Genomic DNA, 72,089 nt, shown 5'->3' on the forward strand with positions numbered 1-72,089 from the left:
GTTAGGTAAAGGTAAAGGGACCCCTGACCATTAGGTCCAGTTGTGGCCGACTCTGGGGTTGCGGCGTTCATCTTGCTTTATTGGCCAGCATGATTAAGCCGCTTCTGGTGAACCAGAGCAGCGCATGGAAACGCCATAGCTATTTATCTACTTGCACTTTGACGTGCTTTTGAACTGCTAGGTTGGCAGGAGCAGGGACCGAGCAATGGGAGCTCACCCCGTCACGGGGATTCAAACCGCTGACCATCTGATCGGCAAGTCCTTGGCTCTGTGGTTTAACCCACAGCACCACCCGCATCCCTAGAGAGGTAGTTAGCAGGAGACAAAAGGCTAGTTTTTAGAATGGTAGTTGGCAGTGATGTGCTGGCAAAAACTGTGAGAGGCTGTAAAAAGAAGACAGAGGGCATGGCTGATTTCTCTGCTGGATCCAAGTTCACTGTGCCTATGGGAGAAGCAAGAGACCCTCTTGGAGTGTAGTGCTGGGAACCCCTCCACAGTAGGCTCAGGTGGTATTGATGTGTAAGTAAGCCATATATCATAAAGACATAAAGCTGTGCCTCATTTCCAAAGGTAACACAAATCCTGGGTAAGTGCCTGGAACCTCTGGAATCTCGCCCTGCTCGTAGATTGGGGTAGCATGTAAAGCTTTTTGCAGTTTTTTAAAAAGTCCCATTTTAGTTGTCAACTGGTACAGGGACCAAATATAGTCCTGTCAGAGGCAGCCTGTCCCATTTCGCTGCTTGAGGCGAAATGGGAAGGTGCAGCCCAATTGCCAAAACTTCCCTTATCTGGGTCTGGTGGCAGCGCCTGTGAAGCAGCAACAATGGTGAGTTCTGGTAAGATATCATGATATTCCAGTGAGATCCCGCTGGTGAAGAAGTGGTGGCATAGATAGGGTGCCTGCAGTGGCACCAAATTGGGGGGGGGGGTCCTGCCGCCCGAGGCAGGTGCTTCACCCCCCTCATGGGTGGGCTGGCCCTGGGTACCAGTCCCTGGCACACTGTGTGTGTGAAGAATTGCTGGTCCACCACATCAGATAGTTTGAGAAGCACCGTGCCTTTCTTTTTTAAAAAGCAATATAAGAAGCCACCTTAAAGCAAGTCAGACTATCAAACTCACAGTGACTAGCAGTGGCAACTGAGGATTTCAGACAGGAGTATTTCCAAGCCCTACCCAGAGATGATAAGGATCCAACCTTTTTTGCATGCAAGGCATGTACTTCATCACTGAACTAGATATATTTGAGGCATTCTTGTCTGGGTGGGAAAGAGACTGTCAGATCTTGAAAACAAGAGAGGATTGCGAGATTCTCACACGTGGATTTTCCTGGTGGTTTCTTTAGCTGAATCAGCAATCGTTGCTCATTTGACAGGCCCAAACTAAATTGCATCACTTCCTACGAGCAATCAGACATAGTGCATCTCCTTAAGGCATCTTACACATCCAACCACACAGGCAGGAAACAGGAAATGTACATGTTCTGTACAGGCAAGGGAGAATGAAACAAACTTCGTACCTGATCACAGAGACGCCAACATGCAGAAACACAACTTTATGTTGCCTTTATTTCTGTTGCTCAGCGAAAGACCTGCTTGTTGTGGTAAGTGGCAGTAACATGCTCTCTGCATTGTTAAGGAGAACTAACGATAGAGGCACGTTTTATGCTTGAGGCTATGGAACTGTTTTGAAGCGTCACACCCAGAAAATCTGGTCCCTGCAAAGGCTGTCTGTACAAACTTGCACTCTGTCTTGTAGCTCTTCTTCCCAACAGTTTGCTGTCTTTTCTTTCCATGGATCCAGCTTGAGCTACAGATCTGAGGTGTGTTGAGATGTGTGTGAAGCCTTTGTTTCTAAATCATTGCTGGTTCTGCCGTATGAGTTTTTGTATACAGTATATATATATTTTAAAGTCCTGTGCTTCTAAGACTGCAGTCCTGTGCACACTTGGCATGAGCCAAGAAGACAGGCAAGGACTGCCTTGTAATATCGGTATTTTATGGGCAAATAAATCCACACTCTCATTGTTATTGTGATATCTGAATATCAAATTTTTGGGTAGTAAGCTCCTAGAAATATTGAGCATGTGGTGCTGTTTAAGACAATGTCAGCCCCAGAGAATTTGTTTTTGGAGGGCAGCACAGCAAAAAACGTGTTTTGGGGTGTTCTTCTTCCCATGTAAAAATAATTGGGGGTGGAATCAATGTCCTAGTTTTATCTTCATATATTTGAGACTATTGGTGATTAAGTTTCAGTCAGAGTTGACATTCAAATTAATGGACCTAACTTGGTCATCTCCATTCATTTCAATGGGTATACTCTAATAAATGGTTGACTCCTATTTAATGTGTCTAAACATGCACATTTTGTACAAGAGAGACAGAGAGGGTGGAAGTTCTTTGTTTTTCCTTTTAATCGTAAAAGGGTTGTCTAAGCATGCTGCACCTAAATCCAGCAAATTTACTTCAAAAGCAGAAGTCCCATTTGCTGATATTCATAACTGGTTGTCAAGAAAGTGAAAAAGTTTTTCCACAAAGGTTTGGGTTACCACAAGCCTGAGAGTTCCTGTATTTGCCTTGTTTTTCTTTCATTGCTTTAAATTACCCAGTGAGTTTGTTCCTGCTTGTACTTAATAATAATATGAAAAGTGTTCATTCCACCTTCTGTGGGCTTCCTCCCTAGTGTCTGAACTGCAACTGTACCTGACCTGAAGATGGTGGGATAAAATATGAAGAGTGACTTAGCAAGTTATTGAGGGATTCTATTATTCATATAATCTAAATCTTGGTAAAACCCTAGACTGGTAAAGCTAGGTTTCAGACAGGAAGAATGTAGTCACAGGCAAATTTTTAATAAAAGCTGAGGTTGGTAGAGAAGAAAAAAGTCTGCAAGCTCCACAGAGATTGAAGAAAATTGTTGCCACAGGAGAATGGCAGTTCGACTGCCCACCAGCTATGGTAAGCTATAAATGATGACTTATTCTGCACAAGGAAATTGTGCCTGCATTGGTCCTCATTGCTACTCCCTGACTGCACAGGGGGAGGGGGAGAAGAGGGTGAAGAAAGAGCTGTGAGTGGAGAGGGGCCTTTTCTCCATCCTTTGTCCCCTCCCCTTGGAAATTCAACAATCCTGCTGCACCTGGAACTGGGTGCAGAGAGTGCAGCTGAAAGGGAAACAGCTGTGGGCAGCCTGAGGAAGTGCCATGCACCTTGAGCCTAAAAAAGCAAGGCTAGAGTGAGATGGTAGGGCAAACATTTTCAGTAGGGGGCCGGTCCACTGTCCCTCAGACCTTGTGGGGGGCTGGGCTATATTTTGGGGGAAAAAATAATTCCTATGCCCCACAAATAACCCAGAGATGCATTTTAAATAAAAGGGCATATTCTACTCATGTAAAAACACGCTGATTCCCAGACCGTCCGCAGGCCGGATTTAGAAGGCGATTGGGCCAGATCCGGTCCCTGGGCCTTAGTTTGCTTACCCATGGGCTAGGGTGGTGTTCACTGTTTCTAGGAACTCTTCTCACTGTGAGACTTCTGTGGGTCAGCTGGGTTTGTTTGGAGGCTGGAACAGAACCCAGAGGCTGAGAAAGAGGGTGTGTCAGAAGGCAAAGGAATTGATATTGATTTCTATATACTAGTAAGTTTGTATTAATATAATTTTTTATCTGTAACTGTGTATTTTGTAATACTTTGCTTAAGTTGTCTGTTGTTTCCTGTACACCACTTCAATATATATTTAATATTTTAAGCAGTATAGAAATTAAATAATCAACCAATAATCAAGGAGCGTCTCCACCCCTTTTGTTCAGCCTGAGGTCCAGCTCTGAGGGCCTTCTGGCGGTTCCCTCACTGCGAGCAGTGAGGTTACAGGGAACCGAGGGTCTTCTCGGTGATGGCGCCCGCCCTGTGGAACCCCCTCCCATCAGATGTAAAGGAAATAAACAACTACTTGACTTTTAGAAGACATCTGAAGGCAACCCTGTTTAGGGAAGTTTTTGATGTTTTATCGTGTTTTTAATATTCTATTGGGAGGCACCCAGAGTGGGGGAAACCCAGCCAGATGGGCAAGGTATATATGTATGTATGTCTGTATGTTCATATGTACGTACGTATGTATGTAAAGGTAAAGGGACCCCTGAACATTAGGTCCAGTTGTGGATGACTCTGGGGTTGCGGTGCTCATCTCGCTTTAATGGCCAAGGGAGCTGGCGTACAGCTTCCGGGACATGTGGCCAGCATGACTAAGCCGCTTCTGGCGAACCAGAGCAGCGCACAGAAACACCCTTTACCTTCCCACCGGAACAGTACCTATTTATCTACTTGCACTTTGATGTGCTTTTGAACTGCTAGGTTGGCAGGAGCAGGAACCAAGCAACGGGAGCTCACCCCGTTGCGGGGATTCGAACCGCCGACCTGCTGATCGGCAAGCCCTAGGCTCAGTGGTTTAACCCACAGCGCCACCCACGTCCCTTACCTATGTATGTATGTATGTATGAATGAATGAATACATACATACATACATACATACATACATACTGGTAATCACTGGGAGGAAACAAATCACAATCCCTAGTTTCGCATTATGTCTGAACCAGGGATCATGGTTTGTTTCGCTCCCAACATATCACAACCTCAGGCAAGGTTTGTTCGTGGCCTAACCAATTGTGGTTATTGGAGCAAAGCAAGCCACAATCCTTAGTTAGAATGCAATGCTAAGCCAGGGATCATGCTTTGTCTGCTCCCTGTAAAAATGGGAAAGATCAAGGAGAAGCAAAGTGGGGGCAGTTTGCTTGTGTGTGGTAAGCCATGGTTTATGACATGGGTGGAGTACCCTTTTGGCCTGGGTGAGACCACCATTTGTCTCCCCTTACCCTACAGATGTGGGGTCACCCATCTGTAAACCATCAAATGACTCATAGGTGGACACATCCACCTGTCATAGAAGACCCACAGGGTGGGGGGGTCTCCTTTGCCATAGGGGTCTCTGGATTTTACCTCCCAATGCTAATCATGTAGCATTTGCAAAGCAGTCCATAAGAGAGATGTTAAGAACATCTGTTAAGAACTTTGGGTGCATTAATGTTTTGCCTCCCGCCATTTCTTGCAACAGCTTGAGACGCTAAGCTTCTGAACTTTTAAAAAACCTCTAAGGAAGTTCTTGCGAAAGGCAACTTCCGAAGAAGAATGAAAGTCTGAAGCAGCTTCTTGCTCAGACAAGTTTCAAGGAAGAGAAACCCAAATATTTTAAAGCATATTAACTTGAAGTATAAATCAAATGCTAGCTTAGGCCTCTGGACAAAATATATGAGCATTTTAGATAGAAATGGCTTTCAAGAAACAAAAGCAGATTTCTCATTGTGAAATAGCCAAGTGCTGGATAAAACTCATCCACAAGCTGGCTTGTTGACAACAGGCTCGGAAAACGTTCCTGGATTTGGCAGCATCGCTTGCCTGTCTCCGTATCAAATTTCCAACGATTATTAAAACAATACCATTGTTTGGATCCTCTCCAAACACCTGATCATGATTAAAGACTGAATTGAAGACACAAGACTCCTCAGGTGTTTGAACCCTTTGACACTCGTAAGAATGTCAGAAGAACCCTCCTTACTGGATCAGACCAAAGTCCTGTTATTTACACTAATATGTGCATTTATATGCATACTTTACCCTGATACATGCATTTATGTACATGTTGCTTGGCTGGAGAACTGCATTACAATGTTCAAAGAAAGTGTGAATGTTAAAGGATGGCTGTGTTTCTGTTCACACCTTGTTTCAGAGAGTGAGAATTTTGTAAGCTGGACCTTAAAATCCAAACTGAATCAAATTTCTCCCCAGCCTCATTCACTTCAAGCTGAGTTAGAATATCCTTAATGAGGCTTAGGAGCCTGCAGAAAATAGTAATAACTTCTCCAGACAGGCAACACTTTTGAGACAGCTCTCTAGGAACTGACTCCTGACTCCTAGTTGTTTCCCTTCAAGGGCCTACATGCCAGATAGTTGGTTGATAATGCATATATCACACATTCTGTCTCTGATCCTCCTAACTGAGCCCAAATTGTAGCCTAATCTCACAAATGCTTACTTGTATGAAAGTTTCATTAACTTAAAAAGGTAAAGGGACCCCTGACCATTAGGTCCAGACGTGGCCGACTCTGGGGTTGCAGCGCTCATCTCGCTTTATTGGCCGAGGGAGCCAGCTTACAGCTTCCGGGTCATGTGGCCAGCATGACTAAGCCACTTCTGGTGAACCAGAGCAGCGCATGGAAACGCTGTTTACCTTCCCACCGGAGCGGTACCTATTTATCTACTTGCACTTTGACATGCTTTCGAACTGCTAGGTTGGCAGAAGCTGGGACTGAGCAACGGGAGCTCACCCCGTCGCGGGGATTTGAACTGCCGACCTTCTGATTGGCAAGTCCTAGGCTCTGTGGTTTAACCCACAGCGCCACCCGCGTCCCCTTTCATTCACTTAAATTGTCCTTAATTCCGGGCATATATTCTTAGCATAACCTCTAACTAGGGAGCTGTTTCACAAGAATGGTTGCAGTACTCTATCAATAGTTTTTTTTTTAATTGTTCAGCCCCACCCCACCCCGTTTTAATGTTTATATCAAACCTGCAACTGACCTACTTTTCCTTCTGTGAATGGAACTGAATCCTGGATATGGTGTGGGTGGGGTGGGGTGGGAAAATGGAAATCACATTTCCTTCCTTAGGTATTTCTTGGGGGGCAACCAGTTTGAAAACTGGGACACGAGGGATAGATGTACCCCGGGTACTTTAGTTAATAAAACACCAACAAGTGGAAAACCCACAGTTTTTCCTTCTGCTTACCTGCTCTCCCTACATGGAAGTGTCCTTTCTGAAGAAAAAAAGAGAGCGTGTTATGATTTTAATTGTGTGGGGTTTTTAAAGGAAAAATAATGATTGGGAATCAAGCAGACCACCTCTGTAGTCAAACTCCACTGCTTACACCCTGCTCTCACATCCAAAACTCAGAGGAGAATGATGACCCACATGTTGACTTAAACATCACTCCCCCAAATTCCTGAAGTTAAACCCATCCATCAAAACTAAATACCCACCCCAGCTCTCTCCCCCTTCTCCTTTACAGCTCCTCCTATCTTGAACTCACATTTTCAGTTCCCTGTGTTACTTTAGAAAAGGGGGGACGCTCCCCTGAGGACACATTCCGCCATGTCTCTTAAGACGCATGCCAATAAAAAGGAGCATTAGGAGTGGTGACGATTTCTCCTTTAGTTGGGAACATTCTCAATGGGAGGAAATGGAAGAACAGCTTTTCTCTTCTTAAATAAGTTGTTTCTGGCATGGCTACAACGAAATACTTTTGAAGTTACTTTCATACGTACATAATATTGCAGGGCATCCCACAGCAATTGTAGTGATTTCCTTTCCTTTTAAGAACAAAAACGTTGATTGAATCGATACAGTTTTACAAGTAATTTCAAAAGAGAGAAAATGGCATTTGCTTACCTACCTGCTCATGTGATTCAGCCCTTCTTAGATTTTAGAGAGGTGGTTTCTTCAAGTAGCAGATTTTTGGGTATGGGGGTCTTGAAAGGGCAGCAAATTGTTACCTTTTTAGTTAATTATTCTTGTATTTGTACTCTCAGGGAGAGGCCTTTGTAGGATTTTTTTTGGGGGGGTGGGATACCATTTTCTATTCAATCCTAGGCAGCAAAATGTATTGGGTTTGGCCTCCTCAGGGAAATCTGTCATCTCAAGGGTATTTTATTACCAGTCAACCACTGGCCTTGCTTGCTGAGGCTGATAGGTGCAGGACCAGCCTAAGACATTTTGCCACCCGAAATGAAATAAACAATAGCACCCCTCCCATTCCATGTTCAAATGCTGACCAGGTTAGCATCTGACTTTCACTTCAACCCTGGTGATGGGGGCAGTGGCCTAGCTTAGGGGACACAGAGCAGGCCCCAGGGTTCACAGAGCTCTGTGTACTCTCTGCCCATCAGCACCTGCTGTCTGAGGTCAGTGTCTCAATCTATCTAGTGGTAGGATTGGCCCTGGGTGCAAGTTGTAATCCACCACACCACTGGCTACCTCTGCTGCAGAGAGTTCATGCTGGCATCTGTATAAGCAGATTTGCAGAATGCTACTACGATGAATCCTCCAGCTAAAACTCTGTAGTGCACTTTCAGTGAAATTTCCCTTTCATACTTTTTGGTGACCCCATTTGACACAATGACATCTCTGTCCAATAAAGACGGGGAAAGGTACTAGCATAGGCATGTGGATTGCAGACTTCTGAGATATTTGACTGCAATATTGGTATGTTACATAGCCAACTGTTGCTTATTTTTATCTCTTGTCCCCATCCCTCCCTAGGAGTCTGGCAGCACAACTGGGAGAGTGAAATGGCTTAGACTGAAGTTATTTTGGGAGCAATTAATTTATAAAGCGTCTAAAGTATGTGCTGCTCTCAAAGGCAGGAACAAATATTTACATCTCACCAACCATAACATCAAGCTTTCGGAATGCCTTCTGAATTTGATACTGGGGGGAGAATGATCTATTATCACCGCCTTTTTATTGGTCAGTGCATGTGTGCATATAAAAAAGATTTGCCCTTCCATTCAGTAAGAGAACTCACTTTCTCAAGGGCGCCAGATCTCACATTTGGATCACTTCACTGTGCTCTTTGCCATGACTCCAAGACCACTTTCTGGAGTAGCCACAGCTAATTCAGAAACCACCTGTTTGTAGTCAGGATGTTCATTCCTTAGTAGAGATGTTAATTCCTTTTAATAATGAATGGATAATGAATGAATAAGCATAATTGATTTCTTCATTGTCGTGCGAATAAATGAATGGGAAATAGTAATCCATCATATCTGAATGAAAAACAAAATTAAGGGAAATTTGTTCCATTAGTTTGTGCATTTTTACTTTCCTTTAAAGTGTGGTCCCTTTGTCTAATCTGTCTGAAATTTGGCTAGTCTGGTGCCTGAGGATGCAGAAGGGGTGTTGTTGTTTGTGATGGTAAGAGAATCAGGGATCCACAAATGTTGCCTAGGCTCCCTTGCCAGCCATTATTTGTGGTAACTAATAGCCCTTTCCCATGCATCCTCTGGCATTCACAGAGAACTTGGGAGAAAAACAGTCTGTTCTTATTTGTGTGGGTTATGGAGAGGGTAAGGAAGAATGGAAGTCTTTCCTGCTGTTTGGAAAGGAATCCTGCTATTTCTTACCTGATTGGGGGAAATGCAATGGAAATGAGATCTGCAGGGCAGGGATTTGTGTGGTGCTGGATGTTTGGATCACCAGAGGGCAGTTGCCCGTGGTGAGTTGACAAGCGGATTTGTTGATTCCTAAGTAGAATGCAAGCAAATGTCTTATCCCTTAGATAGAAAACACAGAAGTTACAATCAGCAGAAAACAGGTGGGGTTTTCATTACAATCACTGAAAACAACAACTGAACAGATGCAATTCTGACAAATGGAAACTTAAATGAAACTTTAAAATGAAAAACAAACAGTGATTTGTCTCACACACCTCTCATTTTTAATGTGTGTTTCATTGTACTTATTTAACTGAGGTTTTCCCAACCATTCGCTTGCCAGCCTTCCAGATACAGCTGTGTGCCTAAAGCTCAGTACAGCAGCTCAACTTTATTCTGCTTTTGAGATTTAGGATTTTTTTTAAATCTTTTGTTCCCTTTTGTTCCAAACAGCTGTATAAGTTTGGAGCTGTTCTGTGCTGCATCTTCAGTATACCTTGTTTGAAAGAACATGTTTTTCATTGTGAGCGTGTCACGCTGTATATATTTGTTCATAATTTTTTTGTGTGAATTGAATACTATGTACCATTGTATAATAGTAGCTTTCATAAAGCAAACCATAAATATACTGCCTTTTCTTACCAAAAAAACCAACAAGCCAACTTTATTTTCCTAAATGCTTTGTAGTGATTTGCAAACTCAGTGCTCCACTACAATGTCCTGATTCTAGATTTACAACACACTGGGTTTAACAAATCTCTGTGGAAACCATTATAGATCCAAAGGACACAGTCGTGAGTTGTTATGTAATCAGAAGATGTGGGTCACAAGGGAAATGCCAAGTGTAAGATCCCATTGCCAATAACAGTTTTTGAGCAGCCATGCGGTCAAGGATGCTTCTTGAGGACCGCATCAGAAAATGAAGGGATTTTTTAAAAAAGCTCATTTGCTAAAATTTATTTTTAGTTCCAGTTATAAAAATAAAAGTGATATATACTTGTCCCCCCCCCCCACCCTGGGCCAGATTAAGACCTTTAGAAACCCTAAGCACTTAAAAGATTTTGGGGCCCCCATAGATATATTCAAAATATAAACAATAATAAACCGTAAAATAAAATGTTATGTTTTTGATTAAACAAAACCTACAGTAAGATAGAAAATACTGTTTTTTTATACTTTCACTTTATTTATATTTGAGGGGGAAAGTTCTCCTACTTTTTCTGATGGAAAAATTCTGTGGTGACCCCTTCCCTTGATACCCTAAGCACATGCTTATTTTGCTTAATGGTTAACCCAGCCCTGTTTCCCCCCATTTGGCAGGCTCTACAACAGCACCGGCAGATGAAGAATATTCAGGGCATGGCTTGACATCACCTGTTACCACAGAAGTACCTGTACTGAATACACTGGGATCACCTACATCTGTTATGATTTTGACAACTAGTGACCAGGGTGTGCAAACTGCCGCTACATCCACAGAAGCAGAGAATTCGGAAATGGAAACCACTGCCTCTGCAGAAATGGAAGACCTACATCCTGCTTTGATATACGGAGTCCCGGCTGCTCTGCTTCTAGTCCTGATTGTTTTGCTGGTTGTCTTCATTGTAAGACGTCGGAAGCAGAAACCACCCAAGCAAGGTAGATATTAAAGTTTCTTGGGGGATGTGTGAAGGACCATATTAGATTACAGTGGTACCTCAGGTTACATACGCTTCAGGTTACAGACTCCGCTAACACAGAAAGAGTACCTCGGGTTAAGAACTTTGCTTTAGGATGAGAAAAGAAATCATCCAGTGATGGCGGGAGGCCCCATTAGCTAATGTGGTACCTCAGGCTAAGAACGTTTTGAGGTTAAGAACAGGCCTCCAGAACGAATTAAGTTTTTAACCCAAGGTAAGGTAAAGGTAAAGGTACCCTTGCCCGTACGGGCCAGTCTTGACAGACTCTAGGGTTGTGCGCCCATCTCACTCAAGAGGCCGGGGGCCAGCGCTGTCCGGAGACACTTCCGGGTCACATGGCCAGCGTGACAAAGCTGCATCTGGTGAGCCAGCGCAGCACATGGAAACGCCGTTTACCTTCCCGCCAGTAAGCGGTCCCTATTTATCTACTTGCACCCGGGGGTGCTTTCGAACTGCTAGGTTGGCAGGCGCTGGGACCGAGCAACGGGAATGCACCCCGCCGCGGGGATTCGAACTGCCGACCTTTCGATCGGCAAGCCCTAGGCACTGAGGCTTTTACCCACAGCGCCACCCGCGTCCTAACCCAAGGTACCACAGTGTGTGTGTATATATATATATATATATATATATATATATATATATATATGGAGGAGCAGGATTGTCAGCTTGGCCCCGTGACCGTGGGTGCCCAGTGCCGTAGGTGCCATGCAGTGTGCATGGCCTGGACATTGAAATTTGTTTGTGCCCGGCCCCTTCATGGGGAATTTTGTGGGTGCTCGGGCACCTAGGGCCCCAGGGAGCTGGCACCTATGCAGAGGAGACAACTGGCTCTCACATGCTAAATGTTTGAATTGGATTTAACCCTTGAATAAGGTCTAACTTTAGTTTAGGAGTGAATACTGTGGATAGGGATGAGGATTTCAGCAGCTGGACATTGGGTTGAAGGTTAAGATTGGATCCTGTGCTCATATAATTGCATGTGTATATAATGCATGATAACAATATTCTCTCAGGTTACCTGTGGGGTGACATATATTTTGTCCAGGGTGGCATTCTGTGTGATTCCTCACAGCCCCCAAAACAAAAGAGAATACGTTTTCTATTCACTGTGATAGGGAATAGACCCAGGAGGCAAAGCTCATGGTCTGGAAGGAAGGGAAGATGATTTCTGCAGCCTGTGCTTGAGCACTGGGATTTTGAGCCCTCAGTGCCTCATATATTCCATGCTGCTGAGCAGTGTTGTTGAAAACCAGGCACATTTCTGAATTCCTCAGGAGACTATTATTTGGCTAAACACAATTCCAGTGCAAACAAGAAATCCCACTTAACCTGGTCTGACTGTGCTTCTTAGTCCCCACTGCTTATCTCTCTTGTCCAGGACAGTTATAATGGGATTTTCTTGGCTTTTCGGCTCTTTCTCAAGGGTGTTTGGCCATAGATAATTCCCCTTGCCATTTTTCTTATACTTGCCCTTATACTTACTACAGCATTGGATTTATGCCTCTCCAATAAAGAAAGAGGAGGAAATAAGGCTGCCTCAAGAATTAATTTTATTCTTCACATTTCCCCTCACAAAGGTCTTCCAGGATAAACGTGGCAATTGCACCTACCGCTTGCTAAGATCCAAACATGCTGCAGGAGAATCATGGGATTGTGATGTCTTTAATCTGCCAGCTAGAAGGATAATGCAATCCAGGAAACGACATGTTTCCCTTGACAATGATTCTGCTTATGATGCAATGGAAAGGGGAAATGGGCAGAGCCTTTAGAAAATTTACAGTGAAATATGAAGGGTTGGTAACAATGGGAGAAGCTTTAAGATGGTGATTGGACATGCACAGATTCAAATATTTAAAATATACAAGCAGTGGTTTAATAGTCTGATGGCTAATGAAGCTTTTGAGTATTGGTATACAGGGCAACTGTTTACAGGCATATTTTCAGTTGCAACGCCATGAATTCTTGGCATTGGTTTTTGGTTGTGTGTTTTTCTCCCACTTGTTATACTTCGGCTGAGTGTGCACCATATCTTTAAAGCACAGTCTAGGCACCCCCACCCCAAAGAATCATGGGAACTGTAGTTTGTTAAGGCTGCTGGGCGCTCCATGACGGTTAAACATCAGTTCCTAGGATGGGGGGCAGCGGGATGCAGTGGCATAGCATGGGGGGCCCACCCGGGCACAAAAATTGTTAAGGGTGCAAAATTTCAACACCTGGTGCTGTCTCAATACAGCTACATGCTTCCGTTGCTGAGCTCCGTTGAAAACAGCTTCTCCATGAGAACCAGGAAGTGACCTATCCAGATAACAGAGCAGCTCTTCTTTTTTATCTCTGTGGCTGCAATCTCCTGGGTGACGCAGACACGTTAGGGTGACTCAAACCCTGCAATACACACCTAGATTAAGGAACAGGGTAATTTGAGTACATTCTCAACCCAGAAATTTGTTTTCAGTACCAAAACTAAACTCGCAATCCCCATGCACAAAAACTCATTTCTAGTTCCTCTGCCCCCACCCCCGCTTTCTTAATTTCAGCGGGGGGGGAGGGAGATCTTTCCTTGTTTTTCAAATTATTTTTGCTTTTTTTCCTTTAAAAAATGTTTAGGGATACTCTCATTTTGACTCAATAAAATCACCAGGAAAAGAAATGAAACCGCCATTGGGGGTGGTAACAACGAAACTGACCAATCACCATGCTAGATTCCAACTCCTAATTCACACATTAAATGCTCGCTTCCATCTGAGACTCAGGAAACACTGTGACAGGAAATTAGGCCACCATCAGGGGTAGCAGAACTGATGATTCACTGTGCTAGAGAAGAAACTAAAAAAAAATTTTTTTTAGTTTCTTCTCCTGATAGATTCACAAAATATTTAGGGGTATGCATACCCCTGCATACCCCCAGAAAAAGCACTGCTTATTACTCCTAAATATACTATTAGATCTACTTTTCCCACCAATGACTGGGGCTGCAATCCTATACAGTTGTACCTTGGTTCTTGAACAGAATCCATTCCGGAAGTCTGTTCAACTTCCAAGAACATTTGAAAACCAGGGCGCGGCTTCCGATTGGCTGCAGGAGTTTCCTGCACTCAATCAGAAGCCACAGAAGCCACATTGGACGTTCAGCTTCCAAAAAACGTTTGCAAACCGGAACACTCACTTCCAGGTTTGCGGTGTTTGGAAGCCAAAACATTCGAGTCACAAGGCGTTTGAGAACCAAGGTACGACTGTATATGCTTTCATGGGACTGGATCCCATAGAACACAGCTGTTATGGTCCCAGCCTCAAGCAATAGCCAGGACTCTCAGATGGAGGAGAACTGAAGTGGTCAAGTCCATGACTACCATACCACTGGCTGAAGAACACAGTTGGGTTCCTCATCCTGAACCTGAGTCTGGCAGACAGGAACTTGCTGCACCAGGACTGCTCCCTGAACCCAATTCACCCAAGAAGCCAAGCACTTCTTGCTCCACATCACCTGTTCAACAGTACAGGGAGCAACCCCAGAGGAGAATGCACTCATTTGTACACCAGGGAATTTTGCATTCCTTTGTAGGCAACTTCCTGGGGGCAGCGTATCAGTGGTGGGCAGGGCCAGAAGCAATAGTAGGCAGAGCAATTCTACACACACACCCCATCAGTACCCTCCATCCAGGAAAGCAAGAGGCATTATTGGAGTTTAAGGACACATTCTAGCCAGATAAGAACACCCAAGGAGGATAGTAGGCAGGGTTTGAGATGAGTGCAGCCTGGGAAGAAGGTGGGGCTTGTGGAGCCAGATTGTGGCCCTCCAGGCATTCCATCAGCCTCTGGGCCTGAGGTTTCCTGTTCTTGTTTTAAGTAGCCACACTCCTCAGGTAGCGGTTAGTGGAATCTAGGAAGAGTAATCTGGACAGAGTGGTCCACTCACCTCCTCCTTCCATTGAAACAAGTGGCTCACTGAGAGCTCTCCGAGGTCCTGCTGCTCCAGGCTGCCTTGTAGAGTACCCCTGCCACACCCCATGAGCTTTTGCTTGAAGTCAGGTCAGGACAACTATGCTGTGAATTATTTGTCATACCAACTGTGAATCATTTGTACTGACGAAAGGTGCAGCCTATATAGCATATTTTTGGGATGAAACTTTCAACAGAACTTGAGGCATTGTGGAGACGGCATGGTTAAATCTGTGGTCCAAACCATCAATGTTTCTGCTGGGAAAAGTGAATCAGTGCCTACATCCTTCCCCCTGTCCTTTCCTCCCTCCTATACCTTGCTAGGTATAAAAGACACGTTTCCTTTCAGTTGTTCAGAAGACAGTTTCCTCCTTTAAAAATACCACATCCTAACCTCCAATGGATGTGGTTTCCCCTCTTATTCCATCTGGTGTTTCATCCATCTGCATCTCTCCTGGCAATTACTCTTTCCTTGGTTTATTTTCCTTTGTTGCTCTGTGCTCTCAAATGCCTTTCTCTCTAGGTTTTAGGTGCTTGTGTGTGTTTGCATTTTCATCTTGCCCCTTATCTGTAATCTGCTACAGTCTCTGTTAGTAAACAGGTGCACTGCACATGTACAGCATTAGGCTGTGTGGAAGTAAACAATTTTTATCACAGTTGTTGACTTCTCATTATGTTGCTTTCACTTCTGGAACCTGTTAGCCTCAAGAAATTCATTGCTTCCAGTCTCCTGTTCACCGCTAGACTCTGATTTGAATATTAATGCAGCTTGGCTGTAGTCAACATCTTAAATTTACCTCAGCTACTAATTTCAACTTGAGCTTAATATCCATTTTACTGCATTTTACTTTCTAGCTGCCTCCAAGTTCATATGTTTTTCTTTCTTCTTCTTCTTCTTCTTCTTCTTCTTCTTCTTCTTCTTCTTCTTCTTCTTCTTTTTGGCTTTGTGCATAATAATTATTCAGGAAGGTAAAGGATGTAATCCTGGCCCAATTTGCCTCATACTATTTCTCAACCTTGTGCCCTCCGGGTATTTTGGATTGAAAAGCATCTGACATCACAAATCAACAAAGCAAGAATGGATAACCAAGGGAAAGGGGGAAGGGAATGGAGTATAGCTGGGTCGAATCTTGAGCAGGAGCATTCTATTTTGCAATATTTAATTGCCAGCCTACCGCACATCTCTCTATCTCTTTTTTAAATGAATCATTTACTTCTTTCTGAAATGCATTTCATTTTATTTCAGAGGAACTAGCGAGTGAAAGCTGTAAAAGGTAAGACTGCTTCCTGTTCATATCAACAGTTGTGGAACTGTTCTCATGGCCTAGGGCCACATAGACTCTTCAGTATGACAGAACCACAGGTCATCTAATTTTTTTTTTAAATGGCTGTCGTCTTTAGGCAATGTCCCCCATATTGCAACAATGGGATCTACTGGACTACTAGTTTATTGCATTAGCTTTATTCCAGATTTAGTAACATTTATTGATTAAACAGCTCACACAATGATGCTCTTTTCTAAATTAAGCACACTGGCAGCTAAATACTTAAATACAGCCTAACACATGGATTGATTTAAAAATGGTATTAAAAATATCTGTCTAACAATTCTAAGCTGCATGGTCCAAAATATGTTTTTGTTTTCTTACTCAGTCCTATTTTTGAAGAAGACACACCCTCTGTAATGGAAATAGAGATGGAAGAGCTTGATAAATGGATGAGCAGCTTAAAACGAAATAGTATGTATTGATCACATTCTACTCTTGGACCTTTTTCTTTTCTAACAAGCCCATCTCTTCCCACCGTCTTTGCCTAAGTTCTCTAAAATGCATTTAAGTTTATAATCTGAAATACTAAAATAGTAGCAGAAGATAACTGCTCTTTAAATATTGAGGGGATTGAAAAATAGATGTGTGTCCCTTTAAGGTGATGTAGTTTTTATTTCAAAGCCTAAATATTTGTAGCCATTTCAATATAGCAAGTGGCTTCTTTGAGAGTGGTGTGTGTTTTAGTATTAAGGAGTGTTTTTTGGCATTAATTTGCGATATGCTTCACCACTATTGACTCATGACTCCTAGCACTTTTTATTCACTGCAGTCTCCAGGATCATCTTACAGGCGTGTTGCTATGACCACATCGTTTCCTCCTTGCAGTCTTTTTAGGTTTGCTATCTACTCCTCCATTACCTGGAATGAAATCATTGTTTTCTCCACAAGCAGATGGCTAGTTGTGATTATTGTCCAGTCTGGAAGAGAGCAGGGCATATCCAATTATTCTTAAACCTATGTCTCCTGGCTTCTTATTCCAATCTGCATGCTTGTTTGCCTCAAACACTGTATATTAAATCAAGCTTCTTGGCACAGGGAATGTGGTATCAATATCTTATTCCAAGAGGTTCGCAAAACATAGCTGCTGGAGGGGGGGGAGAGACATAAAAACCAGAGAAAGGGCTGAAATACATGTAGGCACCAAGGTGCCCAGACCACAGAAAGTGCCATAAAGTCACTGCGGTCTAGTGGATAGAATAGTACAAGTGGAAACGTGGGCCCAAGGTTGCTTCCAGATGACCTGTTTATTCAGCATTCGTCCTGATTGGTTTCCACAATGTTTGCGGGAAGGTTATACAATGTCAACTGCTTATTGAACATTCATCTTGAGTTGCTTGCAGGGAGATTGTATGACATCTCATCAAGCAGTTGCTATCCCACAGTTTCCACTGCATTTTCCTCTTACTGTTCGGACTGGTGAAACCCTATGTCCTACAGACATTTTTTGGGGTCACAGCTTGAGTTGATGTATGAATCACTAATAACTTCTGTAAGCATGTACCGTATATCATTTTTGTGCATAGTTATTAGCGACAAGTAGTGATATGAATCCCCCCCCAAAAAAACCCTGTTCTGTTGGGTTTTCCCCAAATTATTTTGGAGATAATGGGGGGGGGGTATTAACTCTCTCAAAAAATCCTTCACATAGCTTAAGACAACTATTTTTTCCAAATCATGCTTCTTGAAAGAAGGACTGTAGAGTAAAGTCCCATACAACTAAACACAGATGCCTTATGTCCAACTTGTAAGGCCTCCAGGGAAGCAAATTGGTAGGCATTCCTTGTCTGCTGATCAGATGACTTTGGGATAGCATTACATATCCACAATATGTAGATGAGGAGCCTACCAAACAGGCCTTCAGATGTTGCTGGACTTCAGCTCCCACCATCACTCACTGTTGGCCATGCTGGCTGGGGCTGATGGGAACTGTAGTCCAACATCCAGAGGACCACAGGTTAGCAACCCCTGCTCTGGTCTATACCTTTACAGATTTGTGCAATACTATGGAAATACTACCAACTAACAGCAACATTGGAGTGAAAAGCCCTGGTGCTTTTATCTCCACCAGATAGGAGAAGTTTATTGGCGTGAACATGGCCATCCTCCTTAGACTAGGCACCAATGCTTAGTTCACATTTAATTTGGCATCAGTGGGTTTGGCGCTCTATCCTTTGCCTGACGCAGTAAGCTGTGGTGAGCCTGACATTACGGTACCTGGCAGAAGACACAGAGCCTGCCTTTAAAAGTGAAGTCCTGACCTTGCTAGGGGTCTTCAAAGTGGGCATGCAGCATTGATGTGCCACTACTCAATGGGTGCTACCCAGCAACAGCATGAAAAGGACAACAGCACACAAACTCACCAGCTGGAGTAATCCAGCAGAACAACAGACGTGACATAAACAATTGTATGTTGGGCAATTTATTATTATCCCTCTTATTTTTAGCTTGTGACAAAGGCAAGGTGCTAGAGATGGGTGCTCTGTGCATATATATATATGTATGTATAAAATAAATAAAACAAAGGTTACTATGGCTTCTGACTTATCCACAAGGGTTTTAAATGGGCTAATGGCTGCAGACATAATAATAAAAATAAAAAATGATGTCCAGGTCCTGGAGGAGTCTACAGTGCAGTCATTGCTATTCAAATTGAACAGACGTTCACAAAATTCCCCAGGCTAATAGTTTCACTGTCTCCAATCTTTTCTTAGCTGAATGTGAATATTTGCCTTCCGTGAAAGAAGAAAAAGACTGCAATGCCAGCCCAAGGTACTTGCGATTCTCCAATTACAGGGACACTGTCAGCTTCAATAGATCCAAAATTGAACAATCGTCTCTTCTTCTTTGCAGATGACCCTGAAATCTATTTTGCTGATCAACATTACTCTGTTGTTTGAGGCACAGGATAGATTTGCTAGCCCACTTCTGCCCCACCACTGAGAGATGGGGTTTTATTAGTCTCGTTGGTGAGATGGATGTGGAACTTCATTTTGTGAACTGTCCACTGCTAATTCAATATATCTTTTTGGAAGGGATTATTCCTTAGATGGGAGTTGTGTTTCTGTCCAGCTCACTGGTTCTATACATGCTGAGTGGCTAGTATAATAAGAAAATTCAACAATGTAGCTGATATATGTGTTGAAGGTACAAAGACATTTTGTGGTTGCATTTTAAACAGACGATTAGCCACTGTTCTAGTAATTAGGTAAAGGTAAAGGGACCCCTGACCATCAGGTCTAGTCGTGACCGACTCTGGGGTTGCGGCGCTCATCTCCCTTTATTGGCCGAGGGAGCCGGCGTACAGCTTCCGGGTCATGTGGCCAGCATGACAAAGCCGCTTCTGGCGAACCAGAGCAGTGCACGGAAACGCCGTTTACCTTCCCACTGGAGCAGTACCTATTTATCTACTTGAACTTTGACGTGCTTTCCAACTGCTAGGTTGGCAGGAGCAGGGACCGAGCAACAGGAGCTCACCCTATCGCGGGGATTTGAACCGCCAACCTTCTGATCGGCAAGTCCTAGGCTCTGTGGTTTAACCCACAGCGCCACCCGGGTCCCGTTCTAGTAATTGTGAACTACAAAAAAAGAAAAAGAAAATTAACACAATGAATTCACTTTCCAAAGCACTTTTTTTTCTAGTTTCTTCTTGAATATATCCTAGAATTTGCCATTTGGTTGACCCTTTACCTCTCACAAGCCACAAACATTAAGGGGAAGGGCTATAGTTCAGTGGGATAACATCTGCTTCCCATGCAGAAGTCCCTGGTTCATTCTCCAGCATTTTCAGGTAGGGCTGGGAGCATATTCTGTCTGAAACCCCAAAAAGCCGCTTCTACTCAATGTAAAACAATACTGAGCTAGAGAGACTAGTGTTCTGACTCAGGTTTCTATGCTTTCAATGTTTGTTCTTAGGGTGGCTGAAAATATCCATGTTTGGGGGGCGGGTGGTGGGGAGAAGGGCAATATTTGAAATCACCCACCTTTGCTGCATTTCCAAGATGCTGGAATAAAACGTTGAATGGTCGCTCTTGAAAACCAGCTGTGTAAATCAGTGGTGAGCAAGCTTCAGGCTTGAGGGATCTCCTTTATTTTGACAGGAGCCATTGAGGTCCACCAACCAGAGCCAGTGCAAAATAGCAGCAGGGGACAGAGCCTGATTCAAATAGTGTTTTGTGGGAGGAGGGACAGCAATTGCCTACCGCACCTCATAAACATCTTGAGTTTCTACAGATTAGGGATTCTAAACAGAAACCTCTAAAGCTAGTCTGTGGGGCTGCACTAAGCCATGGTCAAAGGAAACCAATAAATGCTAATATTTTACAGGTGAGGAACATAGAAAGGGGGTTACTTGAAGATTTTACTTGCTATTGTTAAACCCCTGGAAGTCAGAAAGCTTTTTACTGTGACTCACAGAGATCTGCCAGTAGATCCTAATCTACTCTTCTCCCATCCCTTCTGTAAATAAAAGAGCAGCGTGGATTTCTGGGAGGGAGGGGAGGAGAAAGAATCACTGGGACCACTAGGTGGCTCTGGTTTATTATGAATCATGGCTGACAATAGTGTAGGCTTGTGTCCTTTATGATACGCTACTTGAAATTAGATATGTTTTGCTAAGGGAAAAGGCATAGAGAGCTTCAGGTGACAATGAACACCCCTGAGAGAATTAAAGCATGCGATGCGAGAACAAAGGTGTCTAATCAAGTGCCCTGAGGACACTTCTGTGGACATTTCCTCCAGGGTAATTTGCTGCAGTTTAGTGTAAGCAGTCAGCAGATTTTCTTCACTCAGATAGGCTGGATTGTAGCAACCAATCAGTAAGATTGGGGAAGTGGGGATCTGTCAGCAAAGGTTCTCAAACCATTACAGTCTCATCCAATTGATTCTGTGGTGGGAATGAATTTTTGGTTTGTTTTGGTTTGTGGGATCTACTTTTGCATTTTACATGAACCCACCCCCTCAAGGTTATCCAGATGCAGAATAATGACTCAGGGAAGCAAAGTTGGGTGCAACATGGCGGTTCATAAGTGTGACTTGTGATGGAAACCGTTCGACCCTCCATCTTGGTGTGTGCACCAGGCTGGAATGCCCCTCCTTATCTTCTTGTTATCACCACTCACCCCAACGGGTGAGTGAGGCATCCCAGGCCTGCAGGCCAATTGCCTGGGAGTGGTGGCAGCGAAGAAACTGTTACAGACAGTGAAATCGTGAGGACCAAGAAGGCAGAAAGGGACCCATGGTATAAAGAAAGCAAGGAACGGTAGATAAAGTGCAGGAAGGAAGCTGGCAGGAGAAGATCATCAGTCACTCAGCACATGAAATCAAAGATTTTGCAGGCAATAGATTCTTGAAGGAAATCCCATGCTAATTGCATTGCACCACAGATCCACAGAGATTGTGAGTTTTGAGCTGGCCCATAATCAATCTTGGTTTCTTCTGGTTATCGGTAAGGGAAGAGATCAGAGATTGGCAACAACAACAACCTCACAACAGATCAGGATATGGGAGATTTCTTTCATTGTGCCAGCGTGTATTGCATTGAGAGTGTGTAAACATACGAATTTCAGTTCAGTCTTAACCTAATCATTACACTTTTGCAGAAAATTAACAGCGTTTTAATTCTATACAATACTAGGTTCTGTGTAACTCAGACATTTGAATGCTTGATGCTAGTCCAATAGTAAGATGTGCTCTTTCTCATTCTATACACACCGTGTGGCAATGGAACAATCTAGGTCAGGGGTTTAATAGTTTTAAAATAAAAATGTGAAGGGCAGGGGGCCTAGGGGGGCCAAGAGGGTATATGAAGGCACCCTTGGGTGTCACACTGGGGACCCCAGGCCTAAGCAAGAACTGACCACATTTAAAAAAACAACCACCTAATTGTGTGTGTTAGGAAAGTACAATGTTCAAATGTGGAAACACCTGCTAATTATTTTATTAAACAATGTTTACACAGTGACTGCGAATCTTGAAATCAAGAAGGCATTATATGGATTGAAGGAAGAAACAGCAAACCTTACAATTCCTGAGATCTGGATTTGAGTTTCCTTCACCTGAAACAGTCAAGGATGCTAATGCATTTGTCCTTTCCTGCTGCTTCTGTTCCTCATCATGATGACATCACTTCTGCAAAGCAAAGGTCCTGGGGAAAAAATTCTGCTGTGAAATTCAGAAGGAATAGGAAGAGTACAATCCTCTTTCAGACATTTCCCAGAGCAATTCATTCCCGCCCCCCTTGATCAATCACGTTATGGTATTATTTTGTAAGGTTGCCCATTACACTAATGTTTTTTTATGTACAAAGGACACTGTGTCCTTGGTTCTGAATTTCTTTGCTCCTGTGTGTTTAAATCATAGTTCTGAAATACAATCCAAGGAACTGGCATTTAATTTTCTTTCTGGTAATGATGGTGATACCTCACACAGATTTGAACAGATGAGGGCAACAGAAATGGGCAATCATTCTATAAATGAATGTAGCATGGACATCATTTCAAACAATCAGGAGCTATCGGAGGATTTGGGACAAGGAAATACTGCAAGATTTGAAAAGCTTGTACTGTATTGTGTCGATATGGATGCTGTCATTATATAGTTGAGTCACTAGATGGTGCTGGACTGGTATCTGAAGCAAGCCAGGAGTTTCCTGTTACTGTTCTTTTTAAAGAGATATAATAAAGTTCTTTTCTAGCTTCCTAGTATGCCCTCTAAGTCTTCCATGACAGTGTTCTACTTTTGGTTTCATGGAGCCCAAACTTCTCTTGTAAATCTTAGGAGCAGGTTTATCCACCTTGTAATTACCTCCAATGGTGCTTGCCAGTCCTTCGGAGAAAGATAGTCTATTGTCTTTACTTTCTTGAAAGCTGTTTTAAATTGTTTTTATTATTGTTTTTAAGGCTGTAACCTAGCCTGGGACCTTAAATAAATAATGCTTCAATGGTGGGATATTTCCTCCGAATGCTACTTGCTTAGAAGAAATGTAGAGGATTGAACATAACTTAGGACATGCCAGAGCACAGGGGGGAAAGGTGGTGTCAAGATACCTGGGGTGAATCATTTTTACCTTTCCAAATGCCTTCTGCTCCTCCCTAGCTGACAGAAGTGCTAACTTAGCCCCACGACCGTGGGTGCCATGCAGCATGCATGGCCCTGGCACTGAAATGTGTGGGCGCCCGGCCCCTTCATGGGGAATATTGTGGGTGCTTGGGCCCCCAGGGCCCCCGGGAGTTGGCACCTATGCTAGCTGACATAGCAGTCCTTTACCTTGAGTTTGGAAAAAGGACCCCTTGCCTTCCTCATGCTGGGTTGTCATTGTGATTCTGTAGTAGCTGAGGGTTCCTTTTACAACAGAGAACTGCACATCTCTGTCTGGGTGGCAAGAAAAGAGAAGGACCTGATTTTGAAAAGCTTCCTTAGCTTGGAATCTATTGCCAGGTGACAACACACTAAGAGTTCCTTGATTTTATTGTTGTTGTTGTTGTTATTGTTATTGTTATTGTTATTGTTATTGTTATTGTTTTATTGTTATTGTTATTGTTATATCTTGCCCTTGGTCATTCTTGATCCCAAGGTGGGTTGCAAAGGTATTGAAAACAACACATATTGTTCGTAATCATACACAAGAGGAATGGATAAAACCAATGGTCAATGGAATTCCATAAAGCCGACAAATTCCTTGCGTTGTTCCATAAAAACTCCACCCTGAAAAGCTTAGGAAGTTAAATAAGTTTTGAACAAGTGCCAAAAGGATAACAGAGTAGTAGCCAGCTGAACTTCTGGAGTGAGGGCATTTCATGTTAAGTGCCCTGTTACTGAGAGAGACTCTTTTTTTAAAAAAAAGATTGGCCACCTGGCATGTTTTAAAACTTCTTTGCTTTCGTTTGCTAATTTGCCCCATGTTTTTAAAGTTCAGCATCTATTTATATTCTTTCCATTCATGTGCAAATAAGTGTAGACCTTTTTTGTTAACTTGGCAGTCCTACACAGAGATGTGATATGCCAGCATTACCACTGAAAGGATACCTTTTCAGGCTCTAAATAAATCACTACTGATGTGGGCAAAGGTTGCTCCACTTTTTTTCATATCGCATAGAATCATAGAGCGGAAGAGACTCTCGAGGGTCATCTACTCCAACCCCACGCAATGCAAGAATATGCAGCTGCCCCATACAGGGATTGAACCTGCAGCCTTGGCGTTGTCAGCACCTTGTTCTAACCAACTGCACTATCTAGCTATCCATTCAACAAGCTATGCTTCCTGCCACTTGCCGCTGATATTCATGCAGATCGTGTATCTTGAGAATGTGTGTCTTGAGTATCCCATCATTATGGTTACTGCTTAATTTTTATATGATCAAATGCTGGTTGGAATTAGGAAGGTATTTGTTCACAGAATGAGCCAACAAAAATATATCTGCTATTATGCCTTATGCAAGTATTTTCCTACTAGCACAGCACATTTGAGGATGAAGGCACAGAGAACATTAAATGACTAGTGATGCAGATTCCAAAAACCTTACAAGCATGAAGCATCAGAATATCATTTCTGTATCTGTAATAATTAGTGAGAAGGCTTGCCAGTTTAGCATAATGTGTCGGTGATTGGTTTTTTTTTTTTTTTTTTGTAACATTAATTCTGATTATTAGAATTTCTGTTAGCGTCAGGGAATTCATGGACTTATTAAAAGTTTTGGAGTTTCCAGCAAATATTTATGGCTTTGGGGGATGATCAGGATTATAATTTCTAAAAGTAATTATTAGCATAAAACATTATGTTAGAACTGTACACTCTATGTTCTGTTTACAAGAAATACCACTTCTTCTTTTTTTAAAAATAATAATAATTCTGGATATCAGATTGGATCAATGTACATTTTGATAAGAGCAATTTACCTGTCCCATAAAATTAAGGAAACATATTATTCACACAAAAACCCACCCCATGTAATAATAGCAAACTGAGTATATGAATAATAAAAAAAAAATCATCTCTCCAAAATGTGTAGCTATAAAGGTTTAACTCACAGGTGTACATTATTAAATGAAAAATGCACACCACCCAAAAAAAAAGTGTGTTGTTGAAATATAGGGATACTAGCTCAGCATATTTGTTCTGTAAATAATGGCTTTATTTAAGTGAATAATCTCTCTAATTTCCCTTACAGTGCATCTGTAGAGAGGATGAATTTGTTTTTCAGTGTTTGAAGATTCACAACCCAGAATACCTGCCTACAGATTTGAGGGCAATGCAAAAAAAAAAAAAAGAAGAAGAAGCTAGCAAAAAATGTTATATGGTGTTGAAAATATTAATAATCTATGGAAAATATATTATTTACTTTTCTCCTTTTTTTTACACAGCATAAAATGTTCTGCGTACGTCATGAAATTTGTTGCAAAGGTATATTCCAGAAGAGTATTTCTAAGTTTGTATAATAATAATAATATATCCTCCTTCTTCTTCTTTGGCGATCACTTGTAGCCGAGTAAGGTTGTCTTCCATAAACACGGTTTTAACAATGAGTCCGTAAGTGACTATGGAGGCCAATTCTAGACCCACACGTCCTTCCACGGTGGGGACATTGGTTTCCGGGTGGGAGTTAATCACAGTGTGGATTTGCCAAGCGTGCCTTCCTCTTAGCACGTTTCTGGCTTGTGTCCTGAGTTCAAGTGTCTTCAAAGCCCATGACACCTTTGGTAAAGGCTTTTCTCCAATTGGAGCGCTCGCAGGCAACTGTTTCCCAATTGCTGGTGTTTATACTACATTTTTAAAAAATTGCCTTGAGACAGTCTTTAAACCTCTTTTGTTGACCACCAGCATTACGCTTTCCATTTTATATCCTATGCATTTTGGAATAAAGTGTTAAAATCTTGTAATATTGTCTTTACTTTTGGAATGGCTTTTTACCTTTCTACTGTTGCTCGTGTGTGCCACTTACGTTGGCATACAGAAACTGCAGCTTGTGGATCAAATATGGCCTTGCCGGGGCCGTATTCTCCCCAAACCACCCCACCCCACAACTGACATCGTATCTGACACAGCTGCAACAAGAGGAAGCGTTTAAGTTTGCTGCAATGGTTCCTTGGCAAGTGAGGTTTGCAGCCAGCACCAATCAGCAAGCCCCACGGTTATTGAATGAAAGCAACCAATCGCTGCCCAAAGTGGGGCTTGCTATCACGGATCCCCTTTGAGCGGGGATTGGTTACAGTCAATCAATCCCGGCAGGTCTTGCTGTCAGCACCAATCAGCTGAATGGAGTTTATTGCAAGCCTTGAAGGAAAATGCTTTCTTTGCCTTTGCAGTATGTTATGGAATCAAATTGTACAGGGGAAAGAAAGACAGGTTTGCAGCTGCTGCTAGTCAGCAGGAAATGCTTCCTTTGCCCATGTGGTCTGAAATCAAACTGTGCAGGCATAGGAAGTGGGGCTTTCCACCTCTGCTGATCAGCAGCAGCAGCAGCTGCAAGCTCTCTTCCCTTGCCTTTATGTCGTATGACACACAGGCAGGGAGTCAAAGTAGTGGGAGTTGAAGGACCTCAGAAGTCAGGTGGGCAGATTCAATTCCTCACCCCAGCACTTTCAGGTTTGTTGCTCTCTTGGTCTATGGGAATTAAGGAACTGTAGCTGAGGCCCTTCTTCTTTGTGTGCCTCCTTCGCATGAGCTCTGGAGGATGGCAACAGAGAATGGGCCTTTTCTACCGTGACTCTCCCCAGGAAGGTTTGCCTGGTGCCTTTATTATACAGTGGTACCTCGGGCTACATACGCTTCAGGTTACATATGCTTCAGGTTACAGACTCCGCTAACCCAGAAATAGTACCTTGGGTTAAGAACTTTGCTTCAGGATGAGAACAGAAATCATGCTCTGGCAGCGTGGCAGCAGCGGGAGGCCCATTAGCTAAAGTGGTGCTTCAGGTTTAGAACAGTTTCAGGTTAAGAACGGACCTCCAGAACGAATTAAGTTTTTAACCTGAGGAACCACTGTACAGTCAAACCTCGGTTTCTGCACATTTGGCTGCTGAACGTTTCAGAAGCCGAACGCCGAAAACCCGGAAGTGAATGCTTCTGTTTTCTAACGCGCCTTGGAAGTCGAACGGCTTATGAGGCGAGTTTTTCACACACACACCCCATTGAACTTGCTGACAGCCCTTTGATCCTCGGTTTCCAAACGTTTTGGAAGTTGAACGGACTTCCGGAACGGATTACATTCAACAACAAAGGTTCCACTGTTTACTTTTAGATGCCAGGTGAAAGCGTTCCTCTTCAGCCAAGCCTCTGACTGATTAATATTCTATGGCCTTTTAAATGTGTTTGTGGGAGGGTGTGTGTGTTATTGTTTTGTTGTTTTCGTTTCAACTATTTATTTGTGCTTTACCTTGTATTTTTACCTTGTGAACTGCATGAGATCTTGTGATGAAGGGTAGTATAGAAATCTAATAAGTAAATAGCTCACAAAACTTGTCTGTGTGAGCTGTGGAGTGATGGTCATGGAAAACTCCTGCCAGCCAGAAGAGACAACACTAGACCAGGTGGAACTGCTATAAGGCAGTTTCAAGTGATCCTTCTACTCTGGCCCCATCAGAGCTGGCCCTTCCCTCAGATAGAGCGAAGCAGCTAACGTTGGGTGCCATGAAAGTGCAGCAAACAGCTAGTTATTTAATTTCATTGCATGTTTTCTAACCTCCCAGGCAGTAAAGCTTGTGGGATTTTCTGTATCAGGCGCCAAAACAACTTGGCTCAAAGTGGGTATTAGGCAGCTTGACTGGGATTGCTGTTTGGCCCACCATGGGTCCCATAGTAGGAAGCCTCGACCAAGCTACACACAGCAGGTTTATTTGTGTGTGTTTTTGCTTAAATGCAGTTGTGGGAGGAGCAAACTGTGAATTTTACTCCTACAATATTTCCACTATGCCTTTAAAGCACATTCAATGCACATTTCCTCCTCCCCCCCCCCAACGAATTTGGGGCACTGTAGTATGTTAAGGCTGTTGGGAATTGTAGCTCTGTGATGAGAAACTACGGTTCCCAAGATTCTTTGTGCAGGGATATGCTTTAAATGTGCTTTCAATTTCTAGTATTCATGCAACTGTAGTCAGCCTGGTGTAGTGAGGATGAGAATAGAGACATGGGTGGTGCTGTGGTCTAAACCACTAAGCCTCTTGGGCTTGCCGATCGGAAGGTTGGCAGTTCGAATCTCCGTGACAGAGTGAGCTCCCATTTCGCTGTCCCAGCTCCTGCCAACCTAGCAGTTCGAAAGCACGCCAGTTCAAGTAGATAAATAGGTACTGCTGTGGCGGGAAGGTAAATGGCATTTTCGTGCACTCTGATTTCTGTCATGGTGTTCTGTTGCGCCAGTAGCAGTTCAGTCATGCTGGCTACATGACACGGAAAGTTGTCTGTGGACAAACGCCAGCTCCTTTGGCCTGAAAGTGAGATGAGCGTTGCAACCCCATAGTCACCTTTGACTGGACTTAACCGTCCAGGGGCCCTTTACTTTTTTTTTACCTTTAGTGGGAAGAATGCAAGACCTGGATCACAGAGATTTACGGTAGTTTAAAAACTGCAGCCAGGAAGCTCCCTTGGTGACCCTTCAGCAACTGCTATCTTTCAATTAAAACTCATCGTTTGGTTGTATGGCACAATCCCATTTAGGATGCCTCGATCTCTTTGGAGGAAGGGAACATACAAATGTGGCAAATAAATATATTAAGAGGACAGGGAAAATCAGGTGTATCTTTCACTGAAATGTTGAGGAGAGGAGAAATGCCTGAATTGTCTGTGACATCCACTGATCTGCTGCATTTTATTTAAGGGATGACAGTTCAACCGCACCTTTAATTATTTTACTCCAAAAAGAATAAAAATTGTGTGCAACATCTGCTGCAGCATAAAGGCAGCCTGCTTGACTGCCATCTGGAAGTATTTGTAGCAACCATATTAACTGTAGCATATGTGATTTATTATTTTTTTTCTATTTACATCTCACTTCTGAAAGAAATGGATTTATTTAAATTGAGTTATTTTTTAGTACAGTGGTACCTCGGGTTAAGTACTTAATTCGTTCCGGAGGTCCGTTCTTAACCTGAAACTGTTCTTAACCTGAAGCACCACTTTAGCTAATGGGGCCTCCTGCTGCCACTGCGCCGCCGGAGCACGGTTTCTGTTCTCATCCCGAAGCAAAATTCTTAACCTGAAGCACTATTTCTGGGTTAGCAGAGTCTGTAACCTGAAGCCTATGTAACCTGAAGCATATGTGTCAGGGGTTCAGGGAGAGAGGCGCAGATGAGGGAGGAGACAGAGAGTGAGGGGGAAGGATTCCAGAGTGACGAGGAAGAAGATGACAATGACCCAAGATTGTCCATGAGTCCGTCCAGTGAATCGGAGGACTCCCAAAAGGGAGCCCCTCTGGTCAAGCCAAGGGGAGCTAGAGGGGGAAGCAGTCAGGAGCAGGGAAACGAAGGGGGAACCCCCAGTGGGAGTTGGAGAGCGAGACCGGCTGCTCCGCTGGAACGGAGTGAGGGGGGAGGAGTGACCAGTGTGTCAGAAGGAGCAGAACAGGAAGCAGAGAGGGGAAGGAGATCAGGGCAAAACGTCCTGCCGGAAGGGGAGGAAAGTAGTATCGAGGGCAGTGTAACTGTCAAAGGGAAGGTCAGGAGCAACGTACGCGCGCCAAGTTCAAAATGGGAGGCGCGCGGAAATGAAGAGAGTCCTGGGGAGGAGCCTGGTCCCAAAGCCCAAAGGAGGGGGGAGGAGGCGGCAGAGGATTCAGCCTCTGGAGAGTCCCGAAGGGAGAGAACACAGGGGGGCAGAAAGACCCTGCGGAAAAGGAAAGAGAGAAAGAGGTGGACCAGTACAAGCCTCTTAAACTGGTGTAGAGGGGGGACCGACTCAGAGGGGACTTCAGCGGTCTAAGGGTAACAGACGTAGAGTCACGGAGCTCGGATGTGAAGCTAATAATGTTCTTCAATAAAAGCTTTTGTACATAAGCTGGAGCGGACTTTGGTCTCTTGTGAGCTGGGACCACGGGTGACTCTGACAATATGTAACCTGAGGTACCACTGTACTCTAATCATATAAAAAGGCAATATAGACACATCTCTGTCTCAATAGAAAATGCACTATGCAATACCGTAGGAGAAACTATGGAAGTCAAAGTTAAAAATATTTACAAATATATTTGTTTTGAGTGCTGAGAGACGCTCTTTTGTTAGGTCTGATTGATTGCTGCTAGGGATAATGCCTGAATAAACAAACAATATAGTGGAATGGCAGTTCCACTTTCCAGCCTTTGGAAAGTGACAGCCTTCTAAACTAAAGGCAGGGGCTGAGAAACAGAAGGCGATTTTGCACTTTAAATTTGACAAGAAAGAGACAGGAAGAGGAAGCCAGCAGATGATGGAAGGTCAACCTTATAGTGCATGTTCTCCCTCTCAAAATCTGAGGCAAGTTAGCAGAAGTGCTGTGTACTAGAGGAGTACCTGTTTGCTTCTGACATGTGATGACTATATATTTGCATATAAAAAAAACCCTGTTCATGCATTACTCATATTACAGGCATAAGTATGTAGCATGAGGAGCACTCTCAATATTTCATCCTTTTGTTATAGTCACTGCATTTACGCTGTGTACCCAAGTTTTGAATGAACAGGACATTCAAAGAAAACTGAATTTAGCAGCACTACCACTGCACTACTATTAGTGCTAAGGGCTTTCGGATAAAAAAAGAGATGACTTTCAGTCTAGCATGAACTTCTCTACCTTTCATTCAGAAATTAAGGGCAGCTTTCTTTAGCAAACATCACTTTCCTCAGTGGCTGTGTCTGGGGTTTTGTTCCTTTAGAGTCTTAAAAGTTGAGGCCAACTGAAAAGGGCCTCTGAAAGGCATCTAAATGAGCTTTTTGTTTCAGTGTGATGAAATGTAAAATGTTAGCTAATGTGCCATATTGCTAAAAAGCCTGACATTAAGCACTGCACATCTAAACAGAAAGACTTCTGTAGATACATCGCAGGCATAAGAGGCAGAAAAGTCTGCATTAAATCTTAGAAGAAACAAAACAGAGTGATGTGTTTTGCGAAACATTTAAATTCAGTCTAAAACATAACATATCAAAAGGTCACTTACTGTAAGCGGAAGATGGTGCAATCAATAGCTGATTAATTTTCTCGGAAACCTAAAAAACTGTGTGGTGATGGGGGAGAAAAATCTTGCTAAAGTCAAATGTAAATGAGAGGCTTATGCTTGCAAAGGGGAAAAAAAAGATTTAACTGCATCTTTCATTAGATGGGGCTCACCCAGGACCTGAAACTGACTAGCCGCAAGGCAATTTGGGCAGATAGATGATGCTTTTGAAGAGGCAAGTTTGCCGATTCAGCCTGAGTGGCTGCCAAGTGAAACTGACAAGAGGCTTCTCCAGATGTTACTTTGAGGCTAGTCACTTCCAGCTCTTCTTCCTTTAGCCCTCTCTTTGCAAAATGAGCTCTAGCGCATATCTCATTCAAAAAAACACACAAAAAACACAGAACAGGCAAGAGACAGCAGCCTGGTGATCTTACCCTCTCTCCTCTCAGCAAGGCGATCCTTGTTACAGCAAGATTGCTTGTTCCCGTCCTGGCTGCAAGCCTTGAATGAACCCTGCAATATCTAAGCCGTGGCAGAAGAATGTGTTGAACAGGACTCCTGTTTCAGAGATCAGTAAGGGCACTCACTTCACTGCAAGGTTCAAAAAGCAAAGGCAGCCCTGCTCGTCCATAAGAAATACCATATTTTTTGCTCTATAAGACTCACTTTTTCCCTCCTAAAAAGTAAGGAGAAATGTGTGTGCGTCTTATGGAGCAAATGCAGGCTGCACAGCTATCCCAGAAGCCAGAACAGCAAGAGGGATTGCTGCTTTCACTGCTCAGCGATCTCTCTTGCTGTTCTGGCTTCTGGGATTCAGAATATTTTTTTTCTTGTTTTCCTCCTCCAAAAACTAGGTGCGTCTTATGGTCTGGTGCGTCTTATAGAGCGAAAAATACGGTAACTTCAGAATAAGCCATTGCATTACCTTCAAAGTGTCTTGGTTTACCAGGGACAGTCCTGGAATTATGAAAGGCACCCCAGCTTCTGGGCACTGGTGGAGGAAGGAGGGTGCGGTGGTTGCGGTCCGCCCCAGGTGTCATCCCTGAGGGGTGTGACATTGCTGTGGGCTGGCCCTGCTCCCGGGTGCACAGCATGTGCACAGCTCTGCTTCTGCTTCTGTGATGTCCCTATTTCAGCTAAGGGAGGAAGCTGACCCGGGACTTGTCCTGAGTGACAGCAGCTGCGAGGGAGCATCCCATGGCCTCTTCATGGCCGTTTCTACCAGCCTCCACCCATGGGCAACTTGTAGCAGCTCCTGGAGTGTGCGTGAGGAGGAGAAGAAGCTGCTGGTGCCCAGACCCACGTGATCCGCTGGCTCTGAGGGGCAGGCAGAGGGCAGGGCCGCACAGTGGAGTGTAGGGAGTCTTGTTGTGTGTGTTTTTTTTTTAATGCTTTGTGCGTCCATGTCTAATCTTGACCCTTTCTAAAATGTATTGGTGTGTGTTTTTTCTTTTTGTAAATCTACCAAAGAATAAAACAAAATCAGGATTAAGGGGTTTTCTCAGGATGGTGGAGGCTGTGTGTGCTGTGTATTGTTGGTGTAGTGGTGGTGCCACTTGCGCTTCTTCTGACAGGAAATGCTCTGCGAGGGAGAGGACCAAAAATGGGGGGTCAAGGAGGGTCAGTGAGGGGAGGGGGAGTGAGAACGGTCATTCACCTGTGGAATTTTGGAGGCTATGCAGTTGGGCAATCTTATGATTAGGACCAGGGCTGGCCTCCCCACATAAGGCAAAGTGAGATGACAGCCTCAAGTGGCAAGATCCACTGAGGAAGCAAATCCCAAGGCAGATCTTTATTTCCCCGCTGTTCCTGGTGTTGAACTTCACTCTCCTCCTTCTTCCCTGGCAGGTATGGGGATGCCATTTTGTGGTTCACCTCAGGTGCCAAAATGTATCGGGTCAGGCCTGATTACGACCAACCAAATGCCACAAAAATGGGGTATGCTTTTGAGCTCTCCGAAATTCTTCATCAAGCTATGTATTGGGGCAGGGAGGGAAGACAAGTTGGGGGGAGTACAAAATATTAGACTGGATGTCAAACTCATGAGGTCAGCTTCTCTGAGGTGCTACAGTTTGTTTGTTGTTGATTTGTGTGTGTATGTGTATCTACTGTATATGTCTTATATATTCAGCTGGAAATTGCAGAAGAGAAGCAGTGTGTTTTAAGAGCATTTGTTGTGGTGGTTACTTTTTATGCCTCATAATAATCAGAGATATAGGTGCTCTTGAGGAATAATCACATGGAGACACGCTAATTGGTGCTTGAGTTTTGCTGTTGCTAGGGAACCTGTGCAGTTGCTAGAGATGTATAGATGGCAAGCAGCTCTGTTCTGGAGTGTCACATTTTCTTATCTTCAGGTTGGGCACCCTTGTCTCATGCAGAATCATAGAATTAAAGAATTGTAGAGCTGGAAGGGACCACAAGGTTCATCTAGTCCAACCCCCTGCAATGCAGGAATCTTTTTACCCAACGTGGGGTTTGAACCCACAATCCTGAGATTAAGAATCTCATGCTGTAACAACTGAGCTATCTAAGCAGTTTGCACAGCCAGAAACAGAGGGTCCCAGGGCAGATCCTGGGACTGGGGTGTTTTGTGGTACAGCAAACAAATGATTCAGCTATTTGCTAATCTGGTGTATAATTATCTAAAGCAGCTACTATGTCAAAGCGGTAAACTCTTTAAAACTCATTAGACGTTTTTAGCAACTATAGATTAACTCACTATAAACCTTTCTCTCCTCAGCAGGACTCTTTAGGGAAATAACTCTGAAATTTTTACATGAGAACCCCAAATCCATGTAGATTTTACATCAGCATACAATGTTCCTTATATTAATTATTTCACTGATATTCCTCCACAGAGAAATGCAATGTTAGATCATACCAACTTTTCCTCAGGAGCTTAAAGAAATAAGAGGAAGCGTCTTGATTTAAAATTCATGGGGGATTGCCAGGTACTGTAAAGGGCTTGGGGCAAAGGCCAATGGCACAAATTTGCATAGAATTTGCATATGCTAAGCTGTATATATAGGCCCTCGGGGCAAATTAAGATGGTGGGTGACCAGCACTGCACTTTAAAAAGGTGTTTGTGTGTTAATTTTTTTTAAAAAAAATGAAGTTAAAGGAGATGGAAAGGCACAGGACATCCAGGGTCACGTGCAAAAAATGTGGCCCTCAACTAGCCCTTAATAGTGCCTATATTTGAAAATAGACTCATTACTTCTTTATATACTTGCTCCGTGTAAATGCAATAAAGCATTCCAGCAATCATTTTGTCCCTTCACAGCTATTAAAAGTTACCTCCAGTGCTTTTTCCCCCTAAAAAAAATGTTTAGGGGTACTTTCATTTTGACTCAAGAAAATCACAATTTTATAGTTCAAATCGGGGAAAATAAATACAGTAAATGGACAAAGATTCACAAAATGTTTAGGGGTATGCATACCCCTGCGTCCCTCCAGGAAAAAAGCACTATGTCCAAGCACAATGTTTTTGTAAGACAAGCTGATATTTAGGACACGGGGCTGTGAAGTGGCATCCTCTGGGTCTTCACTTGCTTGCCTTGTCGCCTTCTGACCCACTTGGTCTGGCTCCTGTGGAGTATTCTGCCTCCCCACTCCTCCCTGCCTCCGTCTGAGGATGGGCCAAGGGAGTCTTTCCTCAGAACCAGACATCCTGTGTTAGGTGGCCTGGACAGCTCCTGTGCTGTAGGTATTTTGGTGTGGCAGCTAGAAATTCTGTTTAAAATTAAGCATAGAGGAGAGGAAGGGTGAGAGCACAAATCAGAGGTAACAGGGGATAGAAAGAGGAGTTAGGTGGTGCGATCTATTGCACTGGGATGACAGACAATATATATGATATTTCGGAATTTTATTTCTTGCGGTTGGTTTGGAGGGTTCAAACATCCCATCCAACTCCATTATATTTTACATTACCCAGATAAAATCTTCAAAATAAAGCTGTATAAAAATAGATTTGAACTGCACTTGAATGCTGTTTGCAGGTTGGGTCCTTCCTAAAGCCCAGAGTGGCAGATTTTAATGCCTGAATCACTGCACAGGCTCAGCAATTCATTGTAGCCAGATGCTGTTATATCCTCTTTTTGTATCCTGTCTTATCTGGCAGGAAGCGCCTTTTCCTTATAGGCAGGAAGTGCCTTTTCTTTGCTATTTACTACTTATCCATATAGCAATAAGTAGCAAACAGCAATTATTGTGACTTGATAAGGTTTAAAGAGTGAAGCCTCTGCCACAGGCAAGCGGAACTGAATTTCAGAGAAAAACCTGCAGTGCAAAACTATGGCAGCTTAGAACATTAGCCTTGAAAGCACATGTTGTCATGGCTTCTGGCTCTGGTATATGCGGCAATGCAAGAATATGTGCCTGTCCCATACGGGGTTCAAACCTGGGACTTTGGTATCAGCACCACGCTGGAACCAACCAAGCTATCCAGGCTACCTAAACAAGTCCAAGCCCAGTGGCTGAGCATCTGCTTTGCATGCAGAAGATTCCAGGTTCAATCTTTGGCATCTTCAGGTGGGCCTGGGAATGCCTTCTTTCAGAAACCTTGCAGAGATGCTGCCAGTCAGTGTAGGACAATACTGAGCTAGATAGACCAGTGCCCTGACCTAGGAAAGTGCCCCACGCCGGGCTCCTACTCTTTATTTTTATGATTAGCTATGTAGTTCCTCTTAGCACCCCAAACAGATTACAGTGGTACCTCGGGTTAAGTTCCGGAGGTCTGTTCTTAACCTGAAACTGTTCTTAACCTGAAGCACCACTTTAGCTAATGGGGCCTCCCACTGCTGCCGCGCCGCTGGAGCGCGATTTCTGTTCTCATCCTGAAGCAAAGTTCTTAACCTGAAGCACTATTTCTGAGTTGGCAGAGTCTGTAACCTGAAGCGTATGTAACCTGAAGCGTATGTAACCCGAGGTACCACTGTACACAGGAGAGCTGAGGAAGGTGCAGAATGGAATGGGTCACACACATAGGTGCAGTGCTTTTTTCTGGGGGCCGCAGGGATGCGCTTACCCCTAAACATTTTGTGAATCTAAGTTTGGCCTCATTGAGGGGCAGCATTTCAATACGAATAGGAAAATGAGAGTACCCCTAAACATTTTTTTTAAGAAAAGAAGCACAGCATAGGTGCATCATAAGCCTTTGGTTGTTGTCTCAGGGGACTTGAGCAGTGTAAATAGTCGGTGACTCCTCACAGAACACCTCGCGGAATCATAACTCACAACTACGCGGCAGAAGAAATTGACTCCCGGTGCCTTTCTTTTTTGTTGTTGTCACTGTTAAATTTTTAACAAGCCAGAACAATGCAAGGCCAACATCTGAAGTAACCGCAGCCACGGAATAATTATGAAAGCCATAAATAATTCATCATTTCTTAGGAAACATCCAGTGACCCTTTGGGAGAAGAAAACAAGGCAGCATCTGAAAAACCCACGGCTAACGGGGCGGCTGGGGAAATGGGTCCCAAACTCAAATCCCTTGGCCGGTTCTCTTAAAACGCAGGCGAGATCATTTCTCACTGAGAATTAACCAACACGAATGCCGCCTCTCTGAAAGGAGCACCTCCTCTCCCCTCTTGTCAGGGAATTGTAGGATCATTGATTTTATTGACTCAGCTGTCCTAAGTGACCTGCAAGGGCAAATATATTCCTCCATGCTCTCTTGGCTGCTTTATAATTTATGAATGATACACAACCACACTGGCTTTCGAAGCCTTCTTTCGGCTTATTTCTCCCTCCTGGTTTTCTTCATGCAGAAATCCAGATCTTATCCCCCGTGCAAAACCCATTGAGAAGGCAGGAGGCAGTTGTAACATTCCAAGCATAAGCATCACTGAAGAATTTTTTTTTAATTTGTTATAGGGATTTTTACCCCATCCTTCCGGGTCTAATAGAAATGAATGAAATAAAATTATATTAAATTCCCACCCTTCCTACAAGGCGCTCAGGGAGCATACAGTGGTACCTCGGGTTACAAACGCTTCAGGTTACATACGCTTCAGGTTACAGTCTCCGCTAACCCAGAAATAGTGCTTCAGGTTAAGAACTTTGCTTCAGGATGAGAACAGAAATCGTGCAGCAGTGGGAGGCCCCATTAGCTAAAGTGGTGCTTCAGGTTAAGAACAGTTTCAGTTTAAGAATGGACCTCCAGAACGAATTAAGTACTTAACCCGAGGTACCACTGTATGTGATTCTCATACCATTCTATTCTCACAACAGTCCTGTGGGGTAGTGATGTGCCTAAGGGCACCCAGTGAGCTCCATAACAGCAAGGGGACTTGAACCCAGGTCTCTCAAGTTTTGGTCCATCACTAAAGCATAGAATTGTAGAATTGGAAGGGACCACAAGAGTCATCAATGTCCTGCAATGCAGGAGTCTTTTGCCCAATGTGGAGCTTGAACCCATGACTCTTAGGTTAAGAGTCTCATGCTCTACCAACCGAACTAAGAAAGAAACCATCAAAGTTGTCCCAACATATAGAGCTGGAACCTGAGACAGGCATCTTCCTGACCATACTTGCCTATCCCTATGAAATTCAAGGCCCTCCCCTGTACCGTTCATCCTCTCCTGAATTAGCACACAGTGATGTAATAACAAACACACTGTAAGGTCGTACCTTGGTTTTCAAACAGCTTAGTTCTCGAACGTTTTGGCTCCTGAATGCCACAAACTGGTTTGTGAACTATTTTAGGAAGCTTAAGTCCAGTGCGGCTTCCGCAGCTTCCGATTGGCTGCAGGAGCTTACTGCAGCAAATCAGAGGCCACGCTTTGGTTTCTGAATGTTTTGGAAGTCAAGTGAACTTCTGGAATGGATTCCGTTCAACTTCCAAGATACAGCTGTATTTAACTGCACCATATGCAATTGCAAGCCTATCAATACTGTATTGTAGGAAACTGAATTTAAGTGAAGGAAAATCGGAACTCCTTTCACCACCATAAGGGCAAAACATTCTGATGCAGGACACACTGCCTTTCTGGAACATAGTTTATTATTACTATTATTATTTTTAAACAGCGTGGCTTTCTTCTTTTAATGATTGTTTCTTCTTTTTATATGAAAAAAACAGACTTCGAAAGGCAGAAGAGTAGGGGGCATAGCTGCTCAACCCCCTTTTAATTTTTATTTTTTTGCATCCCCAAGTTCCCTTTCTCCCTGGAGGGAAAAATATATGGAGACCCCATTTCTTTCTCTAACAGGTGGGCAAGCAACTGGTAGGAACGAGCCAACCTGTCAATTTTAGTTTCTTTCGGATCCTAATTTTTGAAATCTTGAGTTTATTTTCCACATTTCAACATCAGTTTGCATTTCTCCCCTTTTTCCCCTAATGAAATTCCACTATCATTTTAGTTCAAATTGATTCTAATAGACACCTTTTTGCATGCAATTTCCCCTAATTTAAAGTATATTTGTATGGTATTTTGTATGGAATATTGGTGGTTTTGTGCACACATTACTTGCTTAGAGAACTGCACTGCAAAATCTGGAGCAGTGTGAATGTCAAACACTAGCTCTGCTCTGGTTCTGAAGGTGCAAATTAGGCAGGTTCACTTTTAAATCCCTAGCAACTGGTGAGTGTGTGATTTTGAGTCAGCAAATGGAAGGGAAGAATGGGTTAAGCAGCTCCTTCCTTTTCCTTAAACTTGCAGCTGCCCAAGGCTGTTTTTCATTAAGTCAAACAGTCAGGGAAAAGAGACTGCCTATCACACCTAGCTTGCCCCTCATCTGTTCAGTGCCCTTATCCTTAATACCTTTTTTACAGGATATAACTCTGTTACTAAGCACATGTTGACTAGATCTCAGAGGTGAAGGGAGCCTACTGTCAAAACAACCAGACAGGCTTGCTGGTGCATAGCAGATAAACTTAGTCTAGTTACTTGCATGAAGAAACCATACCTGCAGGGGAAACACCTTGACCTGAATATTGGCTGAAGGTCAGTGTTTGGATTAAAGCTGGCACTTCAAAAGTGCCCGAGGTGATGTACACAACAGGTGATTTCATGGACTTCATATAGCAGTGTGAGGGGTTTTAGGCCCTGGTGTGAGAAAGTGGGAGTATTTACAGCTCCAGCATCTATTCATTACTTAGGACAACTAGGTATTGCATATTTCTTTTGGAACACCAATGCAGCGTGACAGGAATGCTTGCAGGGAGAATGGTGGCTGAGTGGTGGTGATTAATATTTCCTGCTCCCAACAAATCTCGCCTAGAAGTGCGTCCTTGACAGTTTTAAATCATTACTTTCCAGAAATATTCCTGGCTGGAAGAAACATGGTCTTAGTACTGGGAGAACATTTGCAGGAGACAATATATGATCACCTGCTACCTCTGTCTTTCTGTTGTCTTTGCGAAGGAGATGGAATCCTATGTTTGCCAGTGTAAAATCTGGTTCCAACCTCAGTTTTCCCAGAAACTTGAGCAGTGTCAGAGCAATGAGCAAAACCCTAGTTTTGCCAGTGCTTAAGGTCTCTATGATCTTAATGTAGATGTATATAAATCACTTATATGAGCAGCTTAGGTCTTCATAGAATCTCTGAAGCAATTATGGTGTGATGAGCTAGAACATCGGGCCTCAAGGAGTCAACAGAAGGAGGCCTTCAGACTTTTCACTTTGTGATCGCTGGACAAAATTATGTGTCATTTACCAGAAATCTTTCTGTGGGTTGGATATGGGAAAAGACTGAGCACATTAACACACTTGCAATGTTGAAGATATATGATTCTTGGTGCATCGCCTGAAATGGAGCTCCTCAGTAATGTCCTAATTTTGATTTGAGATTGACTCCATTGTCAATTATGCTACCAAAACTCCTTGTGAAGGACCTGGCAGAATAGCTGTATTGAGCTATACCTCTATGGTTTTTTGGGTGTGAAGAGGGGCCAGTGGTGGCTCCAAAGGAATCTTCTAGCAGCCAAGGGACTGATTCTTAGAGGATGGAAATCTAGGACACATGCATACCAGTATTTGATGAAAAACACAGCACTAAGTTGGAGCTGGTGATGCAATGCCTGTTGTGTCTTGCAGAAGAGGGACTGGTGCTGTCAGTGCAGGACTTGTCCAGGGCCTGCTGCATTCTGCAGAATGAGCAGGAGGATGCCCAAATGCCACAGGACTGACTTAACACATTTTGAAATGGGTGACATAATACACAGGGATAACAAAAGAGCCCTCTCCCTGGGCACCCCTCTCAGTAAGGTCATTAAGATTCTAAAATTACCTTACCATACCACTGGAGGGACACTTTACAAATACAAACACATCTGGCCTACAAACCTAGAAGCCTTTAATGAGATATATTGGGGCGAACATAGTGCAGTTATGAATTACAGCAAAAATCAGCAGCATCAACTTCCTCCCTTTCTATTTCTCATCATTTATCTCTAGTTTCTTCCTGACTCTCTATTACTCATAAAAATTGTGGTTATTCGACCCATGAATTTACCACAGGGGGAAAGAAAAGGCTGTGTGTGTGTGTGTGTTTGTATGTGTGTGTTTTGAGAGCATTAATAAACTATTAATTAAAAGATGCACAGACAGGGAAAGTGTCCCTTTTATGCAACTGTTCCCTTTATTGAATAATGACCATACAGTGGTACCTAGGGTTACAGACGCTTCAGGTTACAGACTCCGCTAACCCAGAAATAGTACCTCGGGTTAAGAACTTTGCATCAAGATGAGAACAGAAATTACGCGGCAGCGGGAGGTCCCATTAGCTAAAGTGGTACCTCAGGTTTAAGAACAGTTTCAGGTTAAGAACAGATCTCCAGAACGAATTAAGTTCTTAACCCAAGGTACCACTGTATTTGTATCCCATCCTATTTTTAAATAGCTCAGGATGGAGTATAAATTGGGTTAAATTTGGTATAAAAATGTGGTGGGGAAAATAATGTATTAACTTAGACATTCCTTTCAAGATGCCTTTAATGAAAGACATTCAGATGGAGAATAAATGCAGTAGTAAATAGCAAAAGACAGGCAGGAAGAAAAGCTAGGTGTCAGCTCTGAATGCTTGCTTAATCTTTGAAAAATTTCTACCAACTCTTCTGATAGTCTGTGCTAATCTGTTGAACTGGTGTGTGTGGTAAATCGTGTCCTCCCTAAAAGAGGGCACGTGTTGCGGTGAGACCTGGAGACCGACCACCTGTGTTGTGGATGGGTAAGACTGGTCAGCCACAACACCCAATTGGTAGGTCCCTCGATGTTGGGTTCAATCTGGCCAATGGGGCACAGTCTAAATGGATCAAGGGACCTATATATACCTAGGCACCTGACCCAGAGCTTCCGCTTTCGGCTCATGCATTTGGAACAAGCTAACAGCATGTCCTCTGTGCAGCCAAAGAGACTTACCTTTGATGGATCGTCTTGGTGATTTCTTTCCATTATTCTTCCTTTTTTTCAGTAATTCTTTTTTATTGTTCCCCTTTTTAAGTTGTACTCTTCCCCCTTCCTTCTCCTTCCCTTCTTTCTAGCGGGGCAGTATTTACAGCATTTGGCTCACCTGCGGTATATGGGTCGTGTTGTAAAGTCCATCAGAATTCAGTCATCTGCCATTTCATTTTTCTGTAAATCCCTTTATTCTAGAGACCCTTGTGCAAAGTTTGTAGTATGCAAGGCTCTTGAGGGTTGGGCCAGGTTGCAGCCACCAAAGTCGCCAGGTAGGAGGCCGATCACATTTGACATTTTATTCTCGGTGCACAGCAAGTTAAGACTTGTCTGCTGGTCGACTTGTGAGCTTAGACTCTTTGTGGCAGCTTTTTTGATAGCCTTTTTTGGTGCACTGTGTGTGGGCAAAGTGGTGCTGGAGTCAGCACAGGGAAGGGCTCCAAGGAGCTTGCTTTTGCAGGATGTTCAGCTTTCTGTTGCTGAGCTGGTGCTCATAATTCGAAATTCTAAAATGAACCAGTTTGGCAGAGGCGCCTTGATGAGGCTGCCTGCCACTGGTAAGCCCAGCCCTTGTCCAGTGGAAGATGCCAAGAGATATTTGTCACTTCGCCCGCCTGGGGATGGTCCCTTCCTGGTAAACAAGGATGGGTCCCTGTTAAAGAGGCATCAATTTGCTGCAGTAATGTGTAAGGTGCTTGCAGCGTGTGGCCTGCTGGCCAGTGAGTTTGCACCTCATTCTTTCCGCATTGGGGCAGCTACAACTGCTGCGCACTGGGGCCTGTCCATTGACAGGATTAAGGTTCTGGGCCGCTGGAAATCTGATGCATACAGGGGTTATGTTTGGATGCAGCACTGAGGTGCAGTTGTTAATGTTGTTTTGTTCAATCCTAGGTCTGCCTACCCTGCATGTCTGGATAGTCGGGCACAGCATTGTCCACTGGGCTGGCAGGAGGGCGGTGGAGTCTGGATTCGGATGCAGGCTCGGACTCCTCGACCACGTGTGCGTCTCCTGGGTTTCCAGATGAGGAATGCGTTGGGAGGAGCTTCTCCCGATGGTGTGGGCGAAGGTGTCTGCGGAAGGCACTCCTGAGGCGATGGTGGTGCAGCTGGGCAAGAACAATTTGCCAGAAGCTCCCAGCTTGAGCCTGCGGACCCACACGCAGGAGGACTTGGAAGAGTTGAAGGCAGCTCTTCCTGGACTCTAAATTTTTTGGTCACAGCTGTTGCAGCGACATGTGTGGCGTGGTAGCCGCTGCCCAGCTGCCACTGGGAGGGCCAGGAGGCACGTCCAGAGCTCAGTGGCCAAGAAGGTTCTGGCCTTGGGTGGGACGGTGATTCGTCACCCGGGCATTACTTTCCGTGATGCGTCCCTTTGCAGGCTTGATGGGGTTCATCTGTCTGTAACTGGGAATGATTTGTGGCTGACCTCCGTGTCAGCCGGGTTAAGGGATTGGTTACAGATGTGAGTGGTTGCCGGTGAGCGCGGGTGCTCGTGTGGCAGATAGGCACTGGTTCAGGTGATAGGTATGGGAGAATGGTCTCGCCATCCCTAAGTGAAGGGTATTCCGTTGAAGGAATCCAGGGACTCAGCTGGTTTGGTCAACCCCCAAGAGGGGGTTGTGCCTGTGCCTGAGTCCAGGGGGGCATCTGGGTGGTGAACATAGTCTGTTCCCAGCTTTTCGCCTACCCAGGTGTACACCCTTGGCTGACCTATGCTGATGCCCTGGGGTGCAGGGAGCTAGTTGAACCAGAACCTATGCAACCACTCACCTTCTGTAATCAATAAAGTTGTGGCCTAAATTCTGCCAAAAACCAAAACTAAAATTTGAGTCAAGTGTGACTTTATTTAGGGGGGAGGTCTCTGGGCCTGAACATGCAAATAGGGGGGCAGAGACTCTGGCATTGAGAAGAAAATTCTTATTGTTTTAAATTTGATTACTCTGCTTACAGCCATGTGAAAAAGAATATAGCACACTATCTCGCTGCTTTGATGTGAAGGTGTTATCAGTTACACAAGGGATGTTTATTTCTCTTCAACAAGGAATGCTGTGAATACCAGAACTTCAATTTCCTTCCTTTCCTTACATTGTCCCTTTCACCCCTGCAAGCAAAATGGTCATAAATGTTTCTCCACTAGTTAGCCTCAGAAAGAAACTTCCGGTATACAGCTATTTCCCCTGTTGAATTGTTAATAGACCACGTAACACCTTTGAGCAAACCTTTTTAGTATGTTAATTGAACAGTAACAGGTTCAGACATTGCCAAGCAGTCTGCAAAATGAAGATAAAGTTCATGCGTTGGAGCTTATTAGACAATACCAATATTATACAGCCATTGGCACAAATACATCTGGCAAAATTAGCATTGGGCTGGGTGCTGTTTAGTGGCAAGATGTTTCCAAGTCAACATATTTTCATTTTGAGGATATGAAATATTAAGTCTTGTTTGGTATGAAGTCAAGCAGTTCATTAAAAAGACATTTCAGCAAAGGACCCTTCTGTGATTTTGTTGCAAACTGCTTCAACAGTAAAACCATCCCCATAGATTGATCTGCATTTCTTCTGCTAAATGGCAGTGACCACAATCTTAAATTCACTTACCAGAAAGCAAGCCCTGTTGAACTCAGTAGGATTTGCTTCTGCATGAACATATTTATCTGGTTTTAAAACTCATAGCCCACCCTTCATCCAAAGACCCCAGGGCAGATCATAAGAAAAAGATATAATATACAAAACAAAAGGTAATCAAATATCAAAATCAATGCAATAAAAATAATCTATTTAGAGAAAAATATGTCTTCTGGGTATGTTTTTCCAAATACCTGATACAAAAAAGCAAAACTTCAAGTTTTCACCTGGCATCTAAAACTAAAAAGACTTTGTATCTATAATTAATCCTGGCCATACTTACTCAGAAGCAAGTCCAGCTGAACTCAGCAAGACTTTTGAATCAACCTTCATAGGATGGAGCTATGTACTATTTATTGGTTTATGGATAGATTTATTAAGAATCATAAACTGTTCACCTTAAAATATGGTTAATAGCTAGTACGTTGCGAGTGTTGAAAAATAATTTAGGCACTTACAACGTACTTGTGATTTATAGCTTAATTTCTCAGGAGTGCAATCAATGTTTAAAGCCATATATATATATATATATATATATATATATATATATATAAAATCATGTTTCTGAATCTAAATATTAGAGTTTGAAATGTTGATCTGTGTGAAAGGAGGTTTTGCGACCTCTTCATATCCATAATGAAGAACTTATATCACAATCTTATACACCTGGACTAGATGCCGCTATTCTGGTGGAACAGCCACTGTATCCAATGTACACTCAGCCTGGGAGGGGAAAACCATTAAATGCAAAACAATTTTTTTAAAAGGCATGAAAACAACACTTGCTCTAATACTCACACTCACCAGACCTATTGGAAACCCTTTCCACAGACTGTGCGAAAGAGGATGCCTGGCACATAGAGGGTGTCAATGAACTCACCCTGATGAGACACATTTCCAGCACACACCCTGCATTAAACCCACACAACATGCAAGGCAGCACCATCAGCCACAGTGTTACAGCCAGCAGTGACACCTCTACTACCAGTCACTAGGCATCCCACTTTACTTATCACAACCACGCTTTTATGAGCAGAACTTGCACACAATGAAGAATATACTCAATGCCCACACATGTCCCTTGCAGAATCCCCCCCCCCAATGCTTGAGAATCGGCCCTTTCTGTAGTCCCAGGTAGGCAGTAGAAACAGCAAGTTTACTGAGACCGCAGTGACTGGTTGGTTTTATTCAGCTTGGAAGTTCTCAGGTATTTGAGGTAGACACTTCTAACTACAAGGTCTGTAAAGGGTTTAGTAAGTGTCCAATGGCTATCCTGAGCAAGTGGTATCCATAGAGGGGAACGACTGCAATATTATCCCACGTTATGACCTCATAATGTAGCACCCTGCTTGTGGTTAACGCTTAGCTGGAATGAAATATTCAACGCAGCAATAGAGAAATTAAAATAGTAATTTATTTGTCAGACAAATAAATGAGAGGCTCAGTGGTACATGGTTACCAAGCTCTGGCCTGCCTCCTGCCATTCTGGCCAGCACTTATATTTCCTTAATCCAACCCCCTTGCTCCTCCTGTGGCTGCCTCTGTCCAATCAGCCTGGTTGAAATTCCTATTGGCTGTTTGCTAGAACCAATCACAAGAGATACACCCATTTCCTCGCCCTTTTATGGAACACAAAGAGCTATATATTGTTACATCTATAAATGACAAATAAGTAGTAATATATCTTACATATGTCTCAACAAGGAATCTTAATTACCAGCTCACCTCTTGCCCTCCTTGCCCTATTGCCTTCTAAAACAGATGGTTAATCTTAAATTTTTATCTTCAACAGATGTCAAGGATCTTGAGTTCACATCAACATTGAAAGATCTCCTTCATTTGATGGTTTCTAAACAAAAAGGCCTGACAACTATATATCAGGAGTGCTCGATGGCGTCTCCTGTCTGGCAGGAGGCTGGGCTCATTTGCCCCTCTGGTCTCCTATTGCAATATGACTCTATGAAATAAGAATCTAGCATTTCTTAAATCCTTTGCATAATTACATTTAAGCCAATATATTTAAGCTAATATATTTCATACATTATCATAGGTAGCCTTTTAAAAGGAATAAGGCCTTTGTAAAGTAAAAAAGGAACTCAGTAAAAAACAGCTTTAAAAGAAGCCTCTTCAGTTTACACCCCTCCTTTCACAGCCAGCTAGATGCTTCTCCATTGCTCTTGGCCTTTCAACCTTAGGAAGAAGATATGGCTCATTTTACTGGGAGGCAAATGGTGTTATTTTACCCATTTATCCACCCTTAATTTAGTACTTTGCAACATGCAAGGTCAGGTCTGTAACTCCCTTTTTTTATGACTTTGAGAATTGTTTTCTGCTATAAATCAGGGGGCCCCTTTCCTAGGAGGAAAAACATTGCCAAGGCCTTTTAGGCAGCTGGTCTTTTGCCTGGCATGAAACATTTGAAAATCTTTAAGCTTATTTTAAAATGCAAGCCCTGATTAAACATATAGAAGCTTTGATAAAAATGCAGGCTTATGATTAGATGCCTCAATAATGGGAAAGAAACGAGTACGCTATCACATAACTTCGCCACAAATAGATTGGCAATGAAGGCATATGGCCAATACACTCGGAAGACCAATCAACAAGCAGCAAACAATTTCGCCTATTTGCAAGTGGGGACTGTTCTGTGCTAAATTGAAGCTGAGGCAATATAGAACAGAGAACTGGACCTTCTAATGACAGCTTCTGGAGCGTAATGGCCAAATGAATGAACTAGAAAGTTGTTGGCTCATAATCTTTACATCCCAGCTACAGACTTCCCAATAGCCTTATGTAAGTTACTATTTTCTCAGCTTTATCCCTTTTACCAGCCCCTCCCCACAACTGGCATATAGATATAACATTACTGGCCTACCTTAAAGTGTTGTTGTAATAATCACAGAAATAGTGTATGTGAAGCACTTTGAACACTTGAAATAAATTATATAAATGGTAAGTAGCCTCTCATATTCCTGTTTCCTGAGGATAGAGATTTTTCACTTTTCTTCCTGCTTTTATATGCTTAGTTTCAGGAAATGGAAGCATGATGGTGTTTTTGTAATACCTATTTCATCACAAATATACAAGTTGAGCAGGATAGCCAAGAGAGTCTAACTACATTACAATGAAGTAATGTAACTAAGGTGGGGAAACAGTCGCCTAGGGTCACCTCCAGAAGGACAAATTTGGATGAGTGAAGGCGTGGCAAGGACCATCATTAGGGGAGCAAGGATTTAATTTGTGCTGTGTATAAATATACCATTACTGGGGGAGTGACTTGGGCAGCAGGAAATATTTGGGGCACATGACCGGCAACTGTTTCTGCCCCTGGCAAACATGAACAGGGATGCAAAATGTGCCCGGAAGTCATATAATATAGAAATGCTATTGAAGGACTGTTAAAATATTACATCATTTCAGTGTAGACCAATGAGACAGTTCTAAGATTGTAGATGAAAAGCTGAATATCAATTTACTTAATGAGAGCTGTGGGCAGGCGATTGCTGTTGCTTGTTGCTGCTGTGCTCTGCTGCCCAGGAGGACGCTCCTGTGTGAGTGTCTGAGGGCCCTGCTCCTTCCTGCCACTTACCACTGGCCCAGGGCGGGGCCTGAAGCCTCGCAAGGACTGCTGTGCTCTGCTGCCCAGGAGGACTCTCCTGTGTGAGTGTCTGACGGCCCTGCTCTTGCTGCTTACCACCTGGCCTTGGCGGGGCCTGAAGCCTCACAGGGACAGTTGCTGTCACTGCTGCTGCGGCCCAGGGGGATTTGGAGGGGTGCAGAGTTCTTTTTAAAATGTTTTGAAATTTTCCTTTCCCTCCCTTTTTTTTGTATATGCGGGGATGGGGATGGGGGTGGGATGGATGTTTAGTTGGGAATTTGTTTGATTTTGATGGATTTGTAATTTTTACAGTTTTGATTTGTATTGTTTTTTTTGTTTTCTGGGGTTTCTTTTTGTTTTTGTTTTTGTTTTTGTTTTAAGGTCTTATTTTGTTCTTAAGGGGAGGGGTCAGGGCTGCTGGGGAGTGGGTCCCAGCCAACAAAATGGCTGGGGCATGTTCCACAGAGGGGGATGCGCTGGGACAACCGATCTCAGTGATCACGGGTAGGAGGAGGAGTTACGCTATGACCAAGCCATGTCATTACAGAGGAGGCAGGTTTAGTCGTTGTCTGAGGACTATCCCTGCCTCCGGGTCTGGTCCTGACCGGACGGATACTAGAATCAGCAAGGGATACCCACATGACCTGAAGGTGCTGCTGTGCAATGCCAGGTCAATGATTCATAAGACCACTGCTATCCATGACTTGATCATGGATGGAGGATTTGACCTGGCATGTCTAACAGAGACTTGGTTGGATGAAGCAGATGGGCCTGTTCTTGCTGCTGCTTGTCCACCAGGTTTCTTTTATGCACAGCAACCCAGGCCTTGTGGGCAGGGAGGGGGGGTTGCAATGATTTTTAGGAAGTCATTAGTTTGCACCAGGCGTCCTATTGGGAAGACCCAGTTCACTGAGTGCATGTTCTGGAAGTTGGGCAATAGGGGCAGTACAGGATTCCTTTTGGTGTACTGACCTCCCCGCTGCACCAAGGATTCCCTGCCCGAGCTGCTTCAGGTCGTGGCGGATGTTCTCCTGGAGACACCTAGTTTGGTTGTCCTAGGGGATTTTAATATCCATGCCGACACAACCTTACAAGGGGCCGCTCGGGACTTCGTGGAAAGCATGGCCTCCATGGGGCTCTCCCTGAATAAGTTTGGCCCAACCCATGCCTTGGACCTGGTGTTTACCTCTATGGATGTTGGTGATCTGACACTAAGTAAAAGGGAAACGAAAGAAGTGCCATGGTCAGACCACTTTCTGGTGCAACTTGACTTCTCCGCGACCCTTCCCCTCTGCAGGGAGATGGGACCGATTCGGATGGTCCGCCCCCGCCACTTAATGGATCCAAATGGTTTCCAGAGAGTGGTAGGGGATGCTTTATCCCATGTTGATGGCCTTTCAGCTGATTCCCTGGTGGCCCGCTGGAATGTGGAGTTAACCAGGGCTATTGACTGTTTGGCTCCGAAGCGCCCTCTCTGATTGCATGGAGCCTGGACAGCCCCGTGGTTTTCCATGGATCTGAGGGCAATGAAACAATCGTTGAGACGGCTAGAGTGCCGGTGGCGGATGACCCTTTCTGAAGCTGACCGGACACAGGTTAGAGCTCAATGTCGAGCCTACCAAGTGGCGGTAGTGGCGGCGAAGAAGACTTTCTTCACCGCCTCTATTGCATCTGCAGAAAACAGCAGCAGCGGAACCACCTGCTACATCGGGGCCCAGTACAGGCCACATGATCTCCTGCAATGATTTTGCAAAGTTTTTTGCAGATAAAGTCGCTCAGATTCGGGAAGAGGTAGACGCCACCGTGGGAGCAGGGCCGGGGCGGGAGAGTGCTAGAGTCCTGTCTAGTCAAATTGCGTGGGATCAATTCCAATCTGTTACCTCCGAGGATGTGGGCAGGCTGCTTGGACGAGTGAAACCAACCACCTGTCTCCTTGATCCTTGCCCATCCTGGCTTATAAAAGCTAGCCGGGAAGGGCTGGGCGATGGGCTTCGTGGGGTGGTGAATGCTTTCCTCCGTGAGGGAGCCTTCTCAGATCCGCTGAAAGAGGCGGTTATTAAACCGCTTCTTAAAAAAACATCTTTAGATGCGGCCACGATGGCCAACTATCACCCAGTCTCAAATCTTCCATTCTTGGGCAAGGTGATTGAGCGAGTGGTTGCTGAACAACTCCAGGCACGCCTGGAAGAAGCGGACCATTTGGATCCCTTCCAGTCGGGATTCAGGCCTCATCACGGGACTGAAACTGCCTTGGTCGCACTGGTTGATGATCTCCGGCGGGCTAGAGACAAAGGTGAGAGCTGTTTCCTAGCTCTCACCACTAAGCACATGTGGCATCAAATGAGCAAGGAGAATTTACTGTGTGGTGTGCATGCCATTGCTAAACCCAGTTGCCTCACCTGCAACTATGCTGTTACCATGATAGGGGTCCATAGCTCAGGTGGCTGCTGTTGCTAACACTACATGTAGAGCAGCTGAGAGCCTAGTTGAAATAAGATACCAGGTGTGCACAGCACCGAGTAGGTAGGATCTACTTGCCAGTGGACAGCCATGGTTAAATTGGGCCATACGATATTTGCAACTGGAAGACAGACTTCCTAGATAAGGGACAGCTTCCAAAAGACCACAGAGAACCATTTCCTGGTTGCTACAACCTGCCTTATCTCACAAGGGCTTCTGAGAATGATTGTCTCAATAGAAATGCAGTTCCATGCCTTGCAGCAAATGCAACACATCAAACCATCTTGAAATGTACTGTAACTCCTTATGAAATCTTCATGCTACCTACTCCCTTCCTCATCTATCTATTTCTAAAGTGCTGTCATATAGATGTATATAAAAAGGCCACATTTTCATCTCATAGAGGCAAACAAACTGTTGAATATAATGCAATGCAGCCTGCTAATTAAATATTTAGTTTGCATAATGTCTGTATCCCTGATATGTTCTGAGTTGGCATTATTTTCTATTTTGAATAGAATTCAGTGATCACTCTAGTTTCACCACTGTCCCTGACTCTATGCTTCCAAATCTCCTGAAATTAGGTAGATGGAATACACTTATTATTTATTATTTTAAATCAGGGTTTTGAATTAGCATCTCTGAAGTTTACAAATCCTTAAGAGGCAGACAACACATTATTTATTGATTGCTTTTTTGAATTGCCCTCTGCTAAAAAGCGTGCCTGAGGCAAAATACAATAAAAATGCTGAGAATACAAATACAAGTGGGCTTCACATTTGTTTGCAATAGCTGCCTCCCATGCTTGTCACGGGCTAACTGACAGCTTCAATATATGCTTTTTGTGTTGCTCTCTTTAGCTGGGTTATGCACAGGCTGTTCTGTCTTTTCTTGACTTCCCTTAGAACAAGATAGTTTGTAAGTTGCCTTACGGTGGAAGTGGGGTGGGCATTTCTGCAGGAATTATGAACAAAACTGTCATATTGGGTCAGATTATCTGGCTATTCTAGACCAATATAGTCTGCTCTGGTTGGCAGCAGCTCTCAGTCTGAGGTATTTCTCTTCCTGAATCTTAATTTGGAGATGTCAGAATTGGGACCTTTCAGATGCATAACATTTGTACTAGCACTGCCAATTCCTCAGGATGTTCTATCTTTTCTTCACACCCTCTTGCAAAAAATTAGTAAGCTTTGAAGTTTCATTAGATTTTGTAATTTTTACAGAGTGATGGGCAGGGAGATACCTCATTATTCAAATGCGGTGAGCTAGTTTCCTCAGGTTAACCAGGCATGTGCTTTGCCACAGTAGTCCAATAAATTTCTTCCATATTATTATTATTATTAAAAAATAGCCGATCATTACATGTGTGTACCTCCGGGCTGCATAGTGCTCGATTGCACTTCTACCATACAGTACAATGCAAGGCATTGCAAGCCCAGGTGAGCCTCAAGACGGGCAACACGATCACTTCACTTGGAAATTGGGTGGCTAACCGTGGGACCAACACAGATCATCAGCCTTGCATACCCAGAACATATATTTTATAAGTGTTTGCAAAGTGAAGCACTCTCAGTGGAGTGGGGAGAGGGTAATAAGGGAGAAGCTTTGCCTCGGTGGCCAACTCCCTTCCTTCCGATGCTTTTATATTCACAACAGCCCTGTGAGGTAGCAGAGACTGACAGCTGCTGACGAATCACACAGGGAAGCTTCACAACTGAAGAGGGATTTTGCATCCAGCTCGGAGCCCCGCGACACCAGAGTTAAAGGTGCTGCCTTGCATCGAGCATGTCTCCGCCCTGGCAGCTAAATGCACGAGCCTCGGGACCATCTCGGCAACAGGCCGTCCCTGAGGGTCCCTCACGGTCGCGTTGCCTTCTATCAGCCTACTCCTCTCAAATATCCAGGGATTGTCCGGCGCCGAAGAGGTTAATCTCCCCACTCCACCCCGCCCGCGAAGTTTGCGGCTGCGCAGAGCGAGGCGTCTTTTCCTCCTCGACTCACCCCAGTGTCCCGGACGACACCGTTCCGCAGCATCAGCACCCCGCCCCTAGCCAACCCTGCGTAGCAACCCCTCTACGTCATTACTTCGCACCGGGAGGAGGCGGCGGCGGCGGGTGAAGGGGGGGTTGCTGTTGCCAGGCTACGGCTGGTGTCATCTTCCCGCGCCGCCGTCGACGGGCCGTCCCTTCTTTTCCTCCTCCCTCCTCCTCAGCGCTGACTGTGTGCGCTCGCGTGAGGGACAGAAAACAAGCGGCTCCCGAGCGCGACTAGGCAGCCGGACCGTCCCGTGGCTGCGCGCGCGAGCCTCTGCCCCCTCTCCCCCTCCTGAAACAGAAGCGGCTCCTCGTTTGCCCCGCTCCCTTCTCCTTCTCCTCCTCACACTCCCGCCGCCGCCCTCGGCGGAGCGCCCGGACCCAGCGCGGAGACTCAGTCACCCACATGCCTGGGAGCGGGGCGGGAGCGGCGCTGAGCCTGGCCGTCCGGCTCCGCTTCCGCGCTGCCTCTGCCTGGCTGGGGCCCTAGCAGCGCCCTCGGCGGCAGCGACCCCCGGAGAGAGTGTATGAGAGCCAGAGCCGGGCTGGGGCCGCGGCCCGACCCACTCGCCGCCTCCCCCTCCAAGGCCGGGGGTGGCCGCGCCGGCCCCGGGGGGAAGCGGCGGGCAGCGCTGTGCTGGAGGAGGTGGAGGCGCCGGCGGCTCCATGTGAAGCGACCCGGGGCTCGCTGCTGCTGCTGCTGCGACTGAGGATCCCCCGGAGCCGGCGAGGACCCGTCCTGCACCTTCCAGCTGTGCGCCTCCGAGACCCCCGAGCCGACTCTCCTCCTCCTCCTCCGCGTCGAACTTGCTGCCCAGCCCACACCGGCCCGCCACGCCGCGGGCGAAGAAGCAGCGGTGGTCCCGGCGGCCACGCTGTCCTCTCGGCCCCACGTCTGCTACGGTCACGGCAGGAAACCCAGCCCGGCTCCGCTGATCGACCTCCCTCCCTCTCGCTCCACTCTCCCTCCCGAAGTGAGTAACAACCGGTGGGACGGAAGTTGCGGTGGGTTTGTCGCTCCGATCCGCTGCAGCATCCCACCACCGGGCTCCGCGGACGGTGCACGTGGATGCCGACCCTCTCTCCTCCTCCTCCTCCTCCTCCGCTCCTCCCGGTTGGAACAAGGGAAAGGGGGCGGGGAGCGGGAAGGATGGGAAAAGGGAATGGGATGCTTCGGCTGTGCCCCGCGCGGCACTTGGTGGGGTGTGAAGGGCAGCAGCCGCTGCCGCCGCCGCCGCTGCCCCTCGTTTTATATGCGCCTCACGTTGCCGGGCGCTCTGCACGGTCTGCTGCGCTAACTGACCCTCCCTCTTAGCCGTGGCCGAGAAATCTCTCCATCGGGGTCAGGCGGAAACGATGGGTGCATCTCGAGGGGAGCTTTAAATGGCTTTGTTGGGTAGCTTAATGAAAAGAGAAGGGCTGGAGAGAGCCAATCAAGGGACGACTTCGGACATCGTGTTTGCTCCAAGTGTTAAGACTCTTTCTCTCTTTTTCACCCCCTCTCCCGCGGCCCCCCTCCCTTACCAGCCACAAAAAGTAGTTTTGCATACTTTTGGTCCCTCCACCAGGTATATGCCTGTTTTTCTTACAGGGACTTGATGTTGACTACTGTGAGGTACTGGGTGTATCTTCCTGTTTGGATGGTCTGAAGATAAGCAGGGCAAGGGTAGGATTCATTCAGCCTCAATTGGTCTTGAGCACTTGAAAAGTCTGAGATTTGAATACACTCTGTACATTTTTAATATGCAATAGCACCTTGCACTGCAAAGTTATATCAGAAATTATCTTAAGTTAGTTTTAATGCAGTTTAAATGTGTGTGCTGCCTTAAGTTTATAACTATATATGAGTTACATTTTATTTAAGAAACCCACTCTGTCCATATTTTGAAAATCATCTTGATGTTCAAGAGTATGCTGCATAATTTTCATCTGTCTCTCTCTCTCTGTTTAATAGTAGGAATTGTACCAGAAGACTCACTATGGTCAACACACGTGCATAAACTTTAGCTCCATATTGTTATCCACCAGTGGGTTGGTGCAAGTATTGGAATGTTTGGCTTGCCATATCTTTCGTTATGTGACTGTTGAATACAGCACAACATACTTTTGAGTAAACATTCATAGGATTGCATTGTTACAGCATTTATTTGGTACTATGGAACTCTGTGAGGACTTCAAAATAAACATGGATTGGGTTGATATTCTGAAATCCTAAATGAGGGGTAGGGAACTTGTGGCTCTGCAGATGTTGTTGAACTAAGAACTAACAAATTATATCATCACTAACCATTGGCCATGCTGGCTAAAGTTGATGGGAGTTCTAGCCTTATGGTGTCTGGAGAACAACCAAGGGCCTTCCTGGTAGTGGCTCCCCCCCCCCCCCTGTGGAACACCCTCCCTTCATATGTCAAGGAGATAAAGAATTACACAACTTTTAGAAGACATCTGAAGGCAGCCCTGTATTGGGAGGCTTTTAATGCTTGATGTTTTTATTATGTTTTTCGATATGCTGTAATCCGCCCAGAGTGGCTGGGGAAACCAGATGGGCAAGGTATAAATAATCTAATCAACTCCACTAAAAGTAACATTGGGGGGATTTGCATAGACAGTCACCTGCAGAATTGGTTGCACTAGAGTCACCTGATGACATTGGGCCTTATTTGGCCCAATCCTTGCATCATCTCTAGCCAGGCATAGCATGGAACAGAGTCCCCCTTCCCTTCCTTTTGCTCCTGCCTGCATGAGCAGTGGGGCTAAAGATGCAGCATTGCTGTCACAACCTGCTGTGCTGCTTCATGACTAGGGTTAGGATTGGTTTGCTAGTGGAATTTAGTAGAATTTACTTCTGAGTAAACATGATTTGTATTGCTCCGTGCAGTTGCCATTTTTATATCAGAACACAGAGCATAAATGGAAATTGATGTGACCATGTTTTAATAATTAGTGTAACTTGCTTTTTAAAATTACTTAGAGTGCTATCCTGTGAAGGAGTTACATTGGTTGCCCATTTTATTCTGGGCCGAATTCAAGATGCTGGTGCTAAGTGACTTGTGACTCGAATAACTGAAGGAATATCTCTCCCATATATCAGAGATGGGGAACTGTGGCCTGCCAAGAGTTGCTGGACTACAACTCTCATCATCTCATACCAGCTAGGGCTGATGGGATTTGTAGTCTAATAATATCTTGAGGGTCACAGGTTCTCCACCCCAGCCCTATATCATCCTGCCTATATTCAGAGGATGCCCTTCTCTGCATACCACTGGAGAGGTTTTCCTGCACTGCCACCCCACTTGTGGAATGCCCTCCTCTTGAAAGTGCAGTTGGTGCCATCACTTCTATCATTTTGGCACCAAGAACAAACTTTGTAAGTCTTGTTACATTCAGTGGAGCTGCTTATTCCCTCATAGTTTGGGTTAGGATTGTAGCCTAAGATTGCAATCCTATCCCCGTTTATTTGGGAGTAAGCCCAGTTGAATTTAATAAGACTGACTTCTGAGTAGAAATGGTTAGGACTGGGGTGTTAGTGTTTCAGTTAATGGATGGTATGTAACTCTGGTGTGTGGTTTTAATTTGTTTTATTGTTTTAATTTGTTTGCATGGTCCATTGTGTTTTATGTGATATGTATTTTGTTCCCCACACTGGCCTCCATTGAGCTGAAGGGGGCTGGCAACAAGCATTCTTAAGAAATAATAAAAATTAAATAAAATTCTGCTCTGAAATAAGTCCCATTGAATTAAACAGGACTTACTTCAAGGTCAGTTTGTATAGATTGCAGCTTTAATGTTAAATGTAACTTCAAAGACACTAACATGAGATCACACACTTTAAAATAATTGTTGTTGATTTGTTTTATGCATTAGGTCTTAGCTCATTTAATGTTTCCACTATTTTTCTTTCTCTTCTTTTCGTGTCTGCAGTTGGCATTGCTTTTTTCATTTACATATCTTCCAATGTGTTTTTCGAATGGAGAACTGTTGTTCACTTGGTTTTTTCCTGTTTTTGATCAAGTATGGTTCATTCTCTATCCATGTCCCTTAACCTCCTAGCCATATTCTTTTACTTGTCCTCTTGCTGTATCAATCATTTCAATATAGTAAAGCCAGTGAAGTATCACTTTTGAATATTTTCTGCCACTTTTAAAGAGCTACACTAATGCTTATGTTTTGCACACTGTCTCACTATGTAATTGTATTGTGCAAACTCTTTGTTTAAAAATAACTACTAGTAAAACAGGTTTCTTAAGTTCCTGAGGAAGTGTAGTGGACAGTACAGTTTTAAAGGTGCTAATGCTATTCTGGACTTGTACCATTTGTTAGATTTTGTACTCTAGTTCACCTCTTCAAAACATACAATATAACAACCTGGTGGATCATCTCATTCCGTTTATCTGTGTTTTAGTAGCACTTCTGCTGATGTGCTTAACTTCAGTCTTAGATTATGGTGCCAAAAAAGCACTTCCCTGAAAGTAAATTCTATTAAAATAAATGACACATCTAAGGGAACATACTTGGTGCATATTTATTTTTGACCTAGAATTGGTTAGCTCACAGTCTTACACTTTTCTTAGAACATCTTAAGTTAAAAATGGCTTTTGTTCTTTATGGTCTACTTAGGCTAGCATATCCCCTTCTTTTCATTTGTGTCTTTCTAGTATCAAAACCTGTTCATGCCACAAGAAAAAGCTGAGTAAGGTAATGAACCTTTCTTTCAAAAGACTGTTGGTTGGTTATAGGCAACTGAATTTTACTTAGAGGAGACTTCATGAAATTAATGGACCTAAGTTAGTCATATTCATTAATTTCAATGAGCCTGCTTTGAATACGACTAATGTGGAATGTAGCCTTTGTCATTTGTGTCATCTTGTGCTCTGCCCATTCATCCTACCTTCTGATATTTGTGGTTGACAAGAAGCCATTGCTACTAGGAGATGGTGATGATGACATGTTTCTACATTCTTTGAGATTTCAAAAGAGCCATTAAATTCTGGCCTTTCCAAGTAATTTCTGTCAGTTCTTTGCCATGCCTTCTCGTTACTGTTTTTTTGCTGCTTCCTTTCTAGATTTTTCCCTCTCAGAAGCTACCTCATCCATTGACTTGCACTTTGTCTTTCATCTTCTTGATTCTGGATTAAGGCTAAGTATGAGTGTTGTCAACCAAACAGTTTCACCCCAGTTACATTTTGGATGGGTTGAGCAATTACCTTCTCAGTATGTTCAAGAAGAGTAGCAGTGTTGGCCTTTTGTGGCAAGAACAAGAGTTCAGTGGTAGCTTGAAGAGTAACGTGTTTATTGTGCCACTTTTTTTTTTTTTGCAAGAACCTACAAAATACACCTGCTACAGCAGCCTTAATTATGGAAGGTAATGTCACACAGCTTAATATTTGGTTAGGCAACTGTCAGAATAGTCTGTTTACAATATAACTATTTGTGGAGAAGTACACAGGTTTCTTCTTGACTTTTCTCCCCTTTTGTGCCCAATCTGACATTCATATTTTGTAAGTGATTGAAGAATGGGGATTGTAACAGGGTACAACCACATTTGCAGCTACCACTCAGTGGTTAAGAGCTGCTTCACAGGTTATAGATTCCACAATGATGTTACTTGAAAGAGCCTCTGAAATGGTTGCCATTTCATATGGCTGATTTTGACTATCCATGTAACTAAAAGCTCAGCCATATGGAGGCAGCTTCACATAGCAAGCAGTTTGTGTGAATAGCTCACCATATAATTTTGGCAACTTTAAGCCCAACATCATAAATAGCAAAAAAAGAGTGACTTGTTTTGGCATGATTAAAACTGCTGAATCACTTCAGGAATTTGCTATGTAAACTACTTTCTGCATGGATCTGTCCATCTGTTTGTTGTGTTTGAACCCAGATTCATGGCTTGTCTTGTCCAGAGAAACCTTGAGCAGAAAATGAAGAGCAAACCTTAGAGGCAAGGCAAGGCATGAGCCCAGATTTGGAAGTAATGCTGAACCAAACCACAGTTTAGACTTGGGTTGACGCAGGTCCTGGGAAGGAGGGCAGGAGCAGCTGCTGTCTTTTCTCTGTGAGCCTGCACATTTGCTTATTCACACACTAGGTCAAGGTTTGGCTTATCTTTGCATTAATGGGGTCTACTCTGAGTATGACTTAGCTGGATAACTTTCACTATCTTTTAAACTCAATTCACATATCTGTTTGTGTGGTTTCTGTGTGTTTTCTGAAGTGACATTCATCTGCTTAAAGTATGAAGCTTTGTAGTTTCTGCTTACTGTTTCTGAATGTCTGCTTCTACAGCAAACAAGGGAGGTGTCCTAAAACAGCCTCACTAATATGCAGATATGTTTATAAACACTGCCTATCCTGAATGTTGAACAATGTAGGAGTTGTATAGCTAAAGTAATATGTAATCATGTAATTAAAGGCTGCACTATATCACATATGCATAAATGGGGCAAAATGAGGTTGTCTAGCTGGCTGTCTATCCCATTTCAAAAACTTTCTATAGAGTGCTTAGCTTTACAACATTGCTCTGCTTTTTAAACTTGCATTGTTGAAGACATAATAGATTCTAGGAGTTCAGGTTTTCGATGAGACCATTCTTCTAGCGTCTGAATTGAGACAGGTATAAGCAGTAAGTATATTACTGTACTTTTGTAGACCAGAGACTCCAGGTAGAAGAGATTCAGGTAGTCTTTTCAATTGTTTAGGCTTGGAAATCTTGCCTTCAGAGTCTTTAAGGAATGAATTCTACAGCATCAATTTTGTTCCTCTGTCAAGGTTTCATATTGATTTGCTGTTGACAGATCCCTTTCACCATTCCTTTTTGTGGTATGGTTCATGTTCTCATTTTGTGATACTTCAGGTTGCAGTGCGAGAAAAGGAGCTGTGAAGAAGGATCCTAACCACTCTCAGTTCTGCTGCTCAGCCATACAGTAGCCTTTAGATCTTGGTAGGAGTATCAGGAAGAAAAGCCCCTTTCAGCTGCATTCTTAATGCAGGCAGAATATTTGGAAACCTTAGCTGACTTCAGAGTCTCTTATAAAGTAGTGATATATATTGAATGGATATGTAGCAGGAGAGTAAAATGCTCTTCTTTGTCTCTGGTTAAAACCCTTTAAAAAAATATTCCCCCTTCCCTGTAAATTTGCTGAGTATACTTGTATGTAGTAAATTCCTAAACAGAAGTGATACTGAAAGTAGTACTAGACGTAAAGTAGCAAAAGGAAGATAACTAAATTTTTAGAAAAGTAAACAACAGCCATCATCGAACTCGATGAGTGGCAATATAATGGTAGATGGCATTAATCTGTGATAAATGTACTAATGGAAAACCTAATTGAAAACATTGTATTTGGATAAAGTTTTGGATTCTAAAATAATTGTTCCAACTTAAGAATAATTTTGAGATAATGTGGGAAGTTCTTTGAAAACAACTACTTAGCTTTCTTGATCAATGAAAATATCATTATTGTCACGCAGTAAAGGATTTGTAGGAGATAAGGTGATGGATTACACTACCCAAGTATGTGTTTTGATTTCATGGAGTTTATTGGAGATCCTTGGAAGCTTAGCATCTCTTCCTTAATGAGAAGTTCAAGAATGGTGAGCAATCTTGTGATCTAGGACTGCAGCCCCAAGCACATGTACCACTGAAACCAGTAGGGCTTGCTTCTGAGGGATGCTGAGGACTGCACTTCATGTAATCAAATATTACAGGGGTAACTAAGCAAAGTCAGGTTGTTTTCAAAGTCTTCACTACATGGTTGTGGGGTGTACAAGTTTTAATTTTTTAATGGGACATTTCCCATTTCATAAATTCATAGAATCATAGAATTGTAAAGCTGGAAGCTACCCTGAGGGTCATCTAGTCCAACCCCCTGCAGTGCAGGATTCTTGACTAAATCATACCTGGCAGATGACCCACCCAACCTCTGCTTTAAAGCTCCAAGGAAGTTCTTGTAGAAGTCTGTTCCTCTGTCATACAACTCTTACTGTCAGAAAGTTCCTTCTGATGTTTAGACAGAATCTCTTTTCTTGTAACTTGAATCTATTGGTCTGGGTGCCACCCTCCAGAGCAGGACTAAACAAGCTTGCTCTATCCTCCATGCGACAGCCCTTTAGCTATTTGAAGATGGGTATCCTACCTCCTTTACCAGGCTAAACATACTCAACTCCCCAACCATTCCACATCAAACTTGGTTTACAGACCCTTTATTATCTTGTTCATACTCTACTTGTTAATATCCTTCTTAAACTGTGGCGCCCAGAACTGGACGCAGTTCTCCAGTTGTGGTCTTTCCAAGGCAGACTAGAGCTGTACTATGACTTCCCTTGATTGGGACATTATACTATACATGTTGATGCAGCCTAGAATAGCGTTAGCTTTAGTAACAAAGAAAGGATGCAAGTTTTAAATAAATATCAGCTAAGGTTGGCATTTTCAATATTTTTAGCTTTGGTTACTAAGTACAAGTAAAATAAACAGGCTTAATTGGATTACTCTAGGGCATCACACATTTTTAAAAATCCAAACAAAATTTTCTGATACAAATTACCCTAATCCAAGCTTTCCAGCAAACCTACGTCACTGCCTCATTGTACAGTTGTTCTTATATTACAGCTCATTGTGAGAAAAGTTTTATGGGGAACAATGGTTTCACTACTGCTCCTTAGGCTTATTCCAAAAACAGGGATGGGGAACCCATGGACTTCTTTGTTGGACTCCTATTCCTATCAGTCCTGGCATGCACATTGATCAGGGATCATGGCAGGGGGAAGCCAGCAACTCATGGGAGGCCACATGTAACCCCCAATGCTTTCCTAGAACAAAAACGTGAAACACCTTTAAATGGCATGATTTGAAACCAAATTTATTGGTCACAATCCATTCCAGAGCTAGATACACTTAAGTCTACTGACTTTAGTGGGCTTTTGTGTTAGATTGTAGCCCCAGTCTGGCTCTGTGCAGAAGTCTGGGGTTAAGAAGAGAGCTTGACCTCTTATGTGTAATAATGATGAAATTTGGTGTGCCATTTTTTTAGTCTACTTGTGAAATATTAAGGCCTTTTCTGTTATGTGACCTAAGATAGGTGTTTTCTACAGCTAATAGTTTGTTTTCTTTTTATGCTTACTAATTATTGTTCTGTATTTCCTGATGAGATTGAATCTCTTCCATTTCTCAAGACTTAATGAGGAGGTATTGAATATGTTACAAAGCGATGAAATACAGCTGTGGTGTTTCTGCATATTCATTGTTACGGTCTAAACCTTCTTTTGCAATCACTCTGTGCTACTTACCCAGTTACATGGACCATTTGTCTAGCCTGATGTAACTACTCTTCAGTTAAATCTCAGGGAGATTTAAAAAATATTTTAGCTCTAAAAACTGTATCCATATGTTGTTCTTTACTTTGCTATTCACCCAGCCGCAATGTGTGAAGCCCTAGGTGTTGTCCTGCGTTCAGAAAACTCTTCCTAATCAATGTGTGGGAAGGAGGATCCCTCTTTCTCTGCCCCAGGCGTCCTTGTATTTGATACGACATCTGCTTTTGAGTGAATTTCTACAAATATATTCCTGAAAATACACAGAGGGAAATATGTGCCATTTAGATGTTGTCAGACTTGTGGAGACCAAGTGTGGTGCAGACATGATCCACTACTCACTATGTGTTTCAAAAACAGTTTTATTTTTTTTTTAAAAAAATAATTTTTATTAATTTTCAACAAACAAAAATACAAACAAAAAATATAACCTGACTTCCCCAAACCTCCCCTTCGCTGCATCCTTATTTTATCAATTTTTTTAGCATTCTTTCATCCAATTCTTAAATATAATTCTTATTAAAGTTTATCAAGCTCAAATTTTACAACTGTAATTCCTTGTGTCTAATCCCTTGACATCTTAGCATTCCATAATATTACAAACGTCCTTAAGATAAATTTTAAATTTTTCCCAGTCCTCTTCCACCGACTTTCTCCTCTGGTCTCGAATTCTGCCGGTCATCTCCGCCAACCCCATAAATTCAGTCACCTTGGTCTGCCATTCTTCCAGAGTAGGTAGTTCTTGCGTCTTCCAATACTTTGCCAGGAGGATTCTTGCTGCTGTAGTTGCATACATAAAAAAGGTTCTATCTTTCTTTGGAATTGTTTGGCCAACCATGCCCAAGAGAAAGGCCTCCGGTTTCTTTCAAAAACAGTTTTATCCTGTTTCCTGAATGTGTGGATAAGTCTCTTCTACTTTTTATTATTATTTAGCCTGTGTGTATTTGTGGCATGCTTAGTGGCTTACTTCTGTTCTTTTTACAACTCAGGACAATGTGAGGCACTTTCTCACTCTGCCATTACTTTTACAGGTATTCAAGATTTATTTTTAGCTATGTATTTTCTTTAATGTTTCCTCTTGCCTTTATAGAAGGCAAGACAAATTGTATTTATAGGCCATTTCCCCCCTCCTTTTTTCAGAAAAGGGAAAATCCAGAGCTGTCCAAGCACTTCGCTGGAGGGAAAAATATAGCCAAGACTGCTTTTAGAGCAAAGCTGGAAGCATGCCAAGAACAGCATATGCAGTGAGATGGGAAAGGCCTGGAAGCAAAAGTTGCCTCTTTGGGGGTAAAAAAAGGCCCAGAAACTACTACTATTTAAAGTGAAACTAAGTTGGAGAATTTATCTTTGATTAAGGTTTGATTTGTAGTTGAAGTGGATGGCAAGAGACTTAGTATTGTGGGTATGAAAGTGTGAATAAGCAGGAAATTGGTGTAAATTAGAACTAATTTGATTTAGTTTGTGTTCATATGACTTTTTGTTGTTGAAAAAACAGCATTTAAAAAAGGAATGCATTTGTTACTTTTGCATCCTTGTATTCTTTCAAAGCTGCAACTAGTATTTTAGTTGCATAAGTGTGTGAGGTACCTTATGCCGAGAGTAGTGTCTTGCACAAAGCCAGCTGCTAAACTTCAGGAGTTTAAAAATACAGTACCTTATAGGAAGCATCCCTGAGTGGTCATCTAAACCTGGATTTCTACTGGATCTGCTTACTGCTTGGATGTTGCAGGAATGGTATCCTCTGTGTTGTAGTGCTATTCTTTGTAGTCAGTAAAAAAAAAAAAAAGCTCAGTTGTTCACAAACTGCCATTTAAATGGCTAATTTAATTATTATTCAATTTCTGGTATAGAAGTATGGCATTTCTGTGAAGCATTAAACAGGTGGCTGAACTCTTGTCAATAAAACAAATCCAGCATTTTAGTAGTGTTAATGTTCTTGCAGTCCAAACTTCAATGTATTATCTATAGCTTCGCCATCAGAACTCTTATTGAAATTCATGTGGTGTGTCCAACATTTGCTTCCTGTTGCTGTACGTTCATGTAAATACCATTCTGGTGTGCAGTGGTACCTCGGGTTAAGTACTTAATTCGTTCCGGAGGTTGGTTCTTAACCTGAAACTGTTCTTAACCTGAAGCACCACTTTAGCTAATGGGGCCTCCTGCTGCTGCCATGCTGCCGGAGCACGATTTCTGTTCTCATCCTGAAGCAAAGTTCTTAACCCGAGGTACTATTTCTGGGTTAGCGGAGTCTGTAACCTGAAGCGTATGTAACCTGAAGCCTATGTAACTCGAGGTACCACTTTATCTGAAATTCTGACTGTCCTCCTATGCAATGAAACTACTTCATAACTTCTGTAGGGGAAAGCCAAGTTAGTCTGTTGCAATAGAAACAGTCTTCTGGCACCTTAAAAGTTTTTTGTGTCAAGCTTTTGTGGACCAAGAGTCCATTTCATTAGATGAATGAAGCAGTCATGCTAGTGGGCAGGTATCCTGCGAACAAAAAAATGAAACGTCTCACTATGACACAAATCTGACATTAAAATTAATAATGCTCAGGAACCATAGGAAGAGAATTTCAGTCTTGCATAATAAATATTATTTTTTGCCATATTCCAACAGAAAAGGTTCAGAGGGAAAATTGACATTGTGAACCTTGGTCTAAACAAACTCTGGAAATGACTAGTACACTCCCAAACATAATTGTCTCTGTTTTAAGTATGTGTACAGGATTCAATCATGCAATATCCGTTTATCACCAGTAGCTTACAGGCATGTTTGATATTCACACTGATTAGCCCTTGTATTAATTTGAATAAGTTATGTATTAATTTGTGAACTGCTGCATATTGCTATGATACACCTAATGCTGTTTCTCTTGAATTGTTTGATCTTCCTTTTGTTATTTATTTTGGAGGAATCTGTCCCCCCTTGCACTCTGGGTATGCATCATTCTTAAGTGACTACTGTGCATCTGATGAGTTTCCAAAAGTTCATGCCATTAAAAAAAAAAAATCTCATTACGTTGCCCTTTGACTATTTAAGGCAGCAGTCATATACTCACATACCTTGGAGACAGTGCCATTGAACTCAGTGGGACTTAGAAACTCAAAAACATAACAGAAGAAGGGAAAGAATAGCCTGAGATGGAGGTTAGCCTCAGTCTTATAATTCTAAACAATCTGAATGTGTAGCATCTGAATTAGTAATTGAGTGATACACATACATGTACGAAAGAACCCACAGTCTGCACCTATGTTTTTGTCAGTGCTCAGTTTTGTTCCTACTCATTTAGAAATAAATTCAGTGGGATTTGATCCCTCTTAAATGTGCATTGGACAGTGGCCTTTGTAGATCAGTTGAATCTGCAGTACAGCAAGTAACGTGATGGTTTAGACCATTTAGCTCTTCCTCTTGGTTTGTATTATTTCGTAACATTCCATGCATGCTCCTATATTTTTCTCTCTCCCAGGCCCTGCTACATCCTATTATTCCCTATTAATTTTCTAGATTCTGCATACTGATTTTTTCACACATCCCTCTTATTTTTCTGTCACCTCTGCCCCGCCCCAATCAACCAAGAATTGATTATCAGTGTATTTGCATTGTGATGTATGCCTGCATAACGATTGTGAGGTTGGGAGGATAGCCTTACTATCCTGTTTGATAATAGCTTCCAGAGGGGAGCAAAAACAACACAAAGTCTTTTACCACCTTAACAGACTAGCAGATTTATTATGGCATACCCTCTTGAGGACTAGGCTACATGTTAGTTACATTCTGGGGAGAGCTCTTAATCCCGAGCTTAATCTTAATTCTGGTTAGTGCGTTGGTTCTTTTATAGATGACCAATGGACCATGGACTGAGGAAAATATGCATAAGGAAAGTGCATAAGATCTAGGGGGAGTGGCTTTCAAAGGGTAGTTAGAAATGCATTAAAATAGAGGGTATCCTATTGGCTTATATTGTCAGTCAACAAATACAGGATGGGCAAAATCCACAAAGCTGCCAGTGTTAAACTTAACTGGAATGAAGCAAGTTGACTCCTACCTCTTGGCCCAGTAAACAGACACCCACAACTTGGTCAGGCAGCATCATGGGTGCTGGTAGTGCGTCCTTTATCAAACGCTTTCTCCTTTTTTAGAGTCATGTAATTTTATTTACTCTGTTTCAAAAGTATACGTTGTTACTGTTGTCTTTATTGACAGCTTTTGCATTTTAGCTGTGCCTTAACCTGGCTTTCTGTTACATGAACATGGAATTATTAAATGCAACTAGTGTGTTCAACCTATATGAAAATCAAAATACTAAGCCTTGAACTTGTTTTAAGAGACGTTTCTAGAGTTTGTGGGAAAGCCAGAAATATTGCAGTTAGATGCATTCTCTGAGGCTTCTGATGTTTCATAGACTAACAAAAGGTTGCTTTATTAGTAGCTTTAATGAACAAATCGCTTTATTGGCTTAGACATACTGGTAGCTTTGTCGGTCCAAACAGCTATGAGTTCTTGTTTCAATTCACCATTGTGCTCAAGTAGTGAAGTGATAGCCATTGACCTTCTACTAAAGCACAATAAAAAGTTTTTTTGTGAAGAAGAAAAGTACGCAAGGAGAACTGCAACACAATTCTTGGACTCCAGCTCAGCAACTTAAAAATAAAGTCCTCATAGCTCCTGTGTTCAGACAGACTCTTGTTTGGTTGCCAGCACATATACCTAAAAACACAACATTGACTCTTGAAAAGATGCCTTTCAGTGGACCAACTTGAAAGGTAGCATAGCCTTTATCTTGATATTTCATCCACACAACGTTGTACTCTTGGATTCACAGTGCTTAGCTTACAAAACAAAATGAAACGGACTGCTGATAATAGAGTTGTTGTATTGAGTGAGTGTCTTTATCTTTTTTGTTACTGGATGATTTGTCTGAATAAATTATAATTATAATTGGAAATTAAGATAATTAAGATGAAACTTCAGTGAAACTTCCTGTCCATTGTTTTTTTTAAAAAAAGATTGCATCCCTACCACTGTTTAAGTGCCTAATGGGTAGTTTAAGGATTAGCATTGGGGTGCTTTTTCGTCAAACTATGTTGACTGCTGTCTCGGTAATGTCTATATTAGAGGGGGAAATACCTTCACACTCAAAGGGAGAAAAATGAAAAATTGCTGAAAATTAAAAGGGGTTACAGTTGTACTTAGCTTTTAAAATTTTTGTCAGTTTATGCAAATACATGTAGCTCATCCTGGTAGAGAAGATTATGTAGTGCTTTGTGGGTCTAAATGCCACATCTATGTGTGGGTGAGGAAGGTGGCAAAATGTGCATTCTGGGGGCAGGAAAGGGACTTGCTGTTGATTAAACCCCTCCTGTTCCTGTGAAAAATAAGGGTGTGGAAATCCAGATACTTCTGGATCCAAAGAGTTTTCTCCCGCAGCTCACGCTGCTTGGTGTCAGGCAGAGGCTGTGTTCACACAAAAAGCTTAAACCGTGGTTCAACCAACCACTAGTTGTCTCTCAAATTAGTAAACAAGCAAAAGCATGGCTTGTTTTCAAATTGCTTTTGCCTTGTGCCTTTGTAGCTTGACAAGCATTTGGAATGGGGTGGACAAATAAACTATGGTTAAGCGCGTTAGAAAGTCAAAGCCAAACTATGGCTTCACATCATTGTCAGAAAACAAACCATTATTAGTTTGCTGGGCTGCATCAGGGTGTTCAGGCAAGCCACGTATTGATTAAACAATCCATGGCTTAACCTTTTGAGTGAACTAGGCTGGACAAATTCAGTGATATTAAATTATGGATAGAGAATGGCCTGCTTTTCTTCTTCTTCTTCCCCATTGATTATGTCTTTGCCATGTTTCAGCTGAGCTGTGCCTCTAAAGTGAATAATGGTGTTCGGTGGGTTAGAAAGGAGGAAGCACAGTTATGCTGCTTCTCTTTTGCTAAGGGCAGACTCCTATAGTCCCTTTGGGCTGAGTGCTCAGCCAATCTCTTATTCTGAGTTCAGTAGCAGAGCTTGATTTGAGAAGCAGCAGGAAAATGAGACCCCCCCCTTCCGTCTCATTTATTCCTTCCACCAGTGGCAGTATTTATATTCAAACAGTTTAGATTACAACATTATTCAGTAAACTTGAGTTCATGAATTGAAAAAAAAAAGATAATTCTTTTAGTAGTTGTATTCAGAATACTCCAGCATAAGTGAGTAATAGTCTATAGTTTTGGTCTTTTCAGATTGTTTTCTTTTGGTTTTACCAAGATCATTGGTTCAATTGTACTTATACGCAAAGCATGTATAAATTGCCCATTAAACAGCAAGTGTAAAATCTGCTTCTGGATTAAATACCAGGTTCTTAATCCTAACCATTGTATTTTAGTCAAATAAGATTTCAGACTGGGCAGCCTGGAAGATAATCTGATCCTAAGCTTTATCAATCAAAACCTTAAACTTGGCCTAGTCTAGTATATAGGCAGCCAATTTTATTCTTTATGCAGGGGAAGATACATGCTGACTGTAGGCCACCCTGCAAAATAACCTGGTGACTGCATTTTGCACTAATTGCAACTTCCAGGCAAACCTTAAGGACAGACCAATAGAGACTGTGTTTCAGTAATCTAGACTTGAGATGTACCAGCTATGTTAGGCAGGGGTCGCCAACCTAAGGCCCATGGGCTGGTAGGGGCCCACGAGGCTTGTCTAACTGGCCCATGGCGACCCCTGCCACACCACCCCCGCTCTTACTGGTGTGGCACGGGGACTGACTTCCGGGTTGATGGTGCTTGTGCACATGTACATGGGTGTTCCTCCAACCTGGATGTGTGCCAGAAATAGCGTGTGCACACACGTGCGGGATGGAGAAGCGCACGTGCGCATGCACACACACTATTTCCAGTGCACTTCTGGGCGCTCCTCCAACCTGGAAGAGTGCGTGTGCGCACACACTCTGGACTGTCCTCCGACGGACAGAGCTTCGACCGGCCGATCCTTCGATAAGATTGCCGACCTCTGATGTAAGGAGATTGCAAGTAATACCCTGATTTGTAGTCTCTGCAAACTGTGTTTTGCTTCACTTTTGTCTGCCCCACACCTGACGTCATTTCTGAAATCCGATGTAAGGCAGCTGGGTTAAGCTTAGCAAAAGTAGTATCCTAACAAAAAGAGGTTCCCTACAACCCAGAATGACTCCACTGAACTCAAGGATGCAGTGGAGACAGCAAAGTAAGCCTTTTTTGCCACAACTATTGTCATGCATTGGGTGTGATTATGTGCTCTAAGTGATGCTTGTTTGACCTCCTAGTGGGTTTTATATCGCCTAGGGAGCAGGTGACGCTGTAGTTTGAATCCATGCGATGGGGTGAGTTCCCGTTGCTCTGTCCCAACTTCTGCCAACCTAGCAGTTCGAAAGCACACCAGTGCAAGTAGATAAATAAGTACCGCTGTGGCAGGAAGGTAAACAGCATTTCCATGCATTCTGGCATCTGTCACGGTGTTCCGTTGTGCCAGAAGCGGTTTAGTCATGCTGGCCACATGACTCAGAAAGCTATCTGAACAAACACCAGCTCCCCCAGCCTGAAGCGAAATGAGCGGTGCACTCCATAGTCGCTTTGACTGAACTTAACCATCCTGGGGTCTTTTTCCTTACCTTTTACCTTTATATCACCTGCACTCTAGCCATTGTCCAACCTGTTCCATTACCTGGAGCTCAAGGATGCAAAGGCTTAGACTACAGCAGAGAGGACACTAAGAAGTGATTGTGATTGTGGCCTTATGCATTCTATAACAAGTTGTGGCGCCTCATACAGTCAGTCCAGATCTCACCAGGAAGCGGCCTGGCCATGGCAAAGGGGTCGTACCAACTCCCATCTATATTCAGGCCTTCATATGCCACTTGGAGCAAAGACCAGATCCGGAGTATACCCTGCCCTGTGTGTTGGGCCAGTAGCTACTTGAGACAGTGTCATTGTTGCCATGGAGACCATGAAGTCTTGATCAGTGAGTTAGGGACTTCTCTTGCATGCAAAGACTGTTACAAGTGTGTACTCAAATGTACACAGCCAGCACTCGTGTGTTCATATACACAACGCTGAGTGGTTTAGGATCTTTTGCTGGAGTGATGACATGCGCTTGTTATGGATATGTGTTAACCCTCAATCTTATGCCCACAAGAAGTTCTCACACAAAGAAATAAAGAAAGTTTGGTTTATTATATGACATAGGAGTGACAGAATATAAAAAATGCTGCTTTAGACAGCAAAGTTACAGTCTAAGCAGGTAGCAAATTACAATACACACACACCTTAATTAAAGAGTAAAAGTTTCCCTAACTATTCTAAAGGCCTACAGGAGCATGGGCATGACAATTTTGTCATAAACCCACACTAGAAGGGGGTGGGAGAGAAAAGTATACCTGTTGTTAAGGGAAAGCAGAAGTGTGTTGTGTCCCAGGGAGTGCTGTATAAGTTCTGTCCTGTTGGAACTGTGAGAGCTCACTAGCCTTTGAATCTAATGGTTTTTTAAAATACATTTTTGCGGAGGCATGCCAGTGGAGAGGTGAGGGGGCTGTGAAACGAGTGATTCCTACAATTTCCATAATCCCTTCCAGATTTTCCTGCCTATTTGTCACCTTGCTCATCTTTGGTGATCCTGTTCCTGTTTGCTTAACAAACGAGTGAAAGACTTCTGATAGTGAGAAATTATCTGAACCTAGGCATCTCTGTCTGAGATCTGCCTTTAAATCACCTTAACATTGTGTGGATGGATCCCACTGAGGAGCTGAGTATCTTGTATTTAGCAATTCTATTTTTGCATGTGTTAATCTTCAAGTCAGATGTGTGTGAATTTAAGATAATCCTGGATGCCTTTCAGGATGCTGGAGTAAGGCTTGTGTCAGGTTACCATGGAGTTCATCATGTCATATTAGTTATGCCAATTTTATATTTATGCCATGATCTACACAGATAAACCATTTCCTAAATTCAGATTAACACACAGCTCCTCACAAGACAGGCCCTGGTGGATTGAGCGGACGAGACCAATAGTGGATCTAACAGTCAAGAAGGCGGTATCTGAGGGAATCCACCTGGGAAGGTAGCCCATCTAGGAGAAGGAAAATTCTGGTCCTAAACCTCCACTGCCTTGCAGGATGTCTTCGGGAGAAGAAAAGGCTAAGGAGTAAACCCCACACAGATCAAGCAGAGTCCCTGACGGTTGAATAGCGCCTTGCATACCTCCTTCTGGCAACTCCTGCAGCCAAGCTGGTGCCAAATGTATTGCTCTGCTTTCCTTTGGACCACATCAGCAAGGCTGAGAGGGCGGTATTGTCGTCTGGGCAGTCCAGGATCTCCATACACACTGCCCAGGCTTGCGTCCCAGGGAGGTCACTTTGGTGCTGTTAATGCAGTGGTCTGACTTCACTTCCAGAGGCTCAATCCATTGTCTTTGAGACAGACAGATGCCAACAACCCTTACAATGTATGATGTAGACATATCTAAGAGATCTTTCATATTGTAGAAATGAGAATTAATGTTGCTGTTCTCCCACACCACCTCATATGAGCCTATTGGAAAGAAAGCTGCTTTTGCCATCCATAATGTTATAGTACCTAAAACAATCAAGGATTCAGAAACCTATTCCAACTATTTCAACTTGCCTTCCAGCTTTTCCATAGGTGTTTCCAGTTCTCATATGACAGGGAGTTATGGTTAGCTGTGGTTTCCTTGTTTGTTTCATTTTTGTGCAGGGAAGAGTGAAGCAACAGCAAAGGGTCTTCATGTGGACATACTGACTTAGTAAGGGACACGGGTGGCGCTGTGGTCTAAGCTACAGAGCCACTTGGGCTTGCCAATTGGAAGGTTGGCAGTTCGAATCTCTGTGACAGGGTGAACTCCCGTTGCTGTGTCCCAGCTTCTGAAAGCAAACCAGTGCAAGTAGATAAATAGGTACTGCTGTGGCAGGAAGGTAAATGGCATTTCCATGCATTCTGGCACTCGTCACGGTCCTCCGTGCACCAGTAGTAGTTTAGTCATGCTGGCCACACAACCTGGAAAGCTGTCTGTGGACAAACGCCGGCTCCCTTGGCCTGAAAAATGAGGGGAGCGCTGCACCCCATAGTCACCTTTGACTGGACTTAACCATCCAGGAGTCCTTTACCTTACCTTTACCTTAAGTCAGGATCCAATCATGTGAATGCATCCAGTATGTGTAAATGGCCTTTCAAAAAACTGAACTATTGTTTAGAACTTTGTTCAAATTAAGACACTTTCTTGAAATATCTAGCTAGGTATTATAGATAAATCTGCATGTGTCATTGAAGTTCTTCTGTATATTGGAATTCTTCCATGATTATATCTA

At 43.3% G+C, this 72,089-nt stretch overlaps 2 protein-coding genes across 2 annotated transcripts in view; both read left to right on the forward strand.

Annotated features, from left to right (window-relative positions):
- Nucleotides 1-1,304: 1,304 nt before the first annotated feature.
- On the forward strand, nucleotides 1,305-22,900 carry TMEM154 (transmembrane protein 154). Its single transcript, XM_081875514.1, has 6 exons — nucleotides 1,305-1,600; nucleotides 10,580-10,897; nucleotides 16,121-16,148; nucleotides 16,528-16,613; nucleotides 18,914-18,971; nucleotides 22,159-22,900. The coding sequence occupies exons 1-6, from the start codon at nucleotides 1,537-1,539 to the stop codon at nucleotides 22,172-22,174; spliced, it is 570 nt and encodes a 189-aa protein (XP_081731640.1). The 5' UTR covers nucleotides 1,305-1,536; the 3' UTR covers nucleotides 22,175-22,900.
- A 29,658-nt stretch (nucleotides 22,901-52,558) lies between these two features.
- FBXW7 (F-box and WD repeat domain containing 7) overlaps nucleotides 52,559-72,089 on the forward strand; it is a 120,100-nt gene continuing 100,569 nt past the window's right edge. The window contains exon 1 of the mRNA XM_081875327.1: nucleotides 52,559-53,406. The gene's annotated coding sequence lies outside the window, so the exon portion shown is untranslated. The remainder of the gene's footprint in view (nucleotides 53,407-72,089) is intronic.

This window comes from Podarcis erhardii (assembly GCF_964252035.2).
Source record: "Podarcis erhardii genome assembly, chromosome: 9".
NCBI lineage: Eukaryota > Metazoa > Chordata > Lepidosauria > Squamata > Lacertidae > Podarcis > Podarcis erhardii.

Coding starts and splice junctions, on each gene's coding strand:
- TMEM154 (XM_081875514.1), top strand. CDS start 1,537: ATGCAGAAACACAACTTTATGTTGCCTTTATTTCTGTTGCTCAGCGAA. Junction 1,601..10,579: donor CGAAAGACCTGCTTGTTGTG/GTAAGTGGCAGT, acceptor CCCATTTGGCAG/GCTCTACAACAGCACCGGCA. Junction 10,898..16,120: donor GCAGAAACCACCCAAGCAAG/GTAGATATTAAA, acceptor ATTTTATTTCAG/AGGAACTAGCGAGTGAAAGC.